This window comes from Pelecanus crispus, chromosome 11 (assembly GCF_030463565.1).
Source record: "Pelecanus crispus isolate bPelCri1 chromosome 11, bPelCri1.pri, whole genome shotgun sequence".
In the NCBI taxonomy this organism is placed as follows: domain Eukaryota; kingdom Metazoa; phylum Chordata; class Aves; order Pelecaniformes; family Pelecanidae; genus Pelecanus; species Pelecanus crispus.
Genome location: NC_134653.1, coordinates 12413466 through 12472967, shown reverse-complemented (window position 1 = coordinate 12472967; position 59502 = coordinate 12413466). Strand labels below are relative to the sequence as shown.

At 36.5% G+C, this 59502-nt stretch overlaps 1 long non-coding RNA gene across 1 annotated transcript; it reads right to left on the bottom strand.

The window, feature by feature from the left end:
- Positions 1-33065: 33065 nt before the first annotated feature.
- On the bottom strand, positions 33066-58504 carry LOC142594521 (uncharacterized). The gene is made up of 4 exons (XR_012831484.1): positions 58383-58504; positions 42431-42674; positions 37693-37798; positions 33066-36655 (listed from the first exon to the last, which is right to left on the bottom strand). It is a non-coding gene; the product is annotated as an uncharacterized LOC142594521 (long non-coding RNA).
- Between the last annotated feature and the right edge of the window lie 998 nt (positions 58505-59502).

Below are 59502 nucleotides of genomic sequence, written 5' to 3'. Positions count from 1 at the left end.
ACAAAAACAACCTCTGAAATGAATCTGAGTCAACAATGCTTGATTTGCAAGACAGGAGAATGAGACAGTAGTATGTTTATGAAACACATCAACACACATGCTCTCTCATTACTTTTTTGCTGTTTAATTCTTTTCCTAATGGATTTTTTCCCAAACAGAAAAGCTTCTTGTTTATTCTTTCACTTGGTTTTCACAACTTGCGTCTCATTCTTTTATGCCTCCGTTAGCTAAATTTCCCTAATTGTTGCAGAGCTTTGACAGCAAGGATATTGATCCTTAAAAAATAAACTAATCTCTTCAGTTCAGTTCTGACGGAAGTCAATGTAATCTCTCCTGAGTCGAAATGCCAAATCGGTGGCTCATGAATGGTGGGAAGAAATAATTGAGCAGTCTAGATTGCTGCCTAGTTATTTCAGAATAAATGCGAGGTTCTGAAAGGCCGGGTTAGCTGCAGGGGTGGCACGAGCCTGCCCGCGGCAGTCCGGGGAGGGCGGCCGAGTTAAGCCTTGTCCCCGTGTGCAGAAAGAGTAGCCAAGGTGGTGATCTGCCCAGTCGTGGGCTCGCAATTGCAGATCCCAGCACTGGCTGCCTGAAAGCAGATGGGTTTGGCAGAAGGAATTACTGGTGTGTAGGCAGCGAGACTAAAGAAGGCTGAGTGTACCCACGTGTGTATTACTACCATTGCAGTTACTTTTGCCAGGCCGCTTTATGAAAGACACTTCACCAGATGTGAAAACACGTAAGCCCAGTTCAGCTTTCATCTACCTAGGATTCTTATTTCTGATAATTAAATAGTATTTTGAAAGATTTGTAATTCTTGTGTCTCACCATTAAGTTTAGATAAGTGATAATTTACAGTTATGTCAACAGCTTAGAAAGATACTGATCTAAGAAATTTAATTCCCGCAAATAAACCTTAGGTTATAAACTTTTAAAAACCAACTCATTTGTTGTTGTAATTTGTGTAAATTGTTTTGGAACAGAGATGAATTTGTTTCTTCTTCAGAAACATTCACCCGGCACAACCGTGTGTTATATAGCGTTTTGTTTAGTTACTAGGCTACTTAACATATTTATATCTTTAGAAGATTCCATTGCTAAGAAGGATCAACACTTTAATCTTACCCTCTGTTTGTAATGCATTGTCTAAAATTTAATAAGGTCACACATGGCAGTATACAATCTTATGACATAATCTGTTATATACAGTTAATTTAGTTTTATTAATCATGATTTGTATTGTAACATTTGAAGTAATTGAAAGAGAAGTGGAAGCTTTTCATCTGTCACAAATATGGTTTGTTATGGTCACAAGAAAATTATAGGTGATAGAAATTCTGCAAATTACATCCTTGTGTTACGATGTTTTTAACATAAATATGTAAAAGATGTGTCTGTGGTAGGTTGACTCCCAGCATTCATTTTCATCATTAGCTTAACTGGAATAAAACCCCAAATTTTTTCATTTTGGGTGTTATTTTTTTATTTATTTTAATGCTTTTTGTGCTAACCAATTTGTCATTAGATGTTCACAGCATTCCACATGTCATTACCGGGCCAATTACTTTTTTTTAATACCGGCACAATATGCTAACATTATTTATATCTGTAATAGTTAAAATCAGCGTTTACCTCTACTTATATTTGGGTGAAGTGAACATTTCAGACAGTATGCCATCTCTTTGTGAAATGAAACTTCATGCAATTCATGTTTTATCCTACGTGGTAATTGTTTGCAGTTGTTAGTTATGATTTGCTTTTAATATTTTTCATAACTAATGGAAAAAACACACCTTATAGGGTTTTTTGGTTGGTTTCAGGAATTTCACAGTATGGAAGTACAGGTGTTCTGTTACACTATCTGACAAAATACCAAAAGATTTCATGCATATCATTAAATTGCTGGTGTTACTTTTACCATTGCATTGTGAGACTTGATATCATAGAGTTTATGGCTGGAATAGGGAACCTTTAATGTCCTCCACAAATTCTTAATAATTAAAATATTAAGAAACAGATAGAAATATTCCAAAGTAAAGTTTTGGGTTTTTTGTTACAAACTTCAGTTAGGCCTTGAGATGAATCATCCTTTTGTTGGATTACTGAACAGACTGGACAAAGAAGGTGATATCTAACATTGCACAAAAATCTTAAATTTCCTAATATTTTCATACCTGTCTTTGATCATCTGTCCTTTAAGGCCGATTTTTTTTTGAAAGTTAGTACACTGCAACTACTGTTGCTCTATGCTTTTGGTATACAAAAGTGCCAATTCGGTGAAAGATATCAGATGTTGACTTTGCCATCCTGAAGTGAAGGGCTTTTTTCTAAATGAGTATGGAGCTCCAAAAGATATCTGAACTTCATATTTCACTCAGCTTTGGTTTTCCTCATTTATCTCCCTGGAGATTCAAGCCTCCAATTCGAATGTATTCCCAAATAAATATTTATTAAAAAAAAAAAAAATTAAAATGCATGCTGTACTATTCTGAGCCCTAGTAGCAGGACTAGGCTATTTTACTATAATTAAATGCATATGTGCTTCACATAATTCTTTTTTTTCTTTGACAAAAGGGATATGATGTTGGGATTTGATAGAGCATCTCCTATCCTATTCTGAAATAACTACATTCCTTTATATAGTTGGAATAAGAATAGGGTTTATATCTGTAAGCAAAAAAGTGAAATGCTGTAGAGGAAATATTTCTGGAGAAGTATTGTACAAAAGAAGATTTTGCAAGCAGTTGTCTTTTTTTTTCCATGCGGTTTAAAGAATGGTTTGCTTTTAAAAGTTTGGACAGATGAGTAATTTTGTTTGAGGACGTGCGGATCTTCTCAATTAGTATGAATCTGATGACAGTCCTTGAAATGCCTTTCAAAAGAAAAGGCAAAGATTTCATAATATCTGTATCAGAATTTGCAGTAATGTAAATTCATTATATATGTTAATACTTCCTTCATTAGCTTTGATGTCTAATTTTACAAAACATTGAATTTTCTATGAGCTAAGTGACAAGGATTTTGCCATAGTTAAATTCTTTTCTAAGTAATAAGCCCAAGAGAAGATAGAATGCTCTGGAATGAGTTACACCAAACTGTCAGATTTGGTGACATAAAAGGTTTCTCTTGTTTGTCAGGATTTGTCGGAGAGTTAGGAGTGAGTTAAATCTGTACCTGGAATTTTAGCATGTGAGTCACAGTGAGGTCTCTAATAAAAAATATTTTGACTGAGTGTCCCAGGTGGAAAAAACTGGCCACTTAGATCTCACTGAAGAACAGTTCTATAGTTCTCTCCTAACCTTACTTTTTATTAATGTTTTATTGTTTCCTTTGTGGAGAAACACACACCCACACCCCCACCCCCAACATTCACACAGCTTCTTTTATGGTCATGATTCACCACTATGGAAATCAAGCAAAGCTTGGAAGAATACTGCGTGATGGCTTGCCAGTGCTTTGAAGTGCATGGCAGTCAAGGCTATTTGGACATGGTTTAACTTGAACATTGTGCTAATATGTGATTTCCAAATTTTCTGCTTGTGGTTCTCCACCCAGAAAATAAGCAGGCAATGACAATGCACCCTCATGCTTTTGTCCTAAGAACACATTAGAAATACATAATAAAGGAGTTGAAAATATTAAAAATGGAAATGATTGTGCTGAAAAGTTGCAGTCAAATGATTCTTACCAGTAAAGAAGTCAAGGACAGAAGTAGTTACCTATAATGTTAAGAAAACAGCTCTGAATATTGTCCTTATCTTATTTTTGGTATATCTACAAATGGTTTGACATTCCAGTTTAGTAGCTTGGGTGTAATTTTACAATATATTGAAGAATATGCATTTTCATTAGTAACAAGTACTTGTCTCAGGCAGGAAATCTTCCTCTGGTATTTGGCTAAGAACATAGGAAGAATAGCAAGATAAACGAATAGCAGCTCACATTTTAAGTTATTTAATGAAGAGCACTCAGGTAGTGAAGAGCCATTTGTAAGTATGACTGCATGGAGTGTTTCCTAAAATCATCGTAACTATGTTAACTTTTATTGAAAATTAACATTGGACAACTGACCTGCAATTTTCAACTCATGCAACAGTGAGAAGAAAAACAGGCTTGTCACAGGCGCTGGAAAGGGACTGGATTGCTTTGTTTCCATTCCAGCTCTCTAAGCCCATTTACCTTTAAGCTTTGTTGGATCAGAGTTGGAAGCAGGTTTCTCTCTGGTTCAGTTTCCAGTCAGGATTATTTGTCTTCTATTCCTAGGTGAATGTGAGACTTTACTGGCTACTTGCTCATGCACCCCCCAGCCCAAGGATGAGTACTGACAGCTGTGTCCCTAGATTCTCTGAAAGATTAAGCACATCTTTTCCTTTAGCTGCCATTTTACTCACTCAGGATTTACAGTTCACCTCTTCGAAATATGCGATAGTTGAAGTAGACAAGCACAGATGTAAAAATTCCATAAAATCAATGATTCTTTATATTAGCTGACACAAAATATCATACAGATGAGAAAACACTAAATATACTGTGTATACTTCCCTTCCTCAGTCTTGAATGTTGTTTTGGGCATAGTCTGTGCACTCCGTGTCATCCATTTCTGTACATAACTTTTCTAAATTATGTTGCATGCATGTCTGTGTCAGAATTCTGAAGCCAGTTTCCTTCTCACTTGGCTTGCCCACAGTTAGCAAAGCATGCCTCACTGTTTCTTCTCCATGCACAAGTTTTCTGGTTCTCTGTGATTCATGGCATTTCCCAAATGCTTTAGCTTTTGAGGTCCAGTCGTAACATTTGATCTTCCTTTCAGTTTTTTTTTGAAATTCCGTAGCTCCAAACCCTGGCTTGCCCGAAGAGTTTGGGTGAATTGATTGCTGTCTGGCTCAGGCATCCCATTGTCATTTTATTTTCCCTCTTGACTGGGAGCTGCTAGGGTGGGACGTTTTCCACAGTCCCATGTCTGAGACACATATGACTCAGCCCTGACAGCGTATGGTTGACTTCACATCCTCTGAGGTATTTAATGATACAGCAATTTCATAACTGCAACCAGGATTCATACTTTGTACAGGGATAGATTTCCCACATTGTGACATATGTGGTTTCAAATGTAGTTTCTTAACAGTTTTGAGTGTTTTACCTACAAGCTGTACTGGTGGCTTTCTACATTTCACACAGTACTTACTCCCCTGAACTGCTTCTTATGTGCAGTGTGTAAACAGGTGTTAGAGTGGAATAAAATATGAAAAGTGAGAACTGACACACCACCTCACTTCTAAGTAGAAGGGTTAGTTACAAAGCCAGCAGCTGCTTTATGTAAATCTTAAAAAGATATAGCCAGTATTTCTCTGAGCAGAAGAATCTCACATTGGTTATGAATCAGAATCATGAGAAAAACTGATGCAACAGAAGTCTATACCTTATCTTTCCAGGTTTATTTTAAACAATTTGGTGTTTGCTCATAAGATAAACAGACAAGAAGGTTGTGAGTGTGACTTAAAATTTTCCATAACAAACCTAAAAAGTATATCTCAAATTAATACAGATGTTATGTATTGGACTGCAACCATTTAAAATAATCAGCATTTTCATAGCTTAGTTTTATGAGAATACACATAGGTCTCAGAAGGCAAGGTGCTCATGGAAATTGTGCCTGACCAACCTGGTTGGCTTCTGTGATGAAACAACTGGTTCTGTGGAAGGTAATGGAAGTGATTATTCCCCTTGTCACTAGCACTTGTGAAGCTGCATCTAAGTACTGTGTCTGGTTTTGGGCTCCCCAGAGATACAACAAAGTGGGGAGAGACCAGCAGAGGACCACCTAGGTGACCTGGGGACTGGAACAAGGCATGCAAGGAGATGCTGAGGGTGTTTTTCTCCCCGGAAAAGGCTGGGGTGGTTGGAATCTAAACTTAACTAGACGTGTTCCAGAGAAACCTGCTCTAGCTTCAACATTACTCATGCTTTAGCCAGGAGATCGAATTAGAGATTTCCAGTAGTCACTTTCAAACTTATTTTCTATAGTTCTTAAGTATTCCTTTGGTAGCATTTTTTTTTTTTTTTTTTTTAAAGATCACATTGAGCACATCATAAAAGCATCAACCCTTGTATATCACAGCTTATTTCTTGATGCATTATGAATAATCCATTTCTATATGCTTTATTTACTAATTTTCATCACTCAAAATAGCAACCAACTCTTACTTAATAATACTTCATGGATAAAAAGATGATACCTTCTAACCACATAGAAGGCTAGAGGCTGAGGCTTGGAAGCATAATTTTGGCTTTTGTCACCCCTGAAGCCACAACCTTTTTTTTTCTTCCTCTAGTTTCAAAGAGAATAATAGCATCATCCGTTATTTTTGACTTGCACACAGTAAACTTTCTGCAAAGGCATTGGAGCAACATCACTTCTGCTTGGTTTTGCGCTGCCCTTAGTGTGCGGTTTGCATATCTGGCTGAGCCAGTCTAAGAGCTACTCCTGATGGGAACAGTCGTATTGATCTTGGCTTCAGATTCCTGCCTCGCTGTTATACCAGTTCAGGGAACTAATCTGGCAGAAGATGATTTCCTTTTCTGTAAGGATAATCTTTTGCTTGCTTCACTCCCTGAATTTACTGGAAAAGATCAGAAGGGTCCTTCTGACAAGGATCTTGTCAGAAGATGCTGCTTCAAGGGGAGGGAATGAGAATGTGTGGCCAAAGACAAAGGAGACCCTTTATATCAGCACCTAAGTCATTGTATTGACTTAGCTCCATCATCGACACTTTCACTGTCATGTTGACCATTTTCAAATTAAATTGCTTTACTTAGATTTTTTTCCAGACTGATGTACATATGAACTTACCAGCTAAAACTCATTATGTTTAAAACTTTTCAGATATCAAATGACTGACCGAGTTTCAAAAAGTGAAGAATGCTAATTAATGTACAATAGAGCATTTAGAAGAAAAAATTACTGAGGCAGTTTTAAGTGTTCCAGTTTTACATCAGTGTACGTTTTATTACATCTGCTTGCAATCTCATAACATATTTATTGTGTATGAAGAATATAATTGAGAATGAAAGAAATTTTAAGCTTCAGATTGTTCAGGATTAATGTTCTGGCACTTGGTCCAAGTGTCTAAATATTCTAAGTAAGTATTCCTAGAAGTTATGTTGCTGTACCCAATATCCAGATGTGATAGCCTGGGTCTTAGTTTGGCTAATTCTGAATACCATAGTGATCCTTAAAACAACCCAACGAACCAACCAAAAAAACGCACCAAAACTCCACCAAAAAACCCCCAAACCCCAAAAAACAACTTAGAAAATAAACTTTGTCCCATTCATTGTTTGTAGAATGATTTACATTAATAATACATTAACTATTAAAAAGGAGAGACCATAGAACAGAAATCTTTTGTATTTCCAGTGTAAACATGGTAAACTTTTTTCTTTTTTTAAAATTAAGCTAGGGGCCAGTGTTCTGTATTGTCCTCATTAAAAAACAAAGGTCTGGCAACTTTTTTCTTTGAAATACTGGAATGACCCAAAGGCTTGGAATTGAGATTTGGTGTTGGCAGGAGAGTAGCCTGCCTGTTGAGCATGTGCTTTTTGTTATTTCTGTGACAAATCTACATATTTAACCAAGTTTTAACCCTTTTGGGCATAACTCCTAGTATGATCTCTGCTTGCTAGATTTTAACGGCAAAATCTTTGATAATTCTATTCCCTAGTTATTCCCATAACCTCTCTCCACATGGAGTATATGCATACCAACTCCACAGAGCTGTTGGGTATGCTCTGTCCCCTTAGAGGTCTTGATGTGACCAGACTGCGGGTACCTTTCAATGTAGACCTCGTGGCGTAATGAATTCAGTCATCTTTAACTGCTGTTGAAAGTGATTGAACTGAACCTAACTGGCTCAGGAAGTCCATTTCACTTACTGGGACTTGAGGATGGTAAAAAAAAAAATTGGTAAAATAAGTAACATCTTAAAACTATCACAGCTGTTTCTGAAGTGTTTGACCACAGCTGGGGAGCCCCAGTAGATGAATTTCTTGGCAAGCTGGTTAAAGAGTTTACTGCATCTATCTGCCTGCTCTGCAACTCAGCTGGCAGTGCCTGCCCCGTAACAGGGCTGCAGAACCAAAGGAATGCTGGCTTTGCGGTCATTGCAGTTCACAGCTCTGTATGTTAACATTTAACAAATAGCAGCTTAATTTCACATGCTCAGCAGTGCACTGTAGTAGTTTCCCCCCCCAGTTTTTGTTCTGAGGAATTAGCATAAAAAGTTACAGACCTAAGCTGTAAATGTGGCTAGCATGAAAAAGTACAGTGTGTGAAAGGTTGGCCTTATTGGGTGTTCCCAACAGTTAATGGTTATAAAGCGTTTGCAGTTACTCACTCTTTTCACCTGCTATTAAGAGAGTTAAGAGACATGACAGTTGTATCTGATTACGGTGGTTTAAGGAACCTAATCTGTCCAAGGGACTCTGCAGAACCACTGAATTGCAAAAGTTCTGAACTTTCTTTGTAAGTTAGAGATTTTTCTTTTACAGTATCAGCTTTATGTGTGAGCCACCTTATATCGGTTACAATAAAGTAGCTGTAAAATGAATTATTTTCAAGGCTCTAGCATTAATTCTGCTCTCTCTAATTCCTGTCACTCCTTGTAGTAGTATGTTATGAAATAAGTACTAAGTGTAATGATTTTGTAATTTAGGATTTTTGTAAGAATCAAGGTGTTTGAAAAAATTTTGTTTTAAAAGTAGTAGTTCACTGGGAACCTCTGTTTAATGTTGACCTTCTCAGGCCTTAATCATCTTTAATATTTAACATTTCTGGTGACTAATTATTTATGATTACTCTGTTTAAATATTGGGTTCCTCACTGCACTATGACTAAGCAGTCTGGGTGCTTACATCTTAAACTGAGAGCAGAAAGCGTTCATCATTCAGACAAAACTATGCAGTGGATTAAGTCCCAAGCAGCAAAATTCCAGTTGCCTCCTAAGTACACATAAACGCAGATACAAAGTTACATGTGTAACTTGCAAAGGGGAATCAACAAGTAAAAGTCACCTCTCACCTTGTGGTACTTTCAGTGTCTGTTAGATAACAGATAAAATTAGTGCAAATGACTGTCAGAAATACTGAGTAGACAATTTTACTTACAGTTTGCACAGAAATTAATATGTACATGAAGTGCCATGAAGGAGAGAATAAGGCCCCAAAAAATCACTACCTTTTAACTCCAGGTACCTTTTATTTTATGCTTTCTTTTTATTGACATAAACATAATATTTAGAATTAAATAATCTACATTTCAACAATTATTTTATATTGATTGTATTTATCTCCTGAGCATATTGAATCTTTGCAAAGCTTATGCTGTAGAAAAATATCCTCTGCAAGTCAACTATTACTTTTCTTACTGCTGATTTATAATGAGTATGACAAACTGGCAGGGGTACCTCTGGGATTCTAGCATGCTCCTCAATATTTTGCTTGTCTGCTGAAAACTCTCTCCAGTTGTGCTAAAAAGTGTCTCAGTTCCCATCAGTGTCTGGAAAATACTGTTTTTCTAGTAACTCAAAATGTTTTGGATAGCTGACTTTCCGGTAACTTACTCCAGAGTCATAATTAAACTCCAGTGAGTTTGCTGCATCCTTTGCATCTTGCAGCTTTTGATGCCTATTGGATCCACTTTTTTTTAAACCTGATGGAAGTGTTACTAGTTATGGGATGTTGGATCTGGGTATGGGTTTAAATTCTGCTCAAGATTTCCTTTTTCTTCAAGCATTACAGCCATGTATTTTAAACATGTTGGGTGCATAATACTTGCATACATTTGTGCACTGTTCAAATATGTGTGTTGCTTTGCTTAATTTTCTTCCGTCAGGTCTTTGAAAGAGCCCTGGATTCCGGTACAAAGAAGATAGAACATTTAGGGGTGGCAGTGGAAATACTTGAAAGCAAAAGCATTACTTCATGACCTGTCACTGCAGCAGGTATCTTACCAAAGTGGTATGAACACAACAGCCAGCAAAAGCAGCAGCCACTGAATGTGTTGAAGTAATTAATGTACTTGTGGAAATATAATTCTAGAGAAAAGAATACAAGTACATTTAGTTCTACTTACTTTACTGCTTAAACTTGTATATTTAGAATCATCCAGGATGTCATGGATGATGTCATAAGGTTTTTGCAAAAATTTAATTGAATTTCTACATAATCTAAAATGAATGTATGTGAGGTACTTGATTACACTTCCGTGTTTTTTCTTGTATCTTCTTTCTCTCTACCTTGGGAGAGTTCGGTGAATTTACCTCTTTCCAGTTCTCATAGTAGCTATAGCCAAATTTTTGTCTAAAGTTTTTCCTTGCCTTAAGCCTGGATCTAAATACCACCTTTTTCTGTTATGTTCTGTTTACCTCAATAAAAATATAACTTTGTGTTGGTACGTTTCTGACTTGGAATAGAATCTGACTTTGATATTCTGCTCTAACAAAAGTTAGTATAACTTTGCTGTTGATTTCAGTGAATAAGATTCCAGGCTGGCTCTTCTGAAAATCAGTAAGTTGATTATGCTTGCCCAAAGCTAGTTGCTTTTTATTTGTTTCTTGGCGTGCACTAATTACTGTCTAGCTTTCTGTGTTTCCTACCTGAATGAGATCAACTGTTTTGCTTTCCTCCCACAATACATTATTTGAAAAGAAGCCTACTTAGCTTTTGTTGGATTTAACTTGAATCCGGGTGTCATTTGATGTGAAATCCATGTGGTCCAGAACCCTGGAGCTGTCTTTGTCAGTAGGGAGATGGAAGCAAATTTCATTACTCTTTTCATTTTAAACATTAAATCGTGGAGGTCTTGCTGCATTTGTTTTCAATTTCTAATACGTGTCTTAAAATGTGGACATTAGTTTTAAAGGTTGTTCTTACAAATAAGCTGTGGAATAACCTGAACATTCATTTTACAGATGCATAATCTGACTTGTAGTTTCATGTTTTAACAGTTTCATCCACAATCTGCAGGATGATACCTTTGATTTTTCCAGATCTTTTCACTTTTGGGAATATATTAGTAGTATTTACCTGTTGACAATTAATGGGTGATCTTGCAGTTTGGATTGTGAAGGTCTTTTGTATACTGTTCTTTTTGAACAGATTGAGGATTTATTGATCCCCCCCCCCCCCCCCCCCAATTTTTTAAATTTATGAAATATTCAGTCTTTCTTTGTTTTTTGATTCCTTCTCTATTTCCTGTTGCCTTGCATTTCACTTTAGACTGTTGGGCGTGTCCACCCTCTTTATTTTCTCCATGAGTCCATTATTAAGTATAAGTGACAATATGAAATAATTTGGGACAAACATTACTGTTAACCGTCTGAGTATTGTGGCAGTGGTATTGCAATCAGAAATCAGAAGCTAACATCTTGAGAGAACATGCTATCTTTACAGCAAAGAGAACATCTGTGGACTGATTTGTAGTACATATTTGAAGTATTTACTTGTGAATCCTCCAAAAAGTACGGATTCCATCACTGAACCATGTTCATATGCAGCAGAAAAACCCATTACAGTTAATATGCTATACCAAAGCTCACTTTAGGCTGGTACACCCTCTTTAATTTGCAGAAATAGGACTCAGAAGGAACATTACCACCAGAAAGAGGCAGATGGAAACTGGTAGAGAAATTAATTCACTGCAACATGGTAGTGTTGGAAACACTGTCATCCCCTTTTCCTTGTAGATGAGGACAAGTCGAAAATGTTACAGAGCTGCTGATTACCTTAGGATCTTGCATCCTGCTCTTCCGGAAGCCCTTCCAGGGGAGACGCTGAGCTGGTCTGTATTCGGACATCCTGCTGCACCCTGTGATTCTCAGATAGCTGTATTTCACTACATTTATTTTTGAAAGTATTGACTGTATTGTTTGTATTTGTTGTCTGTGTTTGAAACCTATCAAATCAATAGGTCTTGTATTTTATAATCGTCATAGTATTCTTCAAAATCACAGAAATGATTACAGGCTTTCATGCTTCAGATTCTTTTGATGCCCACCTGTACTGTGAAGTATTGTAAGGATAGCAACATCTTGCTTGCTCCTCTGCTATGAAATTTCAGGAGGTTTAGTTATGTGGGATAGGATTATCATTATTGTTTTGATATTTTTTTCCATTTTAGCACATGTATAAAAGTGAGATTCTGCAAAATGGCTACTGTTCCACTGAGGTATGTAAAGCAATTTTTAATTCCCATAAAAGATTGTAGTTGAGAATACTTAACATTTTGAATGTCTTAGACTTAAGAAAGATGGAAAATCATCTGAGTCAATGATTCTGGAAATTACAGAAGACTAAGGAAAGCTATCAGCTCCAGTTTGCCACTTTTCTTTTTAATTGTCTTGCATAAGTATTTTGGTTAAACCATCTCTTCAGTAACAGTATATTTCCTGAAAATAGCAAGATGATTTAGAGGTTAAAAATATGATATTACTAGTATATAACATGTTACTTAAAAAGAAATTTACAGTTTGTCACATATCAGTTGATTTGTATGGCCAATATATTAGAAAAACGTAACTAGAGAGAAGGAAATGAAAGGGTATGGGGGGTTGTGCTTTTGATTTTTTTTTTTTCTTTTTAAACATTCCATTTAGTGAGTAATTATTCCATGCCCCTGCTAGTCCACAACAAATATTCAAACAGCTTATATATATATAGTAAAGCAGTTCTTTGTATGTTAATGGTAGTTTATGGCAGTGGGGAAAGAGACTTGTATTTCAACTATGCAGAAAATATAAAGCAAAATTCCTCAATTTAGTGGAAAAAGAAATACCTAGACAATCCTATGCATTGCTGCCATAAAGCATTCACTTATAAATTAAAAAAAAGTGTAAATGTTGAATTCCATTACTTATATTTTCCCTTGCAGAATGGGGTGTTTTCTTTTTTGCATGAGTGGGAATTAAAGTGCATGAATTTAAAAACAAACAAACAAACAAAAAATTGCAGTTATTTCATAGAGCAACTTCTGATTCTTGCAGACCACAGTCTGAGAAGCTCTGATGGAAAAGGTTAGATTTTAACCAGCTGGCTGAATTTCATTGAAAACTTAGAGAATGAGAGAAATAGCAGTTACAACATAATTTATCTTGATAACCAGCGAGATTGAATCACTTACCACATTCCCATAGTGCAAATATTTGTGCAGCTAGGTCCCTTCTGGTCCTGTCTTTGCCTAGTCAGAATCTTTGACAGCTTTCCTCTATTTCTAATATGGATTTCTTCTGGGTTTTTCCTAGACAGGTATTGAAGAACATGAAAGAAGCACAAAGATTTTGTTTCTCATGTTTAATTACCAGTGCTGCTCATTATCTTTACCTGCTGTATTATAAATGCACACACTATTAGATAATACAAGTAAAGCAACAGCAAATAACAGTGGTAAACAAAGAGTTTCAGAAAGCAGAGGTCCCAACAGAGGGACATTATTTTGTACATGTGATTTGGGAATATGGAAAAAGAATGACAAGTCTTGTTTAAAACTTCTGAAGCTTAGTCAGGATTTCAGGGACTATTTAATTCAAATGTTTTTATTTTAAACTATTCAAATTTAAAAGCTAGCTCAGAGACCTTGCAAATGTATATCATTTCATCAGTAATCAAATGTCTAGAAGAATATATCTTTGATGTCACAATGGATTAAGATTCATACTGGATATATTTTAGTTGCATAGGGTTTTTAGAAAGTGAGAAACGTCAAAAAGTTAGGTGAATATGTGTGGTTTTGAATTAATTTTTAAAATATGAAAATAATTTCAAGACAAAAAATGAACCTTTGAACAGCTGTGGTATGTCAAGGGCTTGAGTGGATAAAGGAAAAATAAGCCAACAGCAGCTGAATATTTGTGAGGGTTTTAAGTATTATATAAACTATGCATGCCATCTTTAAAGCGATGTTATAAAGTACATCAGAGATATTAGGGACAGATTTGTAGAGTCATCTTCAGTATTCTTTCCAGTCAAGCTCTTTTCCACAGTATTGTACTCTATAGGTGTGTGAGTTGTCCTAAGTCACCTCCATATATGTCGTTTCATCTTGAAAGATAGCCATCCCATATAAATGGAGTGCTTGCTTTGGAAAGGACACATCTCTTCAGTAGTTCAGAACTGCTACTAGCCTACATTCTGTGACACCTTGCTGTTGTTTTGTTTCTGACTGTATCCACCATAAAGTAGCAGAATGTGTACACAATAGCCATTTAAGTTCAATATATTCTCAAGGGACAAAATACTACTATAAATTCTCACTAGTAGAGAAAAAGTGCTGTGATAGAAGGACAGGTACAGTGCTTTTCCTCAAGTTTCTCAGGAAATACTTTGCAGTTATTTTAGCACTGAGAAGCCAACAATCAGATTATATAAATTTGTTTTACCAAGAAGCTAGGCAGGAAGGGTAGTCAGTGTCATGAATTATCTCCTTATCAGATTCAGGTTCGCTATCCCACATTGCTGTTCCAAACTCCAGATTGCTAAACTCCATTTTGGCAATCCAAAATTCCATTTTAGCAATCTGGAATTTGTCCCCTTCACTTGTGAGGCCAGACAGGGAATTGTCTGTTGTGTTTGTGTATTTCCAGTTACCACAGAAATCTTTGTTTTAAAGAAATCTTTACAGTTCTTCTAGAATTCCCTTTCTTTTGAATCCTTTCTTTTAGGAATTTTTTTTTAGGGTATCTTTCTTTAATTCCTACTAATATAATTGTGTCAAATACAATCATACTTTCATAATAACAATGACATAATATAGTGGAGTAGAGAGATAGTGACAATAACAGATTGAAAAACTGTAAGACTGAAATTGTATAAGATGCCTGCTAATTATTTACAGTCAGCTTGATATTATCAGAGATTCTCAATACAGAAATTGTAGCAGGAGGCACAGAGTTGATTTTTACAGAACACATGTAATGCTTATCTTATATATTCCTTACAATGCAACTCCTAGATATTATGAAAAACGAGTAGGGAAAAAGAGAAAAGAAAAATGTGTGGGTTTTGCATTTTTTTTTTTAAAATGAAAGGGTGGAACTTTCCTTTTAAAAAGATGAGAAGTATAATAATAATAATAAAAAAATAGCAGACTTGTTGAGGCAAACACATTGAAGTCATTCAGAAAAATAACTGCATGACATCATGTGAGAAAGATAGAACCAAAAAAGGGCAAGTTTCATAGGCCAAATAGCTTCTATTCATTCCCAAAGAATTTGTCCTACTCGCATAAGAATTGGGAGAGAGAAAGAAATAAAACCTTCATCCTTGGAAGCTCACAAAATACAAATATGTTGTCCCAGATAGAAAAGGTCAAAAATGAAAACCAAAATAAAATAAAGCCATGACTCTAATCAGGTATGCTTACTGAGAAATACTGACTTGCCACTCAAAAAATCAGAGCTGAAAGCTACTCCCAATAATCCAAAGAAGTCCTGGAGCCATTGTGAATCACTATATGTTCTTGTTATCTTACATTTTCAGCAAACTAGTGTTTGCATATAAAAGGATGATTTTTGACACTTTTTTCTATCTTGATCTCCCAGAGCAGCAGGAAGAATTTTACACCTTTATGAATGCAGCAAGGTGATTCCCAGGCACTTGCTTGGCACTAGCAAATTTCAGAAACATGAGCTGCTGTGCAAGCTGATCTGTGCCCTGTAGCTGATCCTGTTCCTAGGCAGATAACTGCGTTGTCTAAACTAACCCACGTAGTTCAGGAGGAAATGAAGCATTTGGGTTCAGAAGACTTCCAGGACTAAAGTACTACATAATCTCAGTTTTTATGTCCCTTGACATATTCAGGCTACTTTGAAATTAATGCTATGCTAAATGCAATAGGGTAAATCTTGCTATGGTTGGTTGAGATTATCATCTCCACTTTTCTGCCCCAGGCCTATTTATCTGCCCTGGGCTGTTACCACACAGCAGAACAGAACAAGCACCTGCCTCCGCCGTTTCAGTTTGTTGTCTGACATGGTAGCATAAATCAGTAAAATGGGCTTCTGTCTTCCAAGTTTTGGTAATGGGTACGTGTGCTGTATTGCACAGGCTGAAGACTACTTACCATGGCAGCATCTATAGTAGGCATACTTATCTCCTGCCCTTTTTTACGTTCAACATATATACAATTAACATTCAGCATGGCTGTTCTCCGTCTCTGTTACTCTTCATGTTGCCTGGTAGGACAAGCTTTTCACTGTTCTATTTCTCTCTGTGTATTTTCTTCTCAGCCATCAGAATCAGCTTTATAAGCTTGCTGCACGAAATCTAAAATATTGATTGGATAGGCTCTTCAAAGATCACTTTTCAGCCCCAGCCTCCATAGGACAGTCGTGGTCTGTGCGCAGAGCTGGACACCAGGAACTCTGACTTCCTTGTTATGCAGCACATTCTTCACAATTGCATCTATTGTCTCTTACTGTGTCTATAAAAAGAGAACACAGTCCTCCCGTACAGGACGGAGTATTCTTAGGGAATATCGACATGGTTGATAGTCCTCAAAGAATTCTGATTACCTTTGAGTAACCTCCATTTACTTTATCACAACTGGATCTGCTCAGCATAGGCATGTTTCCTATTTTGCTGGCTTTGGTAGGGAAACGATAATCTGCAACAGCTGCCACACCTTGATTGTGCCATGAACCAGAATCAGCACCCTTAAATTTGACTATACTGAAGAAAAAAAAATCTACCTCATATTAAAATCAACATGAGGATATCTTTGGTTGATATTTTTTGGGATGTATTTTCCCTATTTATGGAATGCTACTACAGTAGATAGATGTCATAACACAATATACATAGCTTAATTAATATTTTCCCAATTACTTTTGTTCTTGTCTAGAAAACTGTCTTATTTACAGTTTTCTACCTTGTGCTTATCCTGTAACACTTGTGCTTGGCATTTTATTTTAAAAATCCATTTATGTTTCTTTACCTGTTCCTTTTTTTTTTTTTTTTGTGGCTTTCTGTACTTCAGGGGCATGTGCCTCTCAACAGATACCTGCTACCTGCCTCTTCATTGTTTCCACATTGTCTTACGATGGCCAGTTGCTATTAGTGCACCTTCCCTCCAGCTGTTAGCAATTTTCACATCATGTAGTTCAATCCACTTTCTTTATTAGAAATCTTATTTGTCCTTGAACATGTGCAATATGCATAGAAATGAGTACATTATCAAATTAACATATAAAAGTCCTTGAAGTTGATATTTCTGGGAATGTGGTTAAACCCATGCACTATGTTAGTCATAGCATTCTGCTTTTATCAAACAGAATAAAGGAGCTACTCTTGTCAAGAAGAAAATAGAACAGCAAAAAAACCCAGAAGTGTCAAAAGTTTACAAAAGCAGCAAGGTAGTATCAATAGGGAACTAGATGTATTATATGAAAGATGAAAAGGCACTAGTTTATATGGGTGCAGTTGGACAAAATTAGGATAGTTGGGTACCTTTTAGTGCACATATATAAGTAATCACAATTATTGTCTTAAATCAGTCTGGTGCTACCTTCAGAAGGTGGTGCATCTTAAAACAGTGTTATTGGCACACATGAATGTCATTTCCAGGCATAACACCTAGGGCTTCAGAGGTATATTCGTGCTTAAAAGCAGATTTGTTGGCTTCCTGGCATATAGATTTTGAACAGCTTTATTGATAAAATAATGTCATAGAGTATTTAAGACACTTAGTTTTGTGATTTAAAAACAAACAAGGTTTAGTCCTAAAGTTCTAAAATACTAGAAAGGAAGTGCCATCCTTAAAGGAACTTAGATTATGAAAATTGCTCTTTGGCACCATGCAGAGTTTTAAGGCAGTGGACCAAACCAGACTAAAAATGTGGCTGTAGTGATGAGCAGTGCCATTTGAATATTTTGCAGTACTGATATGAGAAGTAATGTGAGCTTTCTAAACTTCTGTGCACAAGCTTAGCACTGTGGAAACATGGTATTACTATTGCCAATAATTTTGGTTCCATTTATTTACATGCATGTAATGTATGTAATGCCTTTAACATCACAGTTGTACTGTGGTATGTATATACCATAGGTACTTCATATGTATACTCCTAATGAAAAAGTTTTAACGTTAAAGTTAAGGAACACTTCTTACTGTGTGTAAGAATGTGAGTCTAATCTTTTCAGCACTTTGGTAAGACAAGAGGCAACCTTCATGTGATTGTTGGGGGGAGGTGAAGTGCGATTACCCCACACACATTCACGTGAATGCTACATTTAGCTGCAAACTTGAAGAGTAAATGTTAGTTTAAAATATCTTTTTTGCTACCGTTATGCTTGCAAAAAATTTCTGTAGCAGCAATGTTGTTGCCATGATAGTCTTCAATGCTGCCTGATATGCTACATAATACAAATTGGCCTGCTCTCCGTAGGCTTCAATTTGGTCTGCAGCTGTCTGTAGTTCTGCAGGATTGGTTTTAGGGAATTGCCAATTAAAAAAAAACCCAAACGTTAATTTTGGAGCTATGAACTGTGTGTATTCAAACATCCATCTCTGATGGACCGGTTCTCTGGTAATTTCTGTGACCAGAGCCTGTTCTTCTCTTCCTTGCTCAACTCAGAGAAGGTTTTAATGTCTTCTGTGACAGTGTTCTTGCTCCACATTTTTAAAAATTGTCTGTTTAATCTCAGTTAGTTACTCCAAAGTCCCTGAAGAGTCAGTCCCCAGGAAATAGGCATTTCCTCCCCACCCCCCCGCCAAGAAGCAGGCACTTCCAGAAGGCAGTTTTTCTGTCTTCTTTCTCTTTCCCCAGGCTGCATGGAGTGTAGATTTAGATGAACTTTTTTTGTCTATCTACAGAAAATTAATCCCACCTGAATCATGATAGAAATGGTCCTGCTTCTTTTGCCTTGTTTTCATACAGTGATAGAAAAGATTGAGAAAATCTTCCAATTAATATTTTATGAAGGCAGAGTCTTCTTTAGAAAGCCTATGTGAAATATGCATATGTGGTAGCAACTAAAAAAAAAAAGTTTTCTTTTTCATTGTCCAGAAAGAATTCCACATACTTGTTTCTGTAATTCACTCTAAAAATGTAATTGAATGAGCCTGCAGATTTACTTAGTAAATTGTCATCTAAATCTATTGAGAAAAAAAGTGTTTACTGTAACAGTCCAGAAATCTTTATAAATGCAATAGTTAATCCCTTATAATTCAGGTCCAAAAAAAAGTGTGCCAATATTACTTTCTCATGATTGAAGGCTATTCATCTTTCTAAATAGATGAAATGCATTTGTCATATTTAACAGGAGATCTAGGGAGAACAACACAGTTTTCTATCTGAATCTTTAGTAAGAATAAGGGAATTGTAGGCAGGGCATAAAAAAATCCCCAAAAAGAGTCATGATGACTTTTTTTTTCATGTAGATACAAAGAAACCCCCCACCACAAAGGTAGTCAAGGTCTGTACTAAGGGATAGCTTTCAAAAACTTATGTTTTGGATTATTTCAATTACCATCACTTTAGAGCGTGATTACCAAAATGAGAAAATGATACATGGAGGATAAATAGAGGAACATTCAGTGTTTTATTTTTTGGCATTATTAGTACATTTTAGATGGCATGCACTAGTAAAACTCAGAGCAAAGCATTGGAATTTGGCTTAAATGATACGTTTTATTTCTTCCACCAGATAAATTAAAACAAATCTTGCATGAGCTGGTTTGAGTTCAGCATTTCACAATCAATGTGGTTAAGTAAGCAGTTGAACTAACCTATACACTACGTGTCAAATCTTTTCTTATAAACTAATGCTTTCAAGTTGAATATGTAAAAAGCACTTACTGTTATATTCCAAACAGCATATGTAGTAATACATAAAATAAATATCCATAGAGAAAACTACTTTTAGTCTCAATAGCTTGTGGATTGAAGTTAAAAAGAAATGCAAAACTCTCTGTGACAAGCAATGAATTTTAACCCATAAGACTAATAAAACAATGGCTAGTATGCAACCTGGCTCACAGGAAGAGGATTTAATATCTATAGCACTCTAAAAAAGCTTGGTGTGGCCTTCAGTCTCAAAGACAATTTCACCTGTTGCAAAGCTTGTCCGAAGTGCACATATTTTTGAATTATCAAAACATTCCTTAGAATCAAAAGCTCAAGCTTTTACCTTTTTTTTTTTTTTTTTTTTTTTTTAAGCCATGTGTAGCTGTAAAGGTTTTGCTTCTATCCATTGGAACAGAAAGAACAATTTTCATAACCCATGTTGACAGTATTATTGCAATGGATTTTATACATGCACTGATTGTGTATTCTTTTTTTCTTAACCATTTTGAAGATTAGCGATATGAACAGCAAATTTTTAATAATAATGCCATTAATGACATACTTGTTAATAAAGTGGAAGATTTAAAAATGGTTAGTAATAGAATAAGAAATTGAATGTCATGGATGATGGTCAAAAAGGAAGGAGACAATGGAACACAAAGCTGCTACAGAAATTAATCTGATGGAGCTGTAAAGGGTATTCATGCATGTTAAAGACGATGTAAGATCAAGAAGAAAAATGAAGAGACAAATCCATTTTAAAAGCACTTGATGAAATTAAAGAACCAGGTGAATTTTCCTGTAACTTAACTGCAACTATTACTTCTATTCAGGAATCTGACTCACTTCTTTTTCACTAAGTATAAAAGTAAAAAATTGTAGAATAAACTAATAAAAATAATTTGCAGTCATCCGGAAGATAAGTAGGAAGTGAGTAGCAGGATGGGTTTGTGAAAAACAAACTGCGTTAAGCAAGTCTGATTTCCCTCTAGGACAGGGTAGTGGCTCTTGTGAATGAGGGAGAGGCAGTAGGAGTTGTATATTTTAATTTTAATGAGGCTTTTGAAAATGTCTCAAATGGCATTCTCATAAACTATCTAGGGAAATACAATCTAGGTCATACATTGGCAATGTTAAGGGCTGTATGCCAGATTGAATTTCCCCCTCCAAATTGTGTGATTAAGAACCTGGTGCAAGTTGGGAGATGTCATGTCACAAGATGCTTCTTACTGGCAACGTGTTGCCTCTGAAGGATAGTGGCTTCTCATATGTATCCCTACCAATGTGCTGCGATTCCTATTGTCAGGGCAGGCACAAGAAAAGAGACAGAAATATAGGATGAGAAGGCTGTAACAAGCAATAGCCCAAAGCGGCTGAGCTCTGCCTGCTAGCCAGTTTTATTAGCTCTCCTGACAACAACTGCAAGGGCTACTGAAAACATAATATTTACAGAATATAGTCTCCTTTGAACAGGTACAAGTATAACCCTGCACCTGTCTTCTGGCCTTTCTTGCAGTAACTCAAAATTTATGCCTAGATTTTTGTTACCCTTCCTGTAGATTTAGTGATGGTTGAAAAGTACTCAAAAATTATCATCAACTTGGTGCGGCTTTACAGACGTGTCTAAAATGTTGTACTTTTTTTTTCCTTCATTGGTGTCTTGGATGCTAGAATTGGATGTTAGAATACAATGACTATAAAGTTTCACAAGATTGAGAGGAGCTCCCAGTGCGCTGAAAGGCAGGATTAGAAATTAGAATAGGCTTTGCAAATTCAATAAATAGTCTAAAAAATGTAAGATACAATTTAGTGAGGAAAAACAAAACCTTAAATGTTTAAGTATAAATAATTCAAGCACAAGGGTTATACAAAAAATGATCTGAATGTTGTAAGACACTAGGAATAGTATCATGCTGTTACAAAAAAGAAGTGGGAGTTTTGCCATAGCCTTTTAAGCAGGTTTACTACTCTTTGTTTGCCAGTTCCTGTTTAGCCTTTCAGAACTGCTAATATCTTTTGAATTAGGCACCTCCACACCAGTCATCTTTTTAAAAACTCTGTGGCTTGGCTTCTTTATACCTGCAAATTAAGTCTCCTGTGAAGCACATTTTTAAAAAATTACATGATTTTATAGAATGTGGTTTCCATCTCTTACAGTGGAGTATTTGAGTACTTTACTGAATTCAGGTCATGATGACACACACAGCAATTGTGTTGGTCAAACAAGCTTAGAGCGTCCCTGTTTTCCACTCCTGCTGTTCATCCCAACTCTCATGCCACCCCTTTTGCTGTGTTGTGCTGGCATAACTATCCCTGGGCTAGTATGGAGCTGAATTGGGGAACTCATTCACCTGAAAAATAACATTGTAAAAACTTACAGCCAACCAAAAGATAAAGCCCATAAACAGAAGGCAGGAAAGACTATGTGGAGATCTTGGGGAACACCTAAGGCACACTACCAGCCGAGAGATTTATAGAATCATCATCTCAGGGATGTCCACAAAGGGCAGCTTCACAACATTTTCTTACTGGAGCATTCATCCTGGGAGTCGTCCCATTAGTGTTTTGTGCTAACAAAGGTCAGAATGGGTTACAAACAAGTGGTTGATTAGGTAATGAGACATAACATTATAGATAATTTCTTGCTACTTGGTCCATAGCAAGTGGAACTGCTCAGCAGAGAAAATCTCTAGAGTTGCATTTGGAGTCACTGCTGACAGCTTGAGAAATAACAGGTGATGAAGAGTGAATCAGCACCAACAGCTAAACTGTTCATTCTCTGCTAAACAAACTGTCAAAAAGGCAAAGCTTGGCTTAGAAGTACAAGAATTAATTAGCTGGTGTCAGGAATAAAAGAAATGATTGTTAATATGCCACCTGGGCATATTCACATCCACTGACATAAGTGGATATTGCTGATATCATCAGCAACAGAGAGCAGGACAAATTCAAGTCAGGAAAATAAGAGAGACCTGGCTCAGCTTCTGAGTTCGTTTTGGAGGTAGATTAGTAGCAGAGTTGTCTCTCTGGTGAATGACTGATCTGTTGCTCGTCAACTAAACAAGCCAAAACAGAAGAAAACCAAAGCAACTCACCACCTCCAAATGAAGCGGAGTGCGGGTGCCAGGTACGCTCAGCTATTCACTCCAGAGCGAATCTGTCAGCCCTGAACCTGCGTGTTCTGACAGCTGCTATTGCTCTGTGTGGGCAAGCGGATCAAAGAAAAAGATACTGAGAACAACACAAATAAAGTCTTCTGGAGTCCTCAACTCCAAACACTTCTCTTATGTGAGAAGAACAGAAAAAAGCTGTATGAAAAGTTGAAAAATACTTCTGTAACACTAACGAGGAAGTATTCTTCTGTTCATACAGCTTAATTCAGTGATTCACAGACCATATCTCATCCCACCTAACTTCAGGCACTGGTATGGAAATTCTGAGCGTAGCCATCTAAAGGCCTTCTGTCGTTATCAGAAGGTTACTTTCAGAGCAAGTAACTTTTCAGGGTTCAGCCTTCCTAAAGTCTGCGTTGCCCCTGGAAGTAGCTCTCTTTCTGGCCTGGAGTCACTCGGTGGCTGGAGCTGCTGCTATCTCAGTTATAGATGCTATTGACGGTTCTAGAATACCCCTGGCACAAAAGGGTTCTCAGCTGAGCTCCAACCAAATGCAACAGCTCTATTTCCGCTCCGGTCCCTCTCTGTCCCAGAAGTACAGCAATGACAAGGAGCGAAGGGATTGTAACTAAAATGCATTGTGAGCTGAATATTCTCCGCTCTGGCTATTCTGTGCCATCGGATAAACCTCTGGCCCGCACAAGAATGAAAAACTGTGTTTGGTTAGGTCTCCAGCAGAGACCCTTAGTCCGTAAGACCAGTTTTGGGTATGAATGGAAGCGTGGTGCTTTTTGGTGGTACATGTGGTACATTTTGCTTCATCGACCTGAAGAGACACTTGTTCATAAGCAACGAACAGTCTAGCTCAAAATTTATACCAGCTAGCACATGTGAGAGATGCTAGCTTGACATCTTTGGGAACTACCTGTACTGGGTTTTTTCTTTTTTTTTTTTTCCTTTTTTTTTCCAGTTTGGCCATCAAGCATACACACACACTCTCCTCAACCAACTTCCTCAGGACTTCCTTGCTAATGGTCAGTCTTTGGTCACTGTTGAGATAATTAACAGCAATGAATATTATTCTTGTCTGTGAAGCTATGTTTATTTTCTAGAACTCTCTTTCTTACATTGTGTATCCCTGTCTTAAAATTAATTTTGTATTGCACCCTGAACTACATTATATTTTTTTTAATAGTTAAATAATTTCCATTTTCCTGATCAGTAAAACTGGAAATAGTGGAGCTTGATAGTCATTAATATTATACTCTGGAATCTGTTTATTTTTTTCCCGGCTTCTTTGTAGAAATAGCCTAAGTGGTGGTGTACAGGAGATAATTTTAGTAAATTACAGCAAAAAAATTAGAGAATGAGTTTAGTTTGCAAGCAGGCATTTTTACTGCTATTTTCTGGACTTCTTCATACCAAATAAAATGTTTGGTTTCTTAATTACGGGTAATAAGATAAAGATTGAAGAAACTAATGACTAAACCAAAAGATGTTTCATATTTTATCATTCAGATACAGAAACAAATTAAATTCCTCCTCATACTACAAAAATTGCGCTAAAACTGCTGTTACTAACAGTAGCTCTTGGTTCTGTAAACATTGTATCTTTAGAAAGAAAGTTCACTAAAGTGGCTTGAAGTCTATGGCAAGATGGTTTAAACAGCATAGCTCAAGTCAAGCATGGCAAAATGTGCAGTGATGTGAACGACCTCTTAAAGGAAGTCGGTCTGCATTGATTTGGTGAGCTCTGAGTCTAAGGATGAGCTGAATGGAGTTCATAGAAATAGTAAGACTTTACAGTGATGTTTTTACTTTAAATGTTTTGGTAGGAATGTACTTAGGATGCATACAGAAAGAGCAAGGGAGCTATTGAGTTAAGGCGAAACTCAGGTGTCCTCCACTGGGATTCCAAATTTCCTCTGCTGAATATTGGGAACTGTCTTGGAAGCAAGGGCTTGCTCACGCTTTTATTAGGTGATCCAGACCTTTCTTGATACAATAAGGATTTAAGGACTAATGTCCAAGAGGGCCACTGTCCTGTCTAGCACAGCAAGCCACATAGCAAAGAATGATTCAACTAAGTAAAGACAACATTTCATTAACCCATCAAATGTAAAAGCATGAGGAATGGAGAAAAGAACTCTGAAGTAAAATAAACATTTACAAGAAGATACCAGAGGACTATAGAGGAGGTGAAGAGAATATAGTCAGCCTTTACAAAATTTTGGTCAAAAAAAGATTGGGTTGAACAAGATAAAATGTGGGAGGAGAAGTATACTGGTGTGATCTGTTTTATTGATATACTTGCATACAAATATCTTGACTAGCATGGGTAATTGTAATAACTTAAATATTAAAAGTCCTAGCAAGAAAATACTACAAAACAGTAGAATTAAGAACTCACTTTTAAAATTTTGATGAAGAAAACAACAGGAGTCGGCAACACTCCTGGTATTATGGGACATTAAAGAATAGCAATTAAGACTTTTTGCCCTGCACATTAGTATTTTGAACAATGCAAATTATAGTTCTGTGTTTCCCACCAGCGGTCTGCAGGCAACAAGACTTCTCTTTCCAAATGTTTTTTTTTTTTTCCTTTAAAGAATGTGTGTACATGATTAAACCAAGCTTGCCCTTCTACCTACTTTCTAGAGAAGAACCATCTTTCTATTGGTGTACTATAGGAATGAAGCTCCCTCCCCCTTTACAGAAGATGGCACAATTCAGAAGTAGTTGTTTCAGAACATATTCAGTTTAATTACAGGATCAGTGAACACAGCAATGTTTTCTTGGCAACAGGTAGAAAAGCTGGCAGTTAATCAGTTTCTCTGGAGCAGTTTCTTGGCATTACATCGCTGCATTAGAAACTTGGATTTCATTTCTTATTTTGTTTTTCTGTTCCCCTGCTTCATTTCCTCTTTATATTTTTTTTTCCTAGTGATATATAAAAATAACATGCTGCGTTCTTTGTTATGAAGAAAGAATTAACTCAGTTGCTTTTTGAATTTGTAAACAGTGGTGGGATGTGGTAAGAATTCTGCATACACATATGCATCATCCGATGATAAATAAGGTAGCTAAATGAAGATCATGAACAGCTTAGAAGGAGTGGAAACAGTTTAACATTCAGCACTTATCCCTTTAAACTTATGGAATTGCCATTGCTGAACTTATCTAGTAAAATGTATTACATGCATAAGAAAAAAATCAGTTATGTATACAATGTGAAACTACTAGTACATCAGGCAAGAGAAAACCCTTAGGGTAGAAAGATGGAGAACACCCACCAACAGTAGTTGTGACTTACGTCAGTGTTTAATTGCTGTTGCCTTACTGACTTACTGCCTGCCCCATAAAGTTCATTTCTATTGATCACTGCATATACTAAGCTGAATTTAATACTTGGAAGTAGATATGATACATTAAGAGCAGTATTTTTCAGAGAAAATATAGTTCTCCTTCCCTTGTCCCTTTGAGAGACTAAACAAAACAAACAGAAGTAACTGCTGACTGAAGAGAAAGATGCTGTAAGCCCTGTGTGTATATCTACAGTTGAGAGAAGAGCATAATTTTCCAAATTTTACAATTCAGATTGCTAGTTTTCTATGCTTTAATGTGGTCATACGTAGAGAATATGAAGAATTAATTGACAATCCGCATTGGATTCATGATGGAGCTATCTGAGCAAAGATGAGTCATAAAGAATGACATGCTTAATAGTAATTGATAGAACTTTTAGGAAACAATTTGTATACCTGTCTAGCATTCAAAATTGTCTCACTTTTGCTGTATTCTTACCTTTATTTTTATCACCTTTGCTTTTAATGCTCTCTGAAAATAGTTTTATCAGTAATTAGTTTTTCATAAATAAGAAGTTGTATTTTTTGCTCAGACACATAGTTATTTTTATGTTTGTGCAGCCTATGAAGCGATAAACAGACAAATTCTTCTTAAGAGCATGCCATACCAGCACTCTGGCCTTATAGTTTTAGTTCGTTTTTGTAACTCTGTGTTCTATACAAGCTTGTTTCATCCAAAAGAAAAAAAACATTGGAAATAGGTTTTTTTTTTTTTCTGTCTTCTTTTCCACTTACTTATGCCATTGTACAACAGTAATTGAATATGGCTCCCATTACTAATTCACATCGCGTACATTATCACGTCTGGTAACAGTTTCTCATTCTATAGTTTCTAGTGTAGGATTGGAAGGAGTACCCAGATAACATAACTTTTTCAAAGTTTTTTGTCTTAGGATGTAATTTTGCCCTAGTGCTGAAGTTAAATACTTAAATTCCTATTTCAAGGTCTGCAAATCAGAAAGTAGGGCAACACTTTATTAGGTTAAGATGTTATGCTGTGTTTTGTGAATACAGAGCTTTAGAGTTTGGGGTTTTTTTTAATATGAATTGTTAAACAGGCTTTCTGCACATCTATAAACTTCCATAAAAACAAAACAAATTAAAATATTTTCAGAGGTAATGAGGAATAGGACAAAAAGAGTTAACAATCAAATAGTACAGCTTCTGGAAAACTTTAAACTTCTCCTCTAAATACTCATCACAGCAGTAGCCTAAAATTTTAGTTTAAATTTTGCATGATGTTATGAAGTGTTTATAAGGCTTTGCAGTATTTTTCACCAAGTCTGAAAACTATACATTAAAGGTTTTTTTTCCAGAAGTGTTGCTTATGTATGTCTAGCTCTCAGTTAAGTGGCTTGAGCTTATCTCTAATAAATAATGTTCGAGTAAGCCTGCTCCTGTATGAAACATTTTAAGACACGGATGACAGATCTCTGCCCATCCATGCTAGATCTTCTGCACAACTTTTGTATTCTGTACTCAGTTAGAAAAACAGTTAAAAGAGCTGGAGTATGTTTTACTTTTTCTGCAGAGACACCTTCATTCTGGAGGAAGATTCTGTTTATCTGATAAAGTACATAGCAAATATTAAATTCAGTGCTCAGTGCCCTGTGTCTTCAAATAGTTCACTGAATCAGGTTGGTATTACTTCAAGTCGTTTCCTGAACTTGAGTGCTAAATTATGCAAGTCCTTGGAAGCAAGACTCAGGTTCAGCTACTCACTTGCTTAAGTATGTCACTAAATCATGCCTCAAAAAAGGGCTGTACTGAACCTTAAGATATTTTTGTGTGTTTTTTAAATTTGTAAATATATAAATACAGTGTCCAAATTTGAATTCAAAGGATTTTTATATTTCTGAGAAACATAAACTAGAATGGTACTTCATTGGTTTTAGTTCTTTTTTGAGAACTCATTCTTCTGAGTGCTCAAAGAAGCATTTTATATTTAATACAACTTTTAGTAGTATTCTTCTCAAACTTGTCAGCTTTGGAAATAATATTAAAGATGTGTCTTGGATTTGCTCTTTTCATCTTGTTTCTTCTTTTCCTCTTGACTGCATTCTTATACTAGAGTTTATATAATGATAAATAAAACAGTAACGCCTGGTGATTTTGACTCACTTCTGATGAGAAATCTGAGAGTAACCACTAGTGATTTTGACTCACATCTGATTTCCTTTCAGGGCTTTCTGTTTTTATTTTCAAACTTAGTCGCTGCTATTGTAAAAATATTTGTTGTCTTCATAAAAGTTACCAAGTGATTTTGACTATGACTTGGGTGTATCCTGTTATTCATACATATATAATGGGCCCATATATACACATTGTTTAATTAACTGCCAGTTAAGTACAAACCTCCTTATTTTTTCTAAATATGAAATATATTTTTATCCTGTCATACTGTGCCACACTTAAAATACTGTTTGAGGAATTTACGCGATCTTTATTTAGATGCACTAATCCTGGTAGAAGATACAAAAATATCTTTGGTAACTAAACTGAATAGATTCGTATTTGTTCTACTTTTACTAGATTTAGTATCTAAATTTGGTGCGTGAATATAAAATCTTTCCTGAAGTGCCCAGGATCTTCATGTTTCCAGATTTAAAGTACTTAGTGAAGTCCAGTCTTATCTCAGCAATTTTATGTACTCTGAATCTAGAGTGAATATTCTGTTTCCACTTTCAAGTGTTAAGAAATAGTTTCTTTTTATCTTTCTAGGGTCTTCGTTTTATTTATTTCTTAAGAGAACACCTGTATAATCACATGGCATTTACTGTGATATCTCAGTAGAGTGTGTGATTCTTTTGCAGGGGTATAAATTATTTGCACAGTAGAGTCTTACTACCAGTCTGGTTATCTCAAAATTTTCTGATATTAAACGTGAGAAAAAAGCTTCTTCTGAACTGCAGTTGTGGGCATTTATAGCTTTTGAGCCATGTAGTGTAGAAAGCAACTGAATTTGCTTCCAGTTTTTCACATAGATATTATTCAGTCTGATCTTTTTCATAATATTTTTCATATTTTTTTTTTTCAACTGAGTTGTATTATTGCCATTTACAATATCAACCCACGTAGGAGTGAGAAATAGAGGACAGAAAGGAAAAGTAAGAATAAACAACTTATAGTCTTAATAATTCCTAATCAGCTACTGCTTTTGATACTTTAAACATGGTGATAATTAATGTGGAAAGCTCTGGAAGCCTTAGTAAGCTAGCTTGATCATCTGAAGAATGCCAGTACTTATTAGGGAAAGTTCATGATTCATACTCAAGGATTAAGCCAAGAGAATCTTGTGACCTAAGCAGCCTGGCTCTCCAGTGGTAAAAATGGGATTTTCTTATCTTCAGAAAAATAATGATTGAGACAGAGAGCAGGGATGGAAACAGGCAGTATACATTTGATTCAAGAGCTAGCAATACTCAGCGTGTAGGGAAATCTGTGTTTTGGCAAATTGTTGGTATCACGATAGAAATGTAAAGTTAACCTACAGTATATGAAGTATTCCGCAGAGATGAATCAGAGCATGCCTGAGAAACAGTAAAGATGAGATTTGTAACATGAAATATTAGGTCTTTTATCTTCAATGTGTGAGTTATCCTTAAGAAATTTTTAGTCGTTTGCCTGATATTCAGGCAATTGCTCTTCCCTGGGTATTAATCACTTAAAACCAAACACATGAACATGTGTCACATTATGGTAGGTAGTCAGTGCGAGAAGACTCAATGCAAGATTTGAAGTGATGACATGAAATCTAATCCTATTTTGAATAGTAAACATTGACTTGACAGAGTCTGTCAGCTTCAATATTTCAATTTCTCCATTTCTACAACTGGGACAGTAATTTAACTTTTGATTTATTTATTTAGAATCTTGAAAAAAAAGCCTTTGAAATACGAACAATAAAGGACACAGTGCAGAAGGGAGCATTGTGAACCAGCTCCCTGACTGAGAAAGTCGCATAAACCCATGCGTATCCTTTTGCAGAACTCATTGACATAAACAATCTTGGTTATATTTAGATTTACGTTTAGATGCCTTGCAACCTCTATCCTTCTCTCATCATCCTTATTTTAGTGGTCTATCTTATTATATTTCACACATTGGAAGGGAAAATGAAAATAAGATGCAAAAGCTCTAACCATCATAACTTTTTAATTGGAAACTGCATTCACAAGCATGAGAAAAGTAAAACACTACTGGTTCGGTGTAATTTCTGTCTTTTTATATTGCTTTCACTTCCTTTCAAGAATGGATGAATATCAGCAGGCAAAAATGTAATCATTGCATAAAAGTGATGATCCAGTTGGTTTCTTTAAAAACCATGCAGTCAAATTCCCTAGCGTTCACGATGTCGAAATGTCTGGCATGCACGGAGAGAAGTTTCAGTGGCAGCTTCTGTGGGAACTGCATAGGTAGGGTAACAGCAAGCTCCTTTCTGGGCAATCTTTTCTACTGCCTTTTGTATTGTACAAATCAATTGTAAGGGAATAATGCTGTAAAGGACATATGCAGGCACGCTAACTCATTTTAATAACATCAGTAGTTTGGTTTGAGTTATGTGGAGGAAATCATACATTTAAAACTTCTTGCAAGGAGCCGATTTGTAGGGAAAATTTTACCATCGTTACACGCCTGTGCTCAGTTGCAACATCTCAAATTCATGTTTATTCATAACTTCCTTTGCGATCCTGTTGAGTTGCACTTGAAATAAAGCAAATTATACAATGAAAAAGTATAAACCATAGCAGTACATAAAGCAAATTCCATCAGTGCTGCCAGAATCTTTGCTCAAATAACAGAGTAGTTTAAAATCTTTTATAAAACATTTCGGTGCATTTAAATTTTAATTTGCTTTTGTGATGTTTGGAGAAAAAGTAGACAAATTGCATTAAAGAAGTCAATTTCTATATAATAATACTTTAGACAATACAATTTTTATACAATAATACTTTCGTTTCAGAAATGGCAGTCTAAATCTTTTAATTATTTTCTTAAACTTCAGTAGTGCACCAGCCCTTGGCGAGAAGCAGAAGTAGACCTTTAGAGACACATCCTGGATACTCCTTTTGAACCCCTTAGTGAAAGAAAAGACGGAAAAATGCTCGATCAAGACAGCAGTAGTTTTCTGTAACATAAAACTGAAATTATAGGATTGCTATTGTACATGGAAACACTGTATAGCAGCCCTTGCCCGGCAGTGCTGTTCTTATTTTTACAAATATTGCCACCTTTCTTAGCAGTCAGGAATTTTCATTTCTTCTCATTATAATCACACAAACTGAAAAGTGAGATTTAGGATAGCAACAGATTTCTTTCTCTTTTGTGTTTATAATGAACACTTTTATATATAACACATTGTTGTTGTATTTTCAAAGAGAAGACTTTGAAAAGCAAAAAAGACAATTAGATCCCAAACTACATGAATATCATGATGACTAACATACCTAGCTCCATTTGTATCTGTGACATAACTAAAGGTTTGTTAACAGGTTTGCTAAATGTTATTTATTACATTTGACAAATGGAAACACCACCCCCCCCCCCCCCCCCAAAAAAAAAAAAAATTGTAAACATAAAAGACCTATTATTCTACAACCTCTTTCACCTGCCAGGATAAGACAACCTTCTGTTGTGGTAAAAATGAGGACCCAAAGCTGTAACATATTTTTTGGTAAGTGCTATTGAGAAACTATCAACAATTTAAATGACAAGTTTAAAGGGGTAGTTCCTGTTGTTAAACTTGTCCTTCTTTCTATGCAGTGATTATTTCATGTATAAATTGAAAATTGGTAGGTCTTTAGAGCTTGTTTCTTAATGTACATGTTTTAAAAGTATTCTGCAGCTGAACTGGTAATTCTGACTTCCCTGATTCTCATTCTGAATTAACATTTAACATGTACAGCTTCCAATATAGAATTGTGCCTAAGTCGTTAGCTTTCAGTCCATATTTTATTATTTGCTGTTTTGATCTTATATAGGAAAAATGCATTTAAAGTGTTATACCAAAAAGACTCCTTTATTTGAAATTTCACTTTTAATTTCTTTTACTTCATTCTTGCATATAACTTGCTGTTGAGTGTGGCACAGATGTAGTTTTCTCACATGCTGAAATGAGAGCTGACATTCAAACACGTTTGAGAACATGAAGAGCCTACTTAGTGCAAGCAGGCGCTGGGTAACTCCCTTGCCCAGCCCTTCCAGGGTTTGTTGGTTCTGACTTGCAGAACCAGTCATGGGATTCATTTAAGTAGGGAAGAAAAAGGCCTGCTGAAGTGGTACAAACCGTGCAGTGTTTGCAAGTGGGGACCAGTGTGTTCCAGTTAGTAACCTTTTTTTTTTTTTTTTTTTTTTTTTTCTTTATGCCATATATTGTAAAAGATTTGACACCATACCCTGGCATCTATCCAGTCACCTACCCCTTGAGAGAGTCTGTTCTTTCTATTATTTTTTGAAAAGCCTATGATGTGCTAGCACAGTTAAATTGTGATGAGAAAAACACAAAGAAAATGCATTTCTGCCAATCCCTAATACTCTCTTACTTACTGTTTTCTGGAGGAAATGAGTATTTTAGCTACCAATCAGAAATATCTGTTGAAGGAAAAAACAGCAAGCAAATTTCACTTGTTGAACAGGAAGAATGTATAAATGTAATATATTTTAAAGTGACATTTTTTGTTTCAAATGTGTATGTACGATTGATGTGAATATTCTTATATTTGTAACCTGTATTTATATTTTGGTCCATTTCTTTGTGCTAGAAATAATGCCATTGCACTAAATGTGAGTGAAGTAAAAGGCTTCTTTTAGGAAAAATTCAAATTTCTTAGTACTATAAATTATATCTTTGCTATTATTAGCTAAAGATACTGCATTTATTAGCATTTATTCCTGTAATCAATATAAGTGAGAGAGGACATCTGACCCAGAGAAAAGTGGGCCCTATAACATTTGTGAAGATTAAATAGTCTTTCAAAAATCTATACAGTTTGTATTGGAAAAATATTTGATACACATTTTATTCTCATATCAACGTTATACCTAGTGTGAATATCTAAAACTCTCATACGTAATCCTGACATTTGTATAGACCTAAATTATCTCAGTTTTCAACATAGCTTTGAGTAACAGATTAGAATATTTTACCCATAAGAAAGGCAATAAGCAAAACAAGGATTATGACAAAATTTAGATCTTTTAATTCCCATAAATACTGTAAAACATTAACAAAATCTATTTGTATTTATTTTCTGCTGAGTAAAAAGAATAAAAAAAAAAAATCCCCAGTTCTACACGGCATTATATCCAGGCAGTCCGATTCCCCTATGGGGTCCCATCAATTTAATTACGTTCGCTGCAGATTACAGATCTACTTGCAGAAGCACAGTTTGCACAGGGAAAAATAATATATTTATATACCATAAATAAAAACTACTTCTACAATGTTCTACAAATTTAGGATTTAGATTTTGGAGAGCGAGCCAAAGCCACCTCTATACTTACGGCAAGATTTTGTCTTTGTGTAGTGAATACCACTGATGGATATGGAAGTCAGCGAACATAGGTTTACAAATTAGGAATAATGCCAGATAAGATTAAACTATTTTAAGTATTAGATGTAAAGAACAGACTTACAAAATTATTTACAAAATTCTATCACCTGAAACAGGAAAACAGTTTACTTGGCTTTATTTAAAGTAACTATAATTTACATTTTTGCTGTGACATGGATTGTCTGCATGCAAAATTTCTCACAGTAAGAGACTGACTGAAAGACAAACTCTGGAAGATTGACAAGAGCGAGCTCTATAAAAATGCAATAAAACCCAAGTTTATAACTTTTTTATATAGCTTCAAAGAGAAATTGTTTATCAATGGTGAAGTTCCTCAAGCAAGGAAAACTGGTTTTCTTTCCAAAAACAAAGTGAAGTGAAGGCATAATATAATATGTAGGAATATTTATGCACCCACAAATACATAAATGTAATACCTCTCATTTATTTTTTTTAGCAGTCAGGTTCAATACTCAAGACTTAATACCTGAAGATGTGAGGTTCAACATACGTTACTGTAATATACCCATGTGTGTTTTCAATCATCTACATAGTGTCAGCACAAACCATATTTTCAAATAATAATTTTTTTACTTCTGATTTTGCATGCCTCAATTTTTGAAATGTATTTTTGAATATTTTGAACATTGACAACTCCCTACTGATGTGAGCTGCAACTAGAAACTGTCCCAGAAGCAGATTCTTTTCACACTCCAGAGTAAAAGAGGGTAAAGACTTCAGAGTGCGTGGGGAAGGGAGGGTTCAGTGGAAGATGCTTTCAGCCAAATGTTTCTTTTACAAACATAATCTTTTTCAAAATAGTTTATAAGCAGAATATGAAATCCATTGGTATAAAAACCTAAAGGTTATATATTGGAATAGTTATCTTAGTTGACTTTATACCCTGCCCCTTTCAGTGATGGCACTATCCGTACCTCAAAATTATAAAGGATTTCTTCATAGTAGGAAATGGGTTGAACAACTCGGTTTTAGAAATACCTGGAATGTAGAGATGATTTTAAAAAAAAATGCTGCCTTTTGCTGCGTTTTTAACTTACAGTATTTATTTTGACGACCTTTAAAAATTTCATGTAACTAACTGAAACTCAGTCTTTATCAACACTTTAGGAATGTGGTGTATGGACTCTGTAAATTCCACCAGTGCCCTTAAATTCCACAGAGTGGGGTTCCAGAGTGCTCTGCAGATATCTAGCAGCTAGCTTGTATCGGAGAATAACAATTTGCTAAATCTTTTCTAAATGTAAGTAACTTGGGCATTTCTGTCAGCATAGAAGTAGTTTATTTGAAAAATCTCACTGTAATGTGTCTTAATTAGGAGATACCTTTTTTCCCCTCAACTCTAAGTAATTTTTTAGATACCGATCTAATCCAGGTTTACATATCTCTGACATAAGGCTGAAATGAATTTTTCAGCTTGGAGCAAACTTCATTGCTAACTAAATCAAACCTTTCCACAAACAGAACAGATAGCAGAAACACTTAATAATACATCCATAACTATTTCACTAAAAGCGGACATAGATCCAACAATGATACTTAAAATCATATGGTTATTTTAAAGACTATTATTTTTCAGAGCATAACTATTTTTCACAGTGAAATAAATGTAAAGTCTCTCCAGGAAATGTTTACAATGCTGATTTTCTTGAAAAAGTGAGAGAGATTTCTGCAGTATTTATATACTCCTATACATGATTAATGGTGTCAGTGCTGTCTTTTTTATTAGCATGTCCTTCCTATGGTATTTATGACATTAGAGGATTAATAGTACTGGCTGCAGTCCAATCTAGTGTAGAGAGGCACTATGCAGGCTTCTCCTACGTATTTTAACTAGACCATTGCATTTTAGGACAGATTCTTAGCCTAATGACAAGAGTTTGCTCAGATTAACACATACAAAGCGGCTAAGCAGGTTAAAAGTCTAATGCCAAATGGAGTAAAAATCTCGTTTGGCACTCATCTGCATTTTCTTCAGGCAAAAGCCTCTGTAAATGTAGGTGGTAGCTAACTGACTGTATTTTGTCTGTTGTTGTTGATGATGGTGGGGATGGAAAAGACCCTGCTCCAGCACTAAGCATCCTACATTCTTCATAGACCTTTGACACACGAAAAAGACAGACTTCTTCAGTAAATCCTTCAAAGATTTCATATTGTAATTTGTCCATGCCAGTAAAGACTTGAGGAATTCTAATAGAATTGTGTATGTGTAAGTATTTGTTTTGGTGAATAAGTGGTTATCGCAATTTAATCAAGCCAGTGAATGTTTTGCCAGATAACTTCAATCCAAGTATTAAAAGACCCTTTTAATGCCAAACAGTAGCAAACTAACCAAGTAGTTTTCTGTCACTAGCCATTAGTGATTCATTTAGGTCATTGTTTAAGGTGGCTGGACTGAAAATGTGCTTTTTACATTATTGACTATAGTCAAGCAGTCGCTTTAAGGATAAACCTTATGCTACAGAGAAAAATCCATGCCTGGGTTGGGAGTAAGAGTTAAATTTTTAATGGGCACGTATGAAGAGTGTAAATACTCAGTGAAAATATATATTTGTATAATTGAAACATGGAATCAAGTATTTGCTGTGCACAGCGTGAAATAATGCCTACAAATAATACTTCTGAATGGAAGTTTTAAGGAGAAAGCATAGTTGTCCTAGATGATTTCTGGATTATGCTAGCCATCTCATAATGTGCTGCAGCTCAAAGCAAGTACCTGAAACGTATCTCCAGGATAACATGTCACAATATCTCTTTATTCAGTCCAGCTACTGGAATAATGTAAAAATAATTTGCTAGTTATCAGACAACGTGCTATTTTATAATGAAGAAAGTTCCTAATAGTGCATTAACAGTCTCATTTTTGCATAATGCTCCAGCCCCCGCCCCAGACAGTGATCCGTATGAAGGGATGTGCAGCTGTGCTACACTTTGCTCTCATGCAAAACACATTCTGATTACAGCAGCAACTCCTGATGGAGCAAAGGAACCTGTTTAAGATGCTGAATTAAACATATGACTTACGGTTAATTTGTTGTGTCCTCTCCTCCTAAACCAACAGGAGTATTCTAGAAGAATGAGTACAAAGGAATTGCCACTAGTAATATCTAGAAGGCCATCATCCTCATTTATTCAACGTGTTAATCCAGCTATCAGGGTCTATGTTCCAGAGAGAACCTCCTCTGGGACAGGCACCAGCCATTTTTTATCAAACAGCATTTACAGCTTCCAGTGTTTAATCACTGTGCATTTAATAAGAGAGGGAACCTTGCTTGTTCAGCACAGTTGTAGGATTTGGGATTTTCGTTTTATGAATATAGCAAAAACTTTCTGTTTTGGTAAATAATTTGGCATGAAAAGGTTAGCATGGATATTTCCTTCACTTCCGTACTACTTTCTCACGCTTTAGAGCTACTAATATTCAAGATTCCACGTGAATCTTGGCCAAAGTCTCTCAAGTTTCACACTATTTCCTGTCATCAGTACTAACTTTTTGCTGTGTTAAAATGAAACCATAAATCGGCTCAGGCATACTAGCTATGTTAAAGGGAATTTGGTCTGGGTTTCCAGTTGATATAAAAGCAAAACCTATTGAAATCAAGACTCTTTTCCATAGATTGAGATTTCTTTTTGAGTATTTCACACTGATCTATGTGACACTCATAATTTACATAAGTGATTTTTAGGGTAAAATACAGAAATAGGGACTCAGAACAAAATGTTCTGTCAAAAGAATGTTTTGCCGTGTTCCGTTGTAAACACAATGGTCTCTTACAAATGTAGTTGTTTGAAGATACGCTAAACTTACGGTTGTGCAGATCACTTTCAGATGTCAAAATGGATCTAGGCCTAGTAGAGATGTCAGGCGATAGACATACCTCTTTCTGAATTCTTTGATTTGCAGTAGGGCTTCTCTAAGGAAGGAAGTTCAATAGTTTCATTATACTTACACTACAAGGGTTTTTACAACATAATGTTTAATGCACAGTCTTTTACTCTAGAAATTTTTATCAATATGACTGTAATGACATAAAAATATTACTGCCAGTAATTTTCTTTAAGTAGACAATTACTAAGTAAAACTGTGTTTTGTCAGTTAGACTTTATCTTTGATCATGTTCTTTGCGAGTCAAACATCTAGTTGCTTTATTTTTACGTGATATTAGCCTTGTCTGGTACAATTTAGAATGTGTTGATAGGCTGAAATGATTTATGTGTGATAAATGCGTGATTTTTTTCTATATTCGTGCTTAATTTTATTTTGTCATTTAGAGTATCTGTACGTTGCATAAATGGATGTGGTGGCTTTATAAAGTGGTGTCATAAATAGAATAGGCAGCCACAGTAAGACAATATTAGAATAGTCCTTTTTTCAGTACTTCTTCTTATCTTGTAAGTAAGAAGAACAATGTGCTGGCTTTTCATTTCTTAATCCTCTAAGGAACATAGCAACTTTTAAGGAGAATTAATCCCTCCTTCCTTTGGGCATCTAAAACTTAGGCACCATGAAGAACAAGATCACTGAGGAGTACCCTGTTATCAGGGAAGAGAAATGACTACCGCCAAAGAGTTATTCATCCTCTCATATGATAAGCGTCTAAGATAGGTAGGACTCAAAGAAAAATTTGCTGAGTTTTGAAAGACTCTACCCTGAATCTGGATTAATTCTACAAAACCAGACTGCCATCTTTAGCGGGGGTGTCCTGTTAAGTCACACCACAGCCATGAAAAGGTGGATTTTATAGAAAGAGGTATTTCCTTTGCATCTACTAAAGCAAACCATATGTGTGCGTATATACACCTATATATAGCTATATATATACACACATAGATAATACTTAGGTCTTGCTCCTTAAATGACCATTTATTGCAATAAGACAGAACCAGGCACAATACATTACCTGTATTCTGAAAAGTTTGTTCATTATTTTAATAACTTTTTAATTTAGACTTTGGCTAAGAACAATAAATATGGCTGTAAATCTGCAAGTCAAGTAGAAATAGATATGGCAGCTCTAGGAGTACAGATAAGGTACTTGCCATATTATAAAAAATTGTTTAATAAGGATTTGTTAAATTTGTAAAATTTGTTACTTCAATAAGGACTAAATTAGTCATGCTTTGTAGGAATTCTTTCTAATACTCTACTTAGTTTATACGTTTCTGTAGAGAACTTACTCAGCTCTGTAGTACTTTTTTCATAGAGGAGGACTATATTATTTTAATTCCATTCATCTTTACATTCCATTTGCTGCTTTACTAGGATTAACAAAGCATTCCAAGTATTTTAACAGGAAAGTAATACATTCACAAAAATTCTCATTAAAGTCTTTATCTTCAAGTTACAAAAGACTGCACTTTTTAATGATTAAAAACTGCATATTGAAGCAGCACACACTTAGAAAATTATTCTGATAGTACTTTTGTTGCATTGATTCGGGAAGATCCCTTTCTTTGCTACCACATTCTTGTGTCTTGGAGCTTTATTACTACAGTAATAAATATTGAATTCTAATTCCAGGATATAATATGTGGCTATCAATGCCTGACTAACTAACACAGATCTCTTTTATTATGAAAACAATCCCAATATGGAAAAGTTTGGTTTTAAATCTAGAGGATCAAATTATATTTGGGTTTGTAAAAAGTGAATAAGGCTGCAAGCACAACTAAATAGCACCTTTCCAACAAAGGTTTATTGCCTTGCAAGATTTATGCCTTTCAATTTCATGAAAATTTGGGCAGATTCTTAATTCATGCTTTTTTTTTTTTTTTTTAAATTGAGAAGGAACTCATGTAATTACTATCAGTACTGGAATACATTCTGTAAAGAGCAGACTAGGTGCATTATCTGTTTAAGCAGAGATAAACACTAGAGCTCATAAAGATGAATTCCTGGTGTAGTACTCCTGGTGCACTACCTCTGAGCCATTACTTCAGAACAGTTTCTCCACCTCTAGCACTTGGCAACAGAAATCCAAATAAACAGAATTCCCTACAAAACATTCTGAAATTAGGTGTTTCAGAATCAGGATGTGATCCCAAGATGGGGCCTCCCAGAGAAATACTGGCCTGTTGTTTTAAATGAAGGGGTCCATGAAGTGCCTTTGTAGATTATTTCTGCAGTAATGTGTGAGCAGAAGAAAAGAGAGATGATTTCTCAAAGGTGGTATCTACAGTGATATGTCACACACATTCAGATCTTAATTTTGAGCTATTCTCAATGCAGAAGCAAAGCTCTTCTTAACTTAATTGTGCAGTCAGGCCTATGATGTTGCAGTTTCTAATACATTTCAAGTTAGCATTGTATTGACAAAACACAGATATGGCTGATTGCTTTGGGAGATACACACACACACTGCAAATTAAATGAACTGTTAGAACAACATGAATATTTTTTAAGCCTGAAGAACATTGCATATTCTTGGAGAACTTAGAAATGAAGAAATGCAGTTCTTAATTGCCGTCACTCTCCATGCACTTTAATTCTCCATGAATTTGTGATGATTTATAAAGGCACACCATTGTTTGCTTCTATATGCATATGCTTTCTTTTGCTTGCCTCTCTAACAAGTTGCCAGAGCTTTGTTTCTCAAAAATTAAGCTTTCAAAAAGTTTTGTAAGGTACTGGGAGGGCAGGTGTGTGAAAAGGGGCAAGAATTTGAAATCAAAATTTGAAATGTTGATCCATTGCAGAGAAAATAATTTTTACGGTAATTTGTGCATGCACATATACGGGTAGTTAGGAATCTTTTGGACACTAAATATTCAACACAATGCTCCGTACTATGAAATTTTACAAATTCTGTTGTATATTGAGATTTGATATAACTTGGCATTATGCAAATCCCTACTGGTATTTTGCTGTTGTTGTATGTCTTTTCTGTTAGTGTGAAAGAGTCCAAAAAATAAAAGGAAGAGCTGATTATAGAAGAAGAATTATGCATTTGACTGCATATAGAAAGAACATAACTTGTGAAAGCAAATTTTTACATGTATTTATACATTTACAGATAAAATAGTTCTGATTTTTCTTCATTCATGTATTTAATAATTTAAAAAAGATGCAGATGGAGTTAGGAACAGTTATGTAATTTCCATTTTGCCAACAGGTTTCTTGTGCAAGACTGTTTTCCTGAAAAACACAGAGTCATTTCAGCCAATTAGTCATTCTTTTCCCCCCCTCCCCAAACTTCTGTGGTCACCTTCACCAATGGAAATCACAAGCTCATTATTACTACTTGAACTGGTAGGTATTGTAAAAATACTAGATCCAATGACAAAATGAAAATGAGACAACAGCATGTTGTCTTAAATGCATTTAAATCATTACTTATATAACCTTTCAGAATTATATCAAGTATTAAAGGGAGGCAAATACAAGACTGCTTTAGCTTTTTTTTAAAAAGATCTATTTCTGAATATTTTTCTATTCCTTCTGTACCTGTAGTGAATTTACATTCTTGTGTAAAAAGACTTGGACGTAACTGCACAATTTAGATTTGCTAAGAACAATGAACCTGCCTATAATATGCCTCAAATATTTTCAAAGCCTGAACTTTGTTTTAAAATAAATAATAATAACTACAAACCATGTCAGCATTGGGAACAGGGTATATAAATTCTTAGGTAAGGAAAAGATTTTAACAAACATTCACTAACGATATTATTTTCAGAAAAAGTCAATGTAGTTTTAAATAAATCTTGCATTCAAACATTACGTATTTGGCTAAATCCAAATATCTCTTAGTTAAAAACAGTAAAATATTTTCTAGCTACATTCCCACTGCCTTATATTTCAATGTAAAGCTAATGTGCAGATATAATTCTGTGTGTCCATTCTCTTCACTATTTCTGGAACAGGTGCTAAGAGATTTAGATTTGTCTATATCAGGTATTTCAGAATTGGCTTGTTGATACAGTTCTTTGGAAGAGAGATTTGCCTCTGAATTGTGCTAAGGTGTTTTCTAGGTTTCAAGACAATCTGAGCCAAAACTTCAGTTGATATATGAACTGGCATAATGCTACTTGACTCAATGCTGATGTATACCAGCTACTGTGTGATTCTTGTTTTTTCTCTAGACTTAATAAATCAGGGTAACACAACAAGTAACAAGTTCCCCATTAAGGTCTCATTTCATTACTCTAAAATTGAACAAGACATTTAAGATCATTCAGGTCAAATTTTGTGTCTAAATCAGGCTTCCTTCTTAAAAGATGATACTTGTTTTGGGAGACCTAACCTACCCTAATATAACCTGATGACAAAAATTAAAATGGAAGTCTCCTTTAGGCAGGATAATGAGCCTAAACTGCTAGATCAGTGCTCTTTTATGATATATAAATAAATTCGTCAGACCCAATGTAAGACAAATGTTATCAAACAACATTCTCTTCCATTTTAACTTAGATTTATTAGCTCCTTATGGCCATGTGGGTTTTTGCACAAACTAAGGAAAAGTATTCTGAGACCTCAGAAGAGAAATGCTGTCTGTGTCTGGTGGGTCTGTGCTTGCCATATGTGATCTCCTTAGCTTATGAAATACCTGCAGCAAAGTTGCTGGTGCAATGTTGAAAGACAATTTATTCTTTAAGCTCCTGTAGGCAGCCAGTCAGCTAAACTGGCACATTTCTTCTTTGCTTCTGCATTCTCCCAGGTTGTTATTTGTGTCACAGGCCTACATGAGTTCTGTTGATCCAGAGCTAAAAAGCCTGCAGAATGATCTGTTAGCATCCTCCTTTCTTCATGCCACAGTCGAGGAACAGTAGTTTCGTAACATGGGTTATCTGCTGATTATCACAAAACAGATTATCTGCTGATTATCACAATATAGAGGTCTGCTGCCATGAAATACTAGACGCTTTGGAGGAATCTTATTGCACGGCAAGAAGCCATTGACCACACGGAAGATGTAGATTGAACTTTACACCTTATAGGCTGTCTTGCTGGACTGCTCACATTCTGAATCTTTTAGAGCTACCCTTAGTTCACTATTAAGCAACTGGGGCTATCTCCTCTATCAAGAGATGTCTACTTTCAGTGTGCCGTTTTATGAAGGCCATATCCTGTACCTGAATTTACATGTACATGTCAGTGTCTCGTCTGTTGCTTGTTTTAATATTCTAGATTTGAGAATCAGAAGAAACCGGAATAAGCAATTAAATAACAGAACTTAATAAATAACTGACTGAAAATTATTAGTTTATTAAATTATTGAACTTATTTACTTAATTAATTGAAAATATCAAGGACGCCAATAGCAATACTTCTGTGCTATTAGCGTGAGAGTAGTTCAATTTAAAAAATAATAACCCCTAGTTGACTAATATTAATATGGTGAATAAATATGCTACCAAGAAAACTGTTTATGTTTTCAAGGAAGCCAAGCATCTGCACACAGACAATTTCTGTCTTGCAGCAGAATGTTATTCAGTGTCTGAGAATACAGAGGAAAAAAAGCCTTTGCTCTTCCTCCTTGAAGGCAGACAGGAGTGTGTTTACTTTCACCAAATATCCATATATGTGTGACACTCGCTCATGAGCATTCAGTTGCTGGAAGAGTCAAACTTTTTTATTCCTTTCAGTAAACATCCTGCACATGCATCTCCTGTGTGTGTGCACTAAGTAAAGGAGGAAGGAAGTCCTGAAAGACTGTCTGTGTATTCAGTTGTGAGCTCCCAGTGGGAAACCAAGGCAAAGGACACAATTTTCATACAAATGGGCAGGTATCTACATTCCACAGTGCCAAGCAACCATCAAATCCAGAAGAAATTCCTAGTCCTCATCCTTGCCCTACTTCAGGCATCTGGGAATCATTGCAGTCTTGCAAATAACTGAAAATATTAGCCCTCTGGTTACCGATCACATCTTGCTAAAGTATACATTTCATCTGCCCGTCCTAATTTTCTTGTCCCTTTTACCCCATATTGTGAGACAGGATATTAAAATAAGTTCTTCATATTTCTTTGACAGAGTATAACAACATTTTCCAGGCAAAATGTGTCACAATTTTCTCCACAGTGTGTTATTGTTATTTCCCTAGAGCCATAAAAAATTGGCATACCACAAATGTCAGTGGTGCTTAATAGCCTGTCTTAGTGGAGAAAGGGACTATAAAAATACTATGGATATTTTTGTAAGAAAAAAAATTAAAACTTTTCTAAAATAGTTGTTCAATAAAATAAATGATACAAAAAAAGTCATTAGAGTGTAGGATAAAAGTCTCTTCCTGCAACCTAGGAAGAAGACCTTTTTCCTTATGTTTTTATCATCTGTGACAAATATACTCACCTCCAATTTTTGCCAGTAAACCCTGATACTACATCACTGTGCATTATCTCTTTGTTTCTCCTTGTTTATATTATGCTGCATACCATTACTAAAAGGTAACTAAAAGTGACATTTGGGATAGATACGGCTGGATTTTTAATATTTACTTTGGCAGATCTTAGTTCAAATACAGATTTGATGACAATACCAAGAGTCAAACACTATCAGTTTGTTCTAAGGCTTATAGGCCTACATCAGAAAAATAATCAGGCAAGAATTTAAGGAGTGCTAAATAGAGGCGTACAGCAGAACCCATCATAGCACCTATTTTGTACCATACCTAAATACATGGTATTTAATTTTCAATAATTACAAAAGGCAAAAACATGGCAACAAGATCCCAACATCCACAGTTAATGTGAAAAGATACAGAGCAGAAAATGCTTATTTTTAATCTAACGAAGTCACTAAGCCAAATTCTGTCTGTTGTGCCATGACTTTAGCATAGTTGCTTATCAGTGTAGAATTTAGACTCCTACATTTGTACTGCCTGAAAATACAGAACCACAACACAGTGGTGTAAGGTGTACAAAGGAGGCAGATACATTGAGGAATTTACCACAAACAGAAAGAGAAGTTGTCTAGAGCAGTGAAAGCTCCAGTTACTAAGAATAGAAAACCCTTTTCCAGCAGAACACAGAACAGTTTGGGCATTGACCAATTATTTTTCAGCTGCACATCAAAACTTTCCAGCTCATTTCTCTCTTGTTCAAATGAACTAATAAGCTCCTGATACAACTCTCGATACTGCTTATCAACTTGTCACGCATGGCAGTGTTTGTTAACTTGCAACAAGAAAATGTTTATCTTTTTGCTACACTCAAAGCAAGCAGCAGAACTGAACGTTCCCGTAAGAAGCAGCTGGCAAGTGCCCTGCAGTCTAAAGACACTTTGGTATGCTCTGTTTTATTTTTCGTTCCCATGCCTTTTCTCAGCACAACATTTTCTGTATTCCTAACGCTAAAGATTGGTAATAATTATCTACAGCCTGAAGTACAAAAAAAAATGTTCCAAAATAAGGTACAGCACCTTAAAATGATGATTTGTTCTGTCCAATCTTTTAACACCCAAGTGTTAAACACATAGATCAGGACTGGGAGATGTAGAGAACAGAAGCAAAGTCCCTGTCTCCCAAATATGTTTATAACTCCATGTTGCTGCTGTAACACTGCCATATTCTGGTGCGTTAGCATAAAATACTGGCGTGGTTCTGAGTGTTCCAGAGGTAGAATGGGAAAATATATTTCTCTGTTCTCTGTGATATAAATAAAAGGTGAGAATATGTCCTTGGAATATATAATATATATATAATGTTAATAGCATCCAGTATTACGCTTCATTGGAAATGTTAACTTTTTTTGTGCAATAAGATAAACTTGCTGTTACAGGTATTGTGATATACTCTGCAGAATTTGGTGTTCAAGTATACTGCTCTAATCATATTAATTCCTAGTGAAATCAGTCAAAACTTTGTAGCTAAACAGCTTGTCTGTTATGCAGGAGCAGGGCCGTAGGCTGTTTTTCAGTCCCGTTATTAACAATGATAAAGGAAATTTTCTTAGGGAGTTGGGCGAGCTGAAACTCATAATGCAGCGGTTCGCCATTTCTTGCTATCTTGCGGCTGACATCTGAGAAAAAAAAAAAATCTCAACAAAACCAGACACGTAAAATAGCAATAATAAAGGTCGAGTGCGTTCTGCTTGCTGAGCAGTCCCAACTAGGGCGTGCAGCCCAAAGGCCAGAGCCAGGGTACTGCCCTGCAGGCAGAGGACTGGTGTCTTCGGCCCCCCACCATGCCGGGGGGTCCTGCCGAAGGCGCTTTCCCCCCAGCTCCAGCTTTGCCCTGCAGTCTCCTTCCCTCGTGCGCACCGATGCGTTGCACCACCCCCTGCAAAGGCATGCTTCTCCCACGCAACCCACCGCACCAGATGCACGTCTCTGTCGCGGGACGGGATGCGTGGAGCGTCCTGCCTGACAAGAAAATCAAGAGGCTTGAATTGACTAATTGGTGTAATTTCTCCACTCACACACACCATACTAGGATGTTAGCAAGAGGTATGTTATCAGGAAATGGCAGCTGTGGTTCAGTCTTTACTTTCTGGCAGGAGTGTTATGAAAAGGAGTTGCCTCTGGTTTTGTTTTTTTGGTGGGGTTTGGTTTTTTTTTTTGCCTTCTTGGAACTTGCTGTTTATTAACTGGATAGTCTGCAAAGGAGGAGATAGGAATAGAGCTGGTACTGAAAGATACTACGTTGAAGGCCAGAGCTGACTTGGCCTGGCCTACTACCCCAGGTTGAAATGCATTCTGAAATGCATTTTATGGCTGGGAGCGGTACTGCTCCCTCCGATAGGTGCGGTGCATGCAGTAACCTTACCTTGCTTAGGTTCTAATGAAGCCATTTTGCACCTTCCCGTGACTGGCTAGAGGGCAAATCAGGACCCAGACCTTGAATCCAGAACCTCTTGAATTTGCAACCTTCATCTCCTGATGCTCAGACTGGAACCAAAACTCTACAATTTTCATTTCAGATATGTTCTAAGGAGGGGTTTCTTTTCCATTTTGTTTTTAGGTATACCCAGAGTTTTAAAAGAATATTATTGTGAAATTCTGGTACAAGTTAGAATAAATTTATAAGCCAAGATGGTTTTATATGAATTATCAAGATATTGAATCTAGATTATTGGAATATGAGTCCAGATTATATCACAGAGTCTATGTTTGATTCAAACTGCAATCTGAAGATCTTCTGGACACACTCAGTTCTCCTTACTGCCAACTCCAGTCATGGGATAATTTTGTTATGGATTAGTTCAGAACTCCAAAAATTACTAGCACAGATTCCCTGGCTTTATATATGAATATCTTAGTGCTTCCTCTGATACAAAATACTGCTGCAATCTAGTTAGTTATTTATGCTGTCCTCACCATTGAGATCTCCGAAAGCCTCAGACAGCAGTCACAGCAAGGCTGTAGGTTTCTTTTTTAAAGGAATATGCAAAATAATTTGTCATTGGAAAGGCAAAGAAAATTTTAAAGTGTCTTTTTCTTAGAAAAAAACCCAAACCCCGAAGTCAACAAAAAATCATTTTGGTTAAGAATTCCCGTTGCTCAGTAGACTATTTATCGCGTAATATCACCTGTCAAGTCTAACTACTGGATAAGTTAATCATCTCCAAATATTTCAGCTTCTATTTTAATTGCTTAAGTGTAAAACAGATCATATTATCTTGATGAAAGCATGATTATGAAATATGTGATTTCTTTTAATGATCTTTATTAACTTACAACTATTCCTTGTATTTCTACACTGTATACACACTGGCAAATCTTCTTGCAGCTATAATTAAGATTATGTCAGCACTGTACTTCATAACTTACATTTGCACTTGTTTATGATACAACCATAAAGATCCACTTCAGTCAGAGTCTTGGCACTGGTGGTTTAAATTTGGGAATAAAAATGTTTGTACACATTTAAAATTTAAGGAAAATGAAAACAAAACCATTTACACACATTTAGTGGGCCATCAATGGCAACAAGTTAACAAAGTCTGAAACAGTTTAGTGTAATTGAGAAGTGTAGTAGTGACCATTTATTAATGGAGTTTATTTTTGTACGCATTTCTGCTCCCATAACTAACCATTTATGGAAAAGTTACATTGCAGGCTCACCATGAATACTGGTCTGCTTCTTTTACCCTTACTTCTGGCCACATTCTGGTCCCCCCGTTCAGAAAACTAGTTAGGTCTTTGTTCTATAGGCTTATTTACAGCATCTGAGTAGTGATTTACCTCTTGCAGTTGACTTGCTACTCCGTACGCTCTAGCTCTTCCCTTTCCCACGTCTTTCTCTAACACATAGAATCATAGAATCGTTTAGGTTGGAAAAGACCTTTAAGATCATCCAGTCCAACCATTAACCCACACTACCAAGTCTACTCTAAACCAATCATAGAATCATAGAATCGTTTAGGTTGGAAAAGACCTTTAAGATCATCCAGTCCAACCATTAACCCACACTACCAAGTCTACTCTAAACCAATCATAGAATCATAGAATCGTTTAGGTTGGAAAAGACCTTTAAGATCATCCAGTCCAACCATTAACCTACACTACCAAGTCTACTCTAAGCCAATCAAGGGTAGACTAGACTAAACCATGTCCCCAAGTGCCACATCTACCCGTTTTTTGAACACGTTTTCACGGTGTGAAATGAGATGGCTTATCTGAGCTTTTCTGAACGGCTTCGCAGCGGCACAGGTACGGTACTGCTTCCTGCGTTCAGACTCGGACAGTTACGTAGTCACGTGCCCCACAGGTAATGGTACAGGGAGCTGCGCCGGTATCCCCTCAGTACTGACTGCAGCAGAATTGACGCTATCTTAATTCAGTAAGAAACTGGATCTAACATACTGGAAGTCAAATACCGTAATAAATAAATAAATATTATTAAAATGGATAAGCCGAGTTCTGTATTCTGAGTAACATTTTAAATGGTCGGTGTACGTACAGTTGAGGCAATGTTCAAAACTTGAGATAATAATGGGCTTACTCAATACATAAATAAAATTGGTTTATCTTATTCAGCTTATTTAATAACTGCATGTCTTTTCTGCTATTTTTGTTTATTATGAGACTGTTGGAGGTCACAAAAACTTTTATATATAATAAAAACCTGCTGTTAATACTCTTCCATTTTGTAAAAGAACGAAAGTATTCTCATATTACTCATTTCTTGGCACATAACAAACATTTAATATCTTTTCCACTGTGGAAATTATATTTGAAAAATATTACCTCGTTGCTACTGTTCTAACTTTTAGAACACCACCGTGAATTTGTTGGTTCGTGTTAATGACTCTTGGTCCTCTAATTAAAATAAATCAAAATCCCTAAGAAGAGGCTAATAGAAATCTTCGCTTTGCTCATATTAAAAAACAACCAGACAGCAGAATTATCTTTTACAGGATATTTAGTATTGAAACCTACTTACAGGCTATTCACAGACAAAGTGCTGTTAGCTTCAGTGGACAGTTTTACAGATGAGTTTTGCAGCCCTTCCTCTGGGGCTGTGTCAGATCCAGAGGTTTTTGTGACATGCTATTTCAAACCAAAATAATTTAAATACTTAAAACAAACAATTTGAAGCAAGTATTTGAATTCAAAGGTTTAAGTACACATCTCTCACCATGTGCTTGGCTCTCATTTTCTAACGCTTATTATTCAGTGATAAAAATGTGTAAAAAATTACAATTGTATGTCAGGTGATTCCTACAGATATAAAAGGGACTGGAATATAGCGTTACTGATTTTGATTCCCTTCCTTGAATTCAATCTCAGGATTGCTAGGTCTAAGCAAATACTTTTCTTGACAGCAGTGTCATATGATAAGTATATTTTCACATATTTACAGAGCACATGTTCAGAGTGAATCTGACTTTTGCTACAGCCTGTATGTATATAAGTAGGCATGTAGGTAAGAATCAGCTGGTGAGATCTACAAGTTACACACAAGAAATTTTATGAAAGATTGCTTACATTAGGAAAAAAAAATCTGATATCCTTGAAAGATTATATGTAAGATAAGATTGTAACATAGGACAAACACAAAATCAGATCAGTTTTAATAGTCAGATCTATCACGGTATTCTTTACATAGTATTGTGACTAGCATAGTCCCCAAAAGACTTTTAAAAAGTAATTAAAATTCCAGTCTGTTCATATTAGCAGTGTCTTCTATATAAAGGTGATACAATTTATAGCTCTGGGAGTACTCCCTTCACTGATCCTTAATGTTACAGAGCTCCATAGAATATGTGTGGTCTTACACTTTTTTTTTTTTTTTAACATTTTCAATTAGATGCAGAGTCTTTAACTAGGAGTGTTAACTGGAAATAAGTTTGCTAAACATGCACAGAGATGGCAAAAAACTTTACTAATAACATTAATAATTCAATTAAGCTAATACCTTGTAAGTCACTTTTATAATTTTAAAGGCTGCATAAGCCTCAAGCCAGTCTGTGTTACAACACTTTTCATTTATGTCAGAAGGTGCTAGGAATCATCTTGCGACCAGTAGTCCAAATACAGAAACACTGAAGTATCGACATGAAAATTTCGAATAACTTAACTAGTTTTTCTACTGCTTTCTGTCTATACATACATTTGAAATGCTGTTGCATGCTGAAACGTTGCATGTTGAAATGCATATGCCAGCATGCTTTGACCTGTGAATATAATATTGTGCAACGTGGCTCATTCTGTCCTTCTAGAAAGTAATTTTCTTGTTATTGTGGTATTTATCTGGGCATCAAAAGTTCTGGGTTCCAGTCATAACAGCAAGCATGCTTTGTGACCTATAGGACATGACTTAACGTGTAAGATTTTCCTACCTGAAAAATAAGAAACACTCCTTTAGCAGAATGAAGAGGAGCATTTCCTTGGGGATTAAACTTTAATATAAAAGGGGTGGGGAGAATCTACCCAGCTAGTTTCTTTCCCATGTCACCAAATATTTGGAAGGCTGTTTAGGGATATTAGACACTGTCAGAGGGACGATGTGACACCATATAGCTATTATTTCTTTCGAGCCAGTCAACGAAGTCGAGAGCACATCTAACACAATCCAGTTCGAGTACGGTCCTACACACAGCTACTGAAATAAATGTTACTAGCGCTGCACATGTCAAACTGACGTTATATTGTGCTGCGACACCCAGACAAAGCCAAACTATGTTTACATTTATATGTTCCGCCTTTTCCTTCAAGAACGGTGGAAATCTGCAGCCTTCAGGGGAACCTGCCACCTAGCAGGAATGAACGGTGCCCGAGAGACCGAGCGTGGGCACTCCCGTCCTGGAGATCTCTCACGCTCACCCGCAGGGGTAGAGAGAGGAGCCGTACAGCACGACTGCATTCCCAAAGGACTATGCCATCCCTCCTTCCTCAAAAGCCCCAGCAAGAGGTATGCCCACACGAAGACCTTTCGAGTTGAGTAAGCATAGAATAGCTGAGAACCCGCAATGTCTTTTCTAGGTTTAATCGTAAATTTATTTTGGGACTGTGTGAAAATTTGAATATTTTTGTGCATTTAATTTAAATAAAAGTACTGGGCAGATCTATTCATTTGATAAATTGATGTATGTTCTTAAAAGCGGCTAATATTCTAAGTGAGGTCCGCCACAGCAGTCATTCAAATTAGCTTGCAAAATCTGTGTCATGTTTTCAGAGACATACACGCTAGATTCTTATATTAAAAACAAGTTAATCATACCAAAAGAGTGAAGCTCTCACTCACAAGCCAAAATATATTCCTCTTCATAATACCATGCAGTTATCGGCATGTCCCTTGGATTTATGACTTATGACATTTGTTTACCAACAGGTGGTTGCATATCTTGCCATTTATATTTTAAGCAACAGTAAACACAACTAAAAATAATATAAGATTAACGAAACAAAACTCAGGGTTTTTTTTAAAGTGTTTTTAGAGAAAAGCTGTACTTATAAGCTAGGTCTTCAAGTAGTTCACACCAGGCCCAGCAACACGGAAGAATACTGCAAGAGCAATAAGGATTTTTAGGGGCATTATGATAGTGTAATGGAAACACATCTGCCCCCAAAAGTCCCTCATTTTCCCTGCGGTAAAGAGCCATGCAGGAAGTGGTGAATGCTGTGAACATCAGGAATGAAACTATAAAGAAAAATTTTTTAAGTTAGAACAATTTTCCAACAATACTTCAGGATTTCATAATTTTCTGTTAGTCCACTGCATAAGAAAATTGTGGTTTTTCCAATAGCCTCTAACTCATTTACTTTGGATGTATCAAATGGTTCTGTCCATTCACCAAAGTGAATTCTGAAGCAGCTATCTTAGAATAGTATTGGGAAGCTAAAAACATTATGCGTAAAGCACAGACAATCCAGGACAATTTTTGTTCTTTCAGCTCCCAAAAAGCAAAAAATAAAACAGAATAATCATCATTAACAGTTGATCTGCATCCCTCCTTTATAAGGATATACTTCAGTGACAGCACAAATGTTAGTTTCTAGAAGAAAATGATACATAATAAAACCATATAACATCTTTCATTTTAAAGAATTTCAAGATATTTTCCACCCAACCATGTGGGCAGTTTTCCATACATACAGAAAGACCACTCAGAGTAAAAATGCCGAGAAGAATCCCAATTTAGTAAAGACGGAATACTCCATATTTATAAATCTCCTTAGTAAAACAGGTAGCACATTTGAACTTTTAGTTATGCCTATTCAATTGACATGCCTAATGAAAAGTTACTCTTTTAAAATAATCCACACTAAATAGCACCTAACAGGCATATTTTTCAACCGATTCTTGTAGCATAACATATAAAATATAACAACGTTGAAAAAAGCAATGCTCAGTTCCTCAAATGTTATTTAATATGGTGTTCTGTGTAATACACTTACTCTTTGTTTGTTCGTGTTATAATACAAAAAATGAACCCGGTTCTTTCCTCAGGTTCCAGAAATTTTACTGTGATCTTGCTTGTATTTTTTGTTGATGTAGGTCCAGTGATTTCAGTGGAGATACTGCTGAATTATACCAGCATCCGGGCACCTACTGACAGAGGTGTGTGCAGTTTGTGTGATTTGAAATAAGCCTTTCATTACAAAAGAAAGCTTTTATACAAGCAGCAGCAGCATCAAAGCAAAAATCTAGATTATGCTCACTTTAATAGACTTTTTTAACGGTAACAATATATAACAAATAGAAATACTCCTTCAGGAAAATTACGGCATTCGGTTATTTTTAGTGACCCTTGTGAGCCAATCCTGAAACATCCTGAAATGATTTTTCTCACCCTTTCCTAAAACCACTTATATGTGCCTTGTTGTAGATGACAGAACACATTTTGTCTTTTTTGGTTTGTTTTGTTTTAATTCTTATCCTGGCCTACAAAACAAAAGAAAAGCTATTACTTTAAAAAAAAAATGGTGTCTAGCTACTATTTTATATCAGTTCATGTAGAAAGGCCATGATTCCAGTGACAGTATTTGGACTGTCTGACTGAAGCTGAGATACTTAAAATAGCAAAAAATGCATCAATATTACATTACGCTGATGAACTGTAGCCTCCCCCATTAATAGCTAAATTAAAATACTACAGCAGTATGAATTGAAAAGATCTAAATAGTTTTGTTTAAAGTTATTAATGTGTATCAACAATGTAAGCATTCAGTATATTAGGAAATCAGATAGGACTGGTGCATCATTTTTAAGACTTCTTTTGAGCTCAGCTAGAAACAGGTATGCTCCAAACAGGAAAAGAGAAAAATATATTTTAAAACTCTGGAGCCTGTCTGTAGGGAATTATGATTCCAGTGTGAAAAATAAAATGTTGATAATTGAAGAGCCTTATATCCAACAGGGAGTCAGAAATCAGTGGTAACCTTCTGAAACCAACCACTAACATGTAGTCATATTTGGCTAGCTCACAAAGCAAGTCACCTCCGTAATAGATGTGTTTTTATTTCTATTCCTATTATCTTTATTTATTCTGTGCATGTTGTGGCAATGTCCTGAAAAATATCCACAAGCTGAATTAACGCCTATCCATTCACGTGTTTACCTACATAAACATTGCCCTTGCACTGAAACCTTGTGAATAGAAATTATTTGGGCATTTTGACAACAGGCAAAAAAAAGCTGACTCTCTGTTTCTTTTTGCCATGTTTGTACCTTTACCAAATTCCCTACACATTTGCATTGTTTGACTGAGAAAAGCGTATGACATTGCAGCAAGAGATCTGTGTGTTTATTAACTGATGTGCGCTGCGAACAGAGCAAATGGTGCCTTAAATTCATTAATTTCACCAGAAGCTTCATAGTCTCAAGCTGCGTGGTCTGAAGATTTGGCAGTTCACGTAATACAACAACTTTTCTACCGCTTCTTCCACTACAGGTGCAGCTTCCAGGTGACAGCAATGTTTTTCCCCTAGTATTTTAAAGCCATCAAAAAAACTTAGAATATTTTTGCTTCATATTTATGATTTTCATATTATGATTTTCAAGGCAAATAAAAAAGGATTTTTAAGTGATGCCTTTGAAAAATATGTTATGAACATAGCAGTGTATGTTCGCATAGATTTTCTTTGTGGCGTGAGGTCCAGGTTTTAGACATTCAGCAGTGCTGATGTGTGACCTTGTAACAGAGAGCGAAGAACAAGCCACCATTTAAAAATCGCACCTTGGGTGTCTGCGTTCTTGCCCTGGCAAAACTCTGGATGGCTTCATAGGAAGGGATGACTGATTTTGTAGCCTTTACTAAGGCAAAATTTTTAGTTGTTCCAGGTCATGAGTTTCCAAACTCGGGGTCACTACCTCCCTCTCTTTTTTTTCTATGGCTAGATCAGAGGGGAGTCACAAAACTTTTCTGTTGCAACATGAGGTCAGGAGATGTCAAAGGTTGAGGCCCTGCTTCAGAAAATGCTGGCCACAGACCAATCCCCAAACGATGCCACTGGATTCTGGTGGAGATTCTGATCTTTTCACTGCTTTCAATAAAATTTCAAAAGTAAACAGATTAGGCCATTTGATAATCCTCTGCTGATTCAGTGTGTGTAAGCTGTTTTTTTAAAGGTTTGCTTAAAAATGCAGAAAAGTAATTCTAAAAATGTAGGTTTAAATTTATTTTAAATAGAAACATAGCTAGTAGAGCTTTCAACTTTATAAATTATAAATGCAATAAATAATTGCAGCTGATCTTTCTAAATATTATTTTTTCAATAATTTATCACAGTTTTTGTCTCAAGGAAAATTAATTTTTATTCCAAACATACCATCTACTTTTTATCTTCTGTAAATTTATTTTTTCATTCCAAATAGCAAGATAGACTGATCCCACCTATTTAATTATTAATGCTCTGGATACGCAATGCACTTGGAGACTCTCAGCTCTGACGCCACCACCCCACGCCACATGCAAATCTTGTGGAAAAAGCGGTGTGAGGGGAACAGATCAAATTTTTGTAACATAGATGTTTAGGGAATCTATCACTGTTTTGTCTAATCATCATTAATGTGGGTAACGTATAAAATGAACATACATTTAAAGCTTAATATACATGCATTATATCCATAGGAGTAGAAAATTGTCTGTTTTCCTGCACACTAGACACAAACAGGAGCTCTTTCTGTAAGCTTACTAATGGGAAAAACGTGAATAAAAATTTTGCATGAGGAAGGCCTATAGAAGTGTAACTGTATTCTTTAACACTGCTCGTTAATCATTTAAATCGTTTATTAATTCTATAGCTAGGTTATTGGCGCTAGAAGGAATGCATGTGAATTTTATGTATCTTCACTAAGAGAATTAAATGGAACCTATTTGAAAAAATACCTAAAAATAGCTGTTTAACAAAGTGTGCTACGGAAAGCACATCTGACTGAAAGTAGCTATACAAAATTACATGTTTTAATTTAAGAGCTTTAACGTAATAGTTGGTGAGAAGCAACTGCTGTATTTCAGCAGAGCAGAGTTGATCTTTGCTGCTGTTTGGATATGTAAGTTTGTTTCTCTTTTCCCTTAAAGCCAGATCCCCACATTGATCCACTTTCTAATCACTGATTCTCTGCTCTTGTGTTCTCAGAATACTAGTGAAAAGACCACAGGAGTTAAACCAATCCAGATCTGAGAGCTTGTAATATTGGACAGGTCTAGAATGTATTCATAAAGTCCTATAATTCAAAAATAAAAAATGTCTACAGTTAAATTTGTAGCTTAATTGGTTCATGAAAATTTAACCTTCTCATAAACGCTGCTTTTGAACAGCATTATCTCATGCAAAATAGTAGCTAAAAGACATATTAGCAGCACAGTTCTGACCTAAGCTCTTCCACATCGGATTTCAGTCTCAAACAAGTGAGAAATTTGTTGAGCTGAGGTTTGGATATGTCCTATTTCACATGTGTAGCGATTATATTGTTATAAAATGCAAAATACCAGAATTCCATAGAAAAACCTTGATAATTCAGCATGATATCCATTTGCACGAATATACGGATCCTGCGTATAGTCATACAATCTATCGCATACCAACAACTTCGCTTTAACAGTGTATCACTGTGTAATTTCAGCTGAATTTCCAGGCCTTTTTGAAATATTCAAATCGATTCAGTCTGAGTAGGTCAGCAGTTAAAATTAATCTGACTTGCAATGATAATGTGACCACAATGTGAATGTCTAGATGTTTATGTGTAACTTAAGCAGGTGATTAGCTGGCATAAAATGTCAAAACTATGACAGACACATTTACACCAACTGAGAGGATGCTCCTGTACGTATTCTGTGTGCGTGTGCTGTATACATGAGCTATTGTATAAATTGTATTGTGTGAGTGTAATGTGTTTCATTCAGTCTTAAATTTATGTATAGTATATTCAGAACCACAAGAAAGTTCAGCTTATCTACTAACGAATTTTCAACACTTACTAGCATCCCATGAGGAAAGTACAACTACATGATTTTTCAATAAAAATTATGCTTAGATTCTTTAGGATATTGATACCAAAATGTGAATAGTACCATGAACTTAAACAGCTTTACCAAGCTCAGGTTTACAGTGGCTCACTCATAAAAATATATTCTACAACTTTTATCGGTACAAAATTGATTCATAGATACAGACCATACACATGTATAGACACACAAACACACACACACACACGTGAAAAACCAGCTAGTCGAAGAGATACATTAAAACTGAACGCTTTGTGAGCAAAAAAACTGAGGAGAGGATTGACAATACAGATGTTACTGGTGTTTGTATGATGTTTTCAAGGTTTAAGCTGCCTCTCTTTTCTAGGGACTTACTTCCTCTTCTCACAATGCACCTATATCGACTGACCACTCTTTAAAATGTAACTTTTTTCTTCAGCTTTCACTGGCTTTTTAAGAGAAAAACGCCACCAACAGTTAGAAAACTTTTTTTTTTTAATGTTTAACTTTCAGAATGATAGCATTTCCTATCCACTTTTTATTGCTGAAGACAACATTAGAGTATTATTATTTATTTAAAGGGTATAGTAGCCTTTTGCCAAGTGCAACAGTAGTTTACTATTAAGTTTAATATCCACTGTAAGAGCCATAATGTACTGGTTTCTTTTGCAGAACAAAGTGACCACCAAAAGCGGGACTTTGTGGGCCAGTTGGATAAAACATAAGCTCATCTCGCCCCCAAAACCCCGACTCTGGAACCACAACCTTCTGAGATTCAATTTGTAAGTATCTTTGTAAGATATGCCCAATCAACTGAGAGAATCACTGCCTATAAAGTGGGTAATTTTCAGTCTAGTAAAAGCGAATATTGTAGCCAAGTCACAATACACACTCCTTCACTTTCTGGACAGCAGGAATTGCTAACAGATACTATTTGTTTTTATTCACATTTTACGGTTTATGTATTAAGTAGGTAAGCAGCACCTTCTGTAAGTGTCTATAAAATGACACAGAACTCGCCCAGAATAAGTTACTCATTAGACCCAGCACTCAAAAGATCTATGAAGATTTCTTCTTGAAGTAAGTAACAACTTGTTTATCTGTTACACTATATTTCAAACTAAAGTCGACACATTATAGAGAGATGCCTGTCATTATTCTACATTTGTTACTTGTACAATAAACTAGAAAGTATTTTCACTTTACTTGAAACAGCTAGGTCTTTTCCCCACTAGGTAGTGGTCGTTTGGAGCATTCAGCTGCGTGTCTAAATGTTACTGCCCTTAGCATTACGTTTCTTAAGAACCTCTTTCAAAGATGAGAGGGAAAGTCGAGATCCGTAGACAAAAGGAACATATTTTCTAAATCCTCAGTTTATAATTCCGGCGGAACTCCTAAATAAAATCCAAGTTTAAAAGCATTATCGTTTACGCTTGGATGACTCAAGTAGGTAAACGCTGTCAGTTACTTTAAAAGGAACTAATTACTGTGCTTGAAAAGCCACTGTTCCATATATTCTGCTTTTGATAACCAAAATGCACGGCCAAAGAACGCTGTCCTAGCTGAACTGTTGTGTAATCAGCAAACACATCTTGAAAGCAAAACGCGGACAACTTGGTGGCAATTCTGGCTAAGCAGAAATGTGCAAATAAAACGCACGGCCCGCAGAAAGAGGAATTAACTGACCTATTTGCGGTCGTGACGATTGGGGAGATTCTTCTTCCTGTTACTTCGCACGGGCTCATCGCAGGACGCGGATCGACGCCCATGGGCACGCTTATCCCGAGCTCCCTGCGCTCAGGCGCCGGGACGGGACCGGCGGCCGGACACCCGCGGCGAGCACCTGTAGCTCGCGGGGGGTGCGGGCCGGGCTGCGGGCCGGCCCCCCGCTTTCCGCGCCCGGCCGCCGGGGCCAGGCGGGCCCCGGCCTCCCCGCCCGCCGCCGCGGCCTGCGGCAGGTGGGCCGCCGGCACGTGCCGCCGCGCCGCGAGGCGGCCCGGGGATGCGCGGCCCCAGCGCCGCCGCCGCCGCCGCCCCACGGGCAGCGCGGGGTTCCCCGGCCGCGCCCGCCGCCCCGCACGGCTCCGCACGGCTCCGCAGCGCTCCGCAGGGCGCGGAGCCGCCCCCTCCCCGCCGCAGGGCGCGGCCCCGGCTGGCCGCCGCGGCGGAGCGGCCCCACCTGCGGGCCTGGGAGGCAGCGGCGACGTGCGCGGGGCCACGCTTCCCCCCCGCGGGCAGCGCCATGGCGGGGGGCGCGGAAGGAGAGCGCAACTTACCGCTGGTCGGTGCCCCCGCAAGCCCTGAATAAACGACCGCCCGAAGCGAGCGGGGATCCCGAGGAGGGGGTGCCGCTCGCCTGGCAGGCTCCCCTTCTCGCACGGAGGCAGCCCTTCGGTGCTCGCTCCGAGCCGGCTCCTTCCGTTGGCAAAATCCTGACTCATTACATAAAAAGATCGCCCTGCCAGGCGCCCAGAAACATTTCTTCATCACGGTCACGCCACAAGCTAAACAAGAGGCCACATGAAGGGGAGGGGGAGAGGGGGAAGCGGAGGGAGAAAAAAAAAAAAAATCCAGAAGGTTTTTTTTTTCCTTAAGATCCTCTTCCTTTAAAAAAAAAAAAAGGGGGGGGGGGGAAGTGCGGGGGGAAAAAAAGAGCAGCCACCAGGAAATAACTAGAGAAGATTCACTCATTGTCGCCACAAAGACACCTCTCCCCTTCCCGCTCCCTCTCCACGCTCGCTCCTCCGGCAGCGCCACAAAGCCGCGCAGCCTGCGCCGGGAGCCGCTCAGCCCGAGCCCGCAGCCC